Here is a 72,089-nt window from a genome sequence, read left to right on the forward strand (position 1 = left end):
TTTAAATAAAAATACAATGATGTCAAATGAGAAGAAAAGAGCCAGAAAAAGGTTTGGGGCAGCCTCCATATACTTGAAGCTGGCTGCAAATTTGAAATTTGGTTGCACAATAGAGTGATTTTTGAGCTCAGAACAGAACTGATCTGGATGAGGCAAAGATGGCAGTTTTAAAGGAAGGCTGAGGAAGTGATGTTGTTGGGGCCAGGGGACCGGAAGTGATGTTGTTGGGGCCAGGGGACCAGAAGTGATGTTGTCGGGACTGGAAGTTCTTGTAACTGGTGTAGTGGAAAGAGAGAAACGATTAGCACACTCTGCCACCCCCTGGTCTGGCATGGAATTAGCTTGATTCGAGCCCTTTAGCTGCCTGTCTTACGCACATGTGTGACAGTGAATAATCTTGGAATTCAGTAATTGAGCTGTATTTGTTGTCACACTGGGGAATCCCCATGTCTATCATAAACTAAATTTAAGCCCTATGTTGATATTTAATATTTATAAATGCCTATACTAGTTTACTTAAATGATAGTTGGGTAACTACTTGAAGACTATACATCAAATTAAAGCTGCTGTTACTGTTAGTATTTTTTATCTTTTATATTGTATTACAGAAAAAGGCTCAAATATCGTTCACTTGAAAAATGAAGGTACTTTTAATTAAATGAATGGGATTTCTAGTATTGAATAGGCATTGAGTACCGTAAAATTTCTATAGTACTGGTATTGAATATAGAAATGTTGGTATCATGACATCCCTAGTGCAGTGAATGGCCTATGCCAAATACGGTGTTAAGCCTGATGTCCAAAGAGCTTATTTTTGGTATCATCAGACAACTGAACCTTCTTCCAGATGACTTCAGAGTCCCATTTGCCTTTTAGCAAACTCTAGCTAAGATGTAATGTATGGTTATTTTATTACTAGTGGCTTTCCCTTTGCTACTCTCCCACAAATCTGTGACTGGTGAAGCACTAGGCCAACAGCTTGTAGTCTGCCCAGGATCCCAGTTAACCCATTGTTTGTTCCAAGAAAAAAAAGCCTTGTTGTTTAACTTGGAAAATGACATTATTTTGCAGTTTTTTGTAACCTAAACTGTTTTGTTAATCTCTGTCTACTGCTTACCTTTGTACTGTTTTAGGTTATTGAATGGACTTGAACAGTTTAAATTTCAATAAAAATTGTATCTCTCAAATGCTATACATCGACTATGATAAGGGCACCAACCAAATCTCTCTATTATTATGACGATATAAGACTTTTTTTCCTGCAATGAGAAGTGATCTTTTGAAGAGAGACAGAGAGATACTTTCACTTCCCGCGAGACGGACACATCACGTCATACCTACAACCTTTGAAAGCACGTCCCATGATACACATGCAGAGCAGGTTAGAGATAATGGAAGTAGGAAAATTCGAAGTCTCAAAAAAAGGATAGAAAAGATCGCATTAGCGCAAACAAACGGAAAATATTACTCGGTGAAATAACAGAACAGCGAAAAGAGTTAGAATATTCAGGTGCTGTACAGGCTTTTAAATTTTTGAAGCGCCGCACGAGATGCAGATCACGCGGCACGGCAGCAGCAATAAGCCAGCAGCTGATCGAGCAAAGTGGAGGTAAAAAAAACAACTATTACTTGTTCCCCAATGTATCACCATTTAAGAAGAGTTTTGGAGGAATGACAGCACCACCCTGGTGAGCATTCAGCACCCCTCTTCATGACGACGTGTAGTGCTCGAGGGCGGAAAAGGGGTATGCAAGCAAAGTTCAGATCACACGGCACGGCAGCAGCAGCAAGCCAGCAGCTGATCGACCAAAGAGGAAGTAAAAAAAAAAAAAGTACTTGTTTCCCATTGTATCATCATTTAAGAGGTGTTTCAGAGGAGCGGCAAAGTCTCCTTGGGGTGTGTTCAGCCCCCGTCTTCACAAAGGCGCATAGCGCTGGCGGGGGGAAGGAGTTGGTGAGTGAAGTGAACAAGGGTCGAAGCCCCCTATTAATAAGTAATAATATTATTGGGTCACTAGAGCTGCTTACTCTTGAACAGGTTATATACACTTACCCATGATTCAAACATTCCTGCATTAGATCAGTTCCCGCTTTTCCTATTGACTTAGCTGTTGTTGATGGTCATTGCAAAGCAGTTTTACAGGAAAGTGATTTCTTTTTAATTGAAATGGAACCAGTATAAATAATGTGGCATTTGAGTATATATTATTATTAGATGTGTATGATTTTCATTTGTTTATGTCGTTCACTCAAGTATTTCTTTTCCTGCTTTTTGTCAGCTGCATGAAGTCCCCCTTTAAAGTCCACAGATGCAAATGTATATGGAAAGAATTTTGGAGCCCAGTGGGATAGGGCATCCTTGTTCAAAGTAAGTAGACGTGCATATAAATACAAATGATTTCAGAGGTCAGCGGTGGGGAGTCTCCTTTCAAAGTTCGTACATGTGAATGTGTGTTATAATGGAGTAACTTGTCGGAGACCCAATAGGTTTAAATGGACGCCGTCTGTATAGGCTTGTATTGGATCCGAGGACGGCACTTATGCCTCTGCTCTACTTCTCTCTCCCTCTGTTTTTGTTTCCCGTGAAGCAATACCCATGTTGGTATCCTCATCAAAGATTTACAGCGTGCCTGCAAACCACTGAGCTTTTAATCTACCTGAAGCTTCACCGAACTTTCTCCTTTCCTTTTACGTCTGACTGCACAAACCAAAATGTGATCAGGGTTCCACAGGTTCTGGAAATATTTCAATGAAAGCTGAAAACGAGTACCCCTTCTTCACTTGTCTGTCCACGCTATTCATTAGTTTTGCTGTGCGGCCCATCAGTTGCTTCTGCTCCATCCTTCATTTGCATAAGGCATGCTCTTAGCACAACAGAACATGTATGTTAGCAAAATATTAATAAATATTGACAAATATAAAATCCAGGGTTGCTAGTTTCACCAAATTTCACTCAACTCAGTCAAAGCGCTTTTGAGATTTTGGGGTATTTTGTTTTACTATTGTGGAGATAGGGCTTACCCCTGCATATTGATATAAGATCAGGAGTGGGCAGGAGGAGGAGTATAGGGACCTAATCAATGACTTTGTTAAATGGTGCGACTCAAACCACCTACACCTGAACACCAGCAAAACCAAGGAGCTGGTGGTGGATTTTAGGAGGCCCAGACCCCTCATGGACCCCGTGATCATCAGAGATGACTGTGTGCAGATGGTGCAGACCTATAAATACCTGGGAGTGCAGCCTGATGATAAATTAGACTGGACTGCCAATACTGATGCTCTGTGTAAGAAAGGACAGAGCCGGTTATACTTCCTTAGAAGGCTGGCGTCCTTCAACATCTGCAATAAGATGTTCTATCAGACGGTTGTGGCGAGCGCCCTCTTCTACGCAGACGCCTCATGCCTTGACAAACTGGTGAGGAAGGCAGGCTCTATTGTTGGCATGGAGCTGGACAGTTTGACATCTGTGGCAGAGCGACGGGCGCTCAGCAGGGTCCTATCAATTATGGAAAATCCACTGCATCTACTAAACAGGATCATCTCTAGACAGAGGAGCAGCTTCAGCGACAGACTGCTGTCACTGTCCTGCTCCACTGACAGACTGAGGAGATCGTTCCTCCCCCAAACTATGCGACTCTTCAATTCCACCAGGTAAACGTTAACATTTAACATTATACAAAGTTATTGTCTGTTTTTACCTGCATTATTATCAATCTTTAATTTAATATTGTTTTTTTGTATCAGTAAGGTGCTGCTGGAGTAAGTGAATTTCCCCTTGGGATTAATAAAGTATCTATCTATCTATCAAAATGTCCTTTCTTAGAAGATTCCTAGTGGCCTGCTTGTACCGTCTTGCCAAATTTCAACGTTTTAACTAATAGGAAATGAATGAGTGAGTCAAGTCAGCCAACTTTGCATTACAGACAGACAGATAGATAGAGAGATACATAGATGAGAAAGGCACTATATGATAGATAATAATAATAATAGTACATCTTATTTATATAGCGCCTTTCCCATGCTCAAAGTGCTTCACAGAGTCTTAGAAAAAAAACAGCAGAGTATATGTAACATTGGATACAAATGTTTTCCTGAATAGAACAATGAAACAGATAACAAAGCATTAAATAGAATAAAGGACAATAAACCAGAGTAAAATACTAAATTCAATTCTAAAAGCAAACCTAACAAATAACCTCATTTGTGATATAACAGACACACAAATTATCCTGAGCACCTGGACAGAGAGGTAGATAGATAGATAGATAGATAGATAGATAGATAGATAGATAGATTCAAAATATTTTTATAACATAAATTTGACATTATTACAAGTAACATGAAAATCAGTAATACGGAAGAGCTAAGGAAATTAAGTACAGACTTAGGTATTATAAATACATTTCTGATTTTTAAGAAACTTAATAAATTACTATAATTTAAATATGAAGATACGACTGGAATGAACGGTGCTTTTGTGGCTTCTGTTAGGTTTGTCGTCACCATAGCTGCCACTCGACGCTTGCCCCGCCCCGCCTCGCTCACGGAAGTGCGCGCCGCCGTCAGCCCCCCGACTTGAACGCTGGAAAGTAAACATGAGTTCCGCCCCACCGCCCGTCACTCCCATGATGCAACAGGCAACAAAGGCTCGAGCGAGGAAGCGTAACGGGGGTTGAGGGAGACAAGAAGAGGTGGAAAAAAAAAAGTTTAAACACCCCATAATAGGACCTTCCATCGCAGCGGGGAAAGCTTGAGAAAGTTATTTTATTGTTTCGGGAAGTCGGAGCGGCGTGAAGGATGAAGACGAGAGCCGAGGGCTTTAGCGGCTGTGTCGGAGACGGCGGCGGCTCCTCCTCAGCGTTGAACTGCGGGCTGTGATCGAGATCGGCGCTCGTGGAGTTAGACGAGAGAGATCGGGGAGAAATCAGAATCGTGACGTTTACATATTTGGCGCGACTTGGGGTTTGGAGTCGACACGGCTGGACGGAGGACACTTTGTGTGAGGTAGGTGCACATTTTAAAGGGGGCAAGAAAACAACAGAGAAAAAAAAAACAAATGAAGGAAGGTGTGGATGCGTGGGTAGGGAGGGAAGAGGCCATTGCAGGTAGACGCAAGGAGTGCGTGTGCAGTGGCAGACCCTCGCTTCTTGTTTTCACCCAACTTCTATTTCCTCCTCATTTTTATGTTGTTTTCAGTTCTGTAAGGTATAAAAAGAGTTAAAGTTCATACCGACGAGGCCTTTGCAAGTAGCTTGCTTACCTAGCCATCTCGACCGCATGATTTCGCTTATTTTCGGGGACCGCCTTTTCGTTGAAAACGCATTGGTTTCAGATGCCAACAACCTGGAGAAACTTTATATTTTGATATGTAGCTGGTTGATTTGGATCATCCACTTTGAGGGGAAGCAAAAGATTCCCGGTGTGCACATGGAAATCGAGCCCCAGGCTTCATGATCCTACCTGGGCCATGACTTATCTGCAGGAAAGGAAGAGCCATCACGGCGTTACGGAAACAATACTTTTTTTTTTTTTCTTTTCTTTTTGCAGTGGCAAAACCTTTGTAGTTGTATTTATTGTAATTCGCATGCCTTTGCACGACAAAGCAACTAAACGCGTAAAAGAGTTGTGCGCCGTTTTAAATTGTGCAAAACATATCTAAATGATGGTTGCGTTGTGGTCAATATTAATAACCGTTGTATAGCACTAACGTACATTGTACTGTGCACAAGTGCATTTGTCAGTTTTTGGACCCCCTACATGCTTTCAAAAATCTAATCCGTCTCTCTCCGATTCAAAGCCTTTGTCCAACTTTCTCAATTCAGTGATTCGCTAGATCACCGATGGGGGGGTTGTGGTTGGCGGTCCTCAACCTTTTCATTCACTTTTAAGTGCTGTAAATATTAGATGACTTTCAAACCTTCATTTAAAGCTATTGTTTATGCACATAGTTTTTAGTTTTACTGCAAGATCGAAGAGGATGGTAAATCTGCAGGATCACCCTTGGCTTTAGTGGTCTGTTCATTTGGCTGCCCCTCAACAGCACCACTAATTAAGCTTGGTAAGTTCCACCTGCATACCCTCTGAGGACTGGCACCAATTCTAGAACACCATCCATCCTCTACTACTTATCCGAGTTGCATGGGAAGCAGGCTGACAATTGGTGTCCACAGGAGTCCCCTTTTTCCGCCATCTCCTCCAGGGAGACCAAACTGTTCCCATGCCCATTGTTCTGGGTATGTCCCAAAGCCTCTTCTGGTTTGACATACCCACCACACCACCCCAGAGACAATGTTAGTATATTGTGATGTGCACAAATAGTTTTATCATTTAGGTCAGGGGTAGGCAACGTCGGTCCTGGAGTGCCACAGTATGTGCAGGTTTTTGTTCCAACCCAGTTCCTTAACGAGAACTCAATTATTGCTGATGAAGCACATATTGCTTAAGTGACATTTTAATGCTTCATTTTAGTGGTCTCGCTTGTTAAGGTTCTCCAACCTTAATTGCTTATTTCAATCTTAAACTGCTGCATTCAGTGTTTTAATTGCTCCTTATTAGCAATAAGATGTAAAAGACAAAGCAGCCAGCAGTTCTCCAGCTAGCTTTTTTCCAATTACATCTGTGTGTGTTCATCATGCACGGTTTGATTTAATAAAACACTTAATAGAAAAATGTGACAGACTGAAAATGATCTGTTTTAGGCTTCAAATCATTTGGATGATATCCTTGGAAAGGAAAAAAATCTACGATATAAAAGCCTTACATTGCACAGACTAACAAGCCATAAATTAAATAAGGTCTGAGATTGGCAATGATTGGTTTCTAATTAAGCAATTGGGTTGGAATGAAAACCTGTAGCCACTGCGGCTCACCAGGACCGACATTGCCTACCCCTGTTTTACATCTTATTGCTAATAAGGAGCAATTAAAACACTGAATGCAGCAGTTTAAGATTGAAATAAGCAATTAAGGTTGGAGAACCTTAACAAGCGAGACCACTAAAATGAAGCATTAAAATGTCACTTAAGCAATATGTGCTTCATCAGCAATAATTGAGTTCTCGTTAAGGAACTGGGTTGGAACAAAAACCTGCACATACTGTGGCACTCCAGGACCGACGTTGCCTACCCCTGATTTAGGTGCTCCAGTTGCTTTCATAAATTGACCTGGCCATTGTCCAATTCAAAGCCATTGAACAACTTTGCCCATTCAGTGTCGCTAGCTCATGTGGAAGAGCAACTAGGTTGGTCCTCTTTTTTTTTTTTTTTTTTAATCCCCACTCTTAAAAGTGATTTGAAATATTGGACAACTTTAAACCCATTCTCTTAAGACACTGTAGTCTGTCTCACTTGCTGTAAGACCCAAGAGAACCTCAGAGCAGCAGCATCTGTCTAGGCTTTAATGTTCTGCTCTTTGGATGAGCTGTTCATCTTTCCAGGTCAGTTACAGTCCTGTAAAAAAGTATTTACATCCCAATTGTTTTTTTTTTTTTTGTTGTTTTTTTCTTGTACAAATTTGAACAGGCAAGCAGATATTCATGCAAACTGTGCCTACAGGGTATAGGTGGTATAAATTGAGTAAACACAAGGATATTTGCCTTTTTAATAATTTCTTCAACAAAAATATCAATAGATGTAATGGTGAACTGGGTAAAATGTAAGTCCATTCTTTGCATCAGAAACTCGGATGGCCCCCTTTAGCGGAAATGACTTCTTGTAGGTGTTTTGTGTAACTACCCACAAGTCTCTGCCATTGACTTGGATACATTTTTGAGTACTCCTCCGTGCTGTATTCCTCCTTTTGCAATATGTTTGTGGGTTTCCTTGCATGTGCTGCCCGTTTTCCAAACCCCACACCACATTTCAATAGGATTCAAACCAGGGTTTTGACTGGACCAGTCCATAACCCTCCGCTTGTTCTTTTTAAACCACTCCTTGGTGGATTTGCTAGTGTGCTTTGGATCATTACTGTGTTGAAAGGTCCATTTCCAGTTCAACTTCAACCTTTGCATAGATGTCCTCACAATTTCCTGAAGCACACTTTAATATGGTGTCAAATTCATAGTTGACTTGATGACTGCAAGCTGCCCAGGCCCCAAGGTACCAAAGCAGTCCCAGGTTTTAACATTTCTACCATGGATATCATAATTGGTCTTGAGGTTCTTCTCCTGAAACTCTGTCTTCAGTTTGTGGGAAGCAGGTCTACAGTCCCTGTGGCCTGCTCCATCTTTGATTCATCTGTCCAGATCACATTGTTCCAGAAGGCCTGGTCTTTGCCTAGGTGTTCGCAGACAAACTTTTGTAAGGCCCTGATTTTCTTTATTACACATCTACCATTTACTGTAAATCTAATTTGTGCTGCCTCTTCCTAATGGTGAACTCGTGCAGTTTGACATCAGCTGGGCATGCGATACCTTTGGGTCCTGTAATGACATTCTGGAGTTCTTAAAGACTGCTTTCAGAATATTATGCTCTGGTCTTGGTCTGTACTTGTGGGGGTTGCCTGGCATGGACAAGTTGGCAGTTGCTTAAAGTCATCTCCACTTGCAGGTGATGATCTAGACCAGTGTATGGCTGATTTCCAATTGTTTGGAGATCTTTTTAAATTCCTTCCCAGACATCCAGGCATCTATAACTTTCTTTCTGTAGGCCTCAGGGAGCTCTTTTGATCTTGGCATGGTGATAAGACACACTTCAATGATAAAGAGCAAACCAAACTAAATGTGTGAGGTTTAACACTAGAATTACCAAAGCCTATGAAAAAACTCGTAAATCCCTTCGCACCTGTGTGTCAGCGTCTTTTGTCCTGTAAATGTGCCGATAAAGACAAGCAGCAAAAAGCCTGCTATTCCATCCCCCCACCGCCGCAGAACGTGTACAAAGTTCTCTCAGCTCATGCATTGATTATCAGGGAGTGAAGTTCTGGAGTTTTAGAGTGGAAAAAATATAGTTATTTGGAACACATGCATTTCATTTGTGTTCCGTTTCTACAATAATCTGTGTAAACGCATTGTTAAAACAAACATTTTTCATATTTTAGTAGTAAATAACAAAATGTAGGCATAAACTATATAATGTGTGAAGTCTGAAGTCCAAAGATCACTTTCACAAAAGGTTCAAGGGCGATACAACGGCTTCCCTGGCGTAGCGGTAAGATTTGCTGACTTGTAATCAAGAGTTCCCGTTTTGATCCCGACTGCCTCCTATATTTACCATTTTCAGTAGTGAGCTGCTCTTATCTTAATACATAATTCGCCTGCCTCCTCACTCACGTCCATCCGAAGCCGAATGCGCAGTCACCTTCTGCGCAGCTGCCCGAAAAACCTTACGAGACCGACATCCAACCCCAACATCGCGACAGGCGGCGCATTTACAGCCGCAAAAATTCAAAGAGAAAGGTGACTTCGATTAAAGCTCTAGAGGCCTGAAAGGCGATTTCGACTACAGCTCCAGGCCTAATTACGCATTCTGTTTCAATTACGCATTCATTCAATACACCTATTTTAGGTTTGTGGTGCTTATACTTATTACTGTTCCATATTGTACTGGAACATTCATTATTCAATATTATACTATAGTCCTGGGCGGACTACAATCATTACAAAACAACTTGTTCGTTACTTATCATTTGTTCTTCACGCACTGCTGATACAAACTTTTGCCCGTTTCATCTTACGTTGTCAAAATGGGCTCTTTGTCTAGTGGTTAATATTATACAGTAAACGCATACATTTGGTTTGCGTCTGTAACAGCCAGTGAACATTTATAGTTCTTGTAAAAGTTTCCTTTTTGTTTTTTTTTTCCACTTTTATTCTCTCAGTCACGATACATATTACCTCCCCAAAATACCCACCCCCCTCCCTGGGATCTGACGCTGTTACTTTTTATCTGAAACTGGGAATAACTGTAGATGTGCGGGGTGTTTTGAGGCAACGGAACTGGACATAAAAGCTGACATACAAACGCAGGTGAATCTGCCTTCCTTCCTTTTTTGTGTCTCACCGTCACTTGATAATTTTTTTTTTTTTTTATTCAGTTTTATTGAGTGTTCCTGCTCACTCTGAATTCATCTCCATGAATTGTTTCTGTAGTATTTTTTTTATAAAATGTATGAGGCTATTTTTCAGTACGTCGTTTATAACTATTTTTAATTATAACTTAAAAAAGATTAAATACTTCAGTATTAAATTTTTTTCACTTTCTTATCCCACCCATTCCCCCAATAATACCGGCCTATTCAAAATGAAAGATTACAAAAATTTATTTTGGCAAACTGTACAAGACAGAAACACATTCTGCATATCACTGGATAGAGGAAAGTTCAGTTTAAAAGCCCACCTAAAAGTATCAGTGAATGACACAGAGCTCTGTTTCTCGTTTATGGTAAAATGGTGAGAGAAATCATTTTGTGTGCTGCAATTTGCAAAGTGTGAGTCCATTGTTCAAGTACAACATGAATTCCGCTGATGGTTCAACAAACAGCCCTCTCGTCATAAGCAAATTTATGAGTGGCATAAAAAAGGTTGCATATGCAAATGTAAAAGCACTGGTCGTCCATGCACGTCAAATGAAAATGTCAAGCGTATCCGAGGTGTGTTCAAACGGTGCCCTAGGAAATCCACATCACGGGCAAGCATTTAACTTGTAATTCCTCAAACAACGCAATGGCGTATTCTTAGACAACGTCTACATATGAAGCCTTACAAGTTGCAATTAGTGCAGGCATTGCATCCTGACAGCCATGAAAAAAGGGTTGAATTTTGCACTGCAATGCTTCAAGATTTAATATTCAAGATTTGCGACATCGAATTGAGGAAGCTATGAATTCAGTAACTAGGGACCAGCTGACTCGTGTATGGGAAGAAATGGTGTACTGTTTTAATGTTTGTCACACAACACATGATGCTCATCTTGAGTGCATGCAACCTCAAGGACCATAGGACCAAAGTTTGAACTTTCCTCTATCCGGTGATGTGCAGAATGTGTTTCTGTCTTGTACAATTTGTTTAAAATAAATGTTTAAAATCTGCTCTTTCATTTTGAATAGCCCGGTATAATTGTTAAATACCTAGGAATTCTGGTGAGTGTATTTTTTAAGTTTTTGTAGTGAGAAGTCAAGCAAAATGACACCTTTTAATTTTTCGTACATAATTTTTCTGTATAGGAACAATTTTAATAATGCTAATCTGTTGTGTTACAAAGAACATAATATGAGCCCCTTTCATGTATTTAGTCTGTTGTAGGAATTTTCAAGTAAATTGCTAATTCTAGGGCATATTTGAGCAAAGCTCTGTCAGGGATCTGGGGAAAGTCACCCTGGTAGTTTCAGCAGGTGAAAGTATTTGCTGGATTGGCATATGTTTGAACAAAAGCAGAACCTTTTGATTGAAACAAGCAGACTATGCCAAAATCCTGATTACAAGTTCAACAATAGTAAGATAGTGAAATTTATATTGTGCAAGGTTGGTTATTTGTAATCTGGAAATTGGACAGATTTTGCTGTCTGTAAACTCTTATGTATCCAAACCATGGATCAGCCTCACTACCTGTGGGCACAATGATGCAGAGATTTAGTTTTAGTCTGCGTTTCTCATTAATCTGTGACAAATTACAGTGGACCCTTGACTTACGAACTTAATTCGTTCGCGAGGGCTGGTTGTAACTCAAGCTGGTTGTAAGTCAAAATACTATTTTTCCCATAAGAAATAATGGAAATACCCATAATGTTTTCCGAACCTCCCACTGCAACACTTACTTAACCTTTTCATAATAAAAAAAGGGTTGTATAATGTGCATATTTTACCAAAACACCAATAATTTTTCTAATGTACTAACCAAAAAGTTATAAAAAGTGCCTAGCCTACCAGAAACTCTCATATTTCCACACAATTTCCTTCTTCGTTTCGATTGTGATCGCTTTCTTTACCTTCGTTATCTTCTCTTCCTTCCTTAGCAATTATGTGTCTTGCTTGCCATGGTCTTAGTGAATTATATATAGATAAATCACTGCACTGACCGAAATTACGTCCACAAACACATGTATCTGGGCTCAGACTGACGCTTACTAACGCTCTTGGCTGTTTGTTTACAATCGCGCAAGCGGATACACATGACGGCATTCAGGTCGTAACGCAAGATGTTGGTTGTAAATCAAAATAAAAATTTTGGTCGTAAATCAAGTTGTTCGCATGTCAGGCCGGTCGTATATCAAGGGTCAACTGTATTTGACTTCTAGTCCATATGGATATCAAACTTCTCAACCGCATTTGCTGATCTCTTTGCCTACCAGGAATTGTTAGGAATGCCAAATAACACGACTGTGTAGTGACTCTCCTACAAAGTTTCACATTTCCATAGTTTCACGTGCTCCCCTATTTTCTGACAGCCAATTGCATGCTGCCTGACAGAACCAGTGGCTGTGCAAAAGGTTTACAGGTACAGCCAGTTCAGCTGCAATCTCACCCTCTCCACCCCTTTTTTCTGTTTTATTGTGGTACATAAAACACAGAGCATCAGACAGACAAGATTCTCTTCTATTTCTTGGGTCCAAAACACCATCCCTCCTTACTCCATTATATGCATACAAATACTACTGGTGAGCACTGATCAGTGGCTGGCTCTTATGCATAGTGTATGCAGAACCAAATCCTGTGACTTAAGACAAAAATCAAACCTATTTTTAGGTTGAGTCTCAGATTGGTTTTCTGAGTTGCTGGTTGGGTCACCCTACAATACCGGTGGTCACAGGTGCATGTCTCGACCACCCCTTGACTTGCTAAGATTATATACAGTAAATTAGGTCTGTTACCAAAAATCACTGGAAAAGTTTGGTAATATGGCATGGCCTTTAATGAAGAGAGAGGTATGAGCCAAATGTATTGTCCCTTGATGTCTGTTTCGTAAAATTGAGTTGGCCCAGCCTTCAGGAAGAGTAAAAGTTCAATGTCATATGGTTTTACATCCTTTCAGTTTTTTATTTGGTTGAAGTGTTTTTTGCCTTATCGTTTTTGTAGTATTTTTTTATGTATCTGATGTATTTTTGGGATACAAAACCATCTATTTTTTTAAGATGGTAGGGTCATGGACTAGAGTTGGAGCCTGTCCCAGTAAATAGGACGAAAGTCGAGAACAATCTCTGAACAGGGCACTAGTCCATTTTAGGATGAACACACACGCACACACACTAGAGCCAATTTAGCATCACCAATCCACCTAAACTTTATGCCTTTGGACTGTGGGAGGAAACTGGAGCACCCAGAGGAAACCGACATGGACAAAGGGAGATATTGCAAACTTCATGCAGGGAGGACCCATGACATGAACACTGGTCTCCTTGTTGTAAGGCAGCAGTGCAACCAACATTCCTCCGTGTTGCCTTGGTTCAAGTCCATTGTGCTATTGGTTAAAAAAATAAAGGATTAGAATAGCACTTGACTATTGTAGTTCATCAACATCATTTAGACAGAAATAGTTTGTGGTCAGTGGTGTTGTGTTTCCTTTGCACCTTCCAGAAGCCCTGTCTCTTTATCTCTAAGGAGAGTTTCATGAGTGAACAATGTCAGCATGGGAAATTGCCAGGTCAGTGTTGATGTTAGTGGATAAGTGCATAGAATACATTCTTGGGTTTAGTAATGCAAGAATTTCCCGGGTCACATTTGTGAAAAAACAAAGGAAAAATAAAATAGAACCATTCTACTTTCAAAATCCAGCCAGAGAATTCTCATATTGACCACATTCTCCGAACTGAGATTCCCTTATGGGTGTGGATCTTGAATTTAGTTATGTTCTGCATGTCTTTGGTATTTACACAGCTGGGGGAGAAAAAAAAAACAACTGAATTTTCAGCTGTAAATGGCAGTGTAAAGGCACAGCGAAGGCCACAAATTTTTCAAAACTACTTGCTTACCATTTATTTTGTTGTAAAAAATTGTACCAATGGGGGAAATGTTATTTGAAAAATACTGGTGAAATCACATTGCACTAAATAATTATCTTTTACATTTAGTTAAAGTCTATGATTATTTGTGCATACTTCAGACCCATGGTTTGTGCTACTTTGGAACATGTAAAGGAGAAAGGATGTGAAAAGCAGGAACCTAGAGGTTTATAGCACTGTACTGTTTCTTTTCACTTGTTAGAACTGTTATTTTATACATACTTTTGACATGATGGAAAGCATATAATAAAGCTATATAAGAATTAAGTTTTATGGTTTTTTTTAATAAATCCCTTGTGTGTGCAGTTAGTATTTACTAAGCTTTAGGAGTTAACAACTTCAAAAAGAGGCCTTTAAAACCAGAGGGAAGCCCCCTATTCTGGAAACCATGTTCCATCTATGACACCGTCTCTGTCAGCACTGTTAAGTACCATCCCCCTTCATTAGTGTGTGTTTCAGTTGCTCTCTTTGCCATGGTGTAGTTTCTAAGTAAATAAATTCTGTCCTTCTAATGCAGATTACTACCAAACAGTATTTCAAAATACAAACTCTTTTATATGAGAGGCTGGGCAACTAACACAGATTCTCAGATTGCAGCATGGTGCTTTGTGTTTAGTGTGCCCAGTTTACTCCCGATTTAAAGCTGTCAATGTCAGAATGTTACATTAAGATCCTTCATTTGCTTTTATTTAGGAGTTACCAGCAATTAAATTTTGATTTTTTTCTTTAGCTTGTTAGTATTTATACTTACCAGAATCAATTCTACAAAAGCACACAATTTTTGTGGATTAAAGTGTACACAAACAGCATTCATTTTTATGTATATGTAATATATATATTGTGATGGACGACCGGCTATGGACTCCGGTCGCCACCCCCAGGCCGCTAGGAGGAGCCCTCCGGACAGCATGATGGTGTCCCGAGTTCCAGCAGGGCCTCATGGACTTTGTAGTTTCTATACACAGCCCTGCTGGATACCTTGGGGACCACCGGGAGTCGCTGTAGGGGGGCTAGTGGGCTCTTGTGTGCCCTATAACCCGGGAGTGCGTCAGCATCACGTGTCCAGAAGGAACGACGTGCTCCCGGGATGAAGAAAAGGATGGTTTGCCCTGACCCGGAAGGAAATGGACTTGTGGGTTGTGCTTGGAACCACTTCCGGGTCAGGAGATATAAAAGGACTATGGGAAGCCCAGAACGCTGAGCTGAGCTGGGAGGTAGGGTGGCGACGTGTCTGGGCGAGGAGGATTGGTTATTGAATAGTTTATTGATTATATGAGTAGTGTGGTGTGTGCAGTGCTTTGTGCACAGTATAATTATAAAATAAAGAATAGTTATACTTTTACCTCACGTTCAGAGTGGTACCTGAGGGTTCAAGAGGTGGACAAAAGCCTTAACTGCTACAATATCCATCCATCCATCCATTTTCCAACCCGCTGAATCCGAACACAGGGTCACGGGGGTCTGCCGGAGCCAATCCCAGCCAACACAGGGCACAAGGCAGGAACCAATCCTGGGCAGGGTGCCAACCCACCGCAGGACACACACAAACACACCCACACACCAAGCACACACTAGGGCCAATTTAGAAACGCCAGTCCACCTAACCTGCATGTCTTTGGACTGTGGGAGGAAACCGGAGCGCCCGGAGGAAACCCACGCAGACACGGGGAGAACATGCAAACTCCACGCAGGGAGGACCCGGGAATCGAACCCAGGTCCCCAGATCTCTCAACTGCGAGGCAGCAGCGCTACCCACTGCGCCACTGTGCCGCCCCTGCTACAAATATATATATATAATATAATTAGTGTACTAAAAGCACTCATTTTTAAGCCATTTATGGACCCTATTTTATACATGAAATTAATCTCTTAAGATAAAAATTAAAGTAGTAGATGTCTTTAGCAAAAATGATCAGAGGACTTGGAAGTTGTGCCACATCAACAAACAGCAGAGGTTCACTCTCTTAATGGAATTCAAAGGTCAAAGTTGCTCCTTATTCGCGCAAAAAAAAAATGATCAGTAATATGGACACGTGGAGTGTTGCCATGTGCTGTTTTGAGATTGCTGATGACGAATATGAATATTTGCTGGTGATCCTAGCCTTGTAAGATCCGTTCCCAGAAGGTTAAAAATGACAAAGTTTAAAGATAAGCATGTGGGATATCGTTTTTAGACTATATCAAGGTTATTGATTACAAATTAGATTTTTTTTCCCCCACTTTCAATACTTTACTAGAAATCTAGCCCTCTGTGGACCTAGGGTGGAAAATTAGATATTTCTGTCACAATCAAAAATATTTTTAAACTTCAGACATTTAAATTGAAGTATCATTTTAATGTTTCAAATGTTTAATGCAACTACTCAAGTTTATTTGTACTTCTACCTTATGAAGTAAACCAATTACCATTCTTATGAACACCCTGAATTAGGGCTGCTTATGCAAATTTAGACTTTTTAAATGTTTGGAGCAGTCCGATTAAGAGACTTACTAAGAGTTTGTCAGTGTGCAAAAAGCAGGAAATGTCCTTTGATGTGCAGGTTCTTTTTTAACTAAGCCTCACTGCATATTTTGTTAAACGTAAGTATTGGAGCATAATTTTATGCAAATGCTGTTTGAGAGGGATGTTAAAATCCAAGAAATTTGATAAATGTATTTTTTAATTTTAATTTTTCCACATGATTTTGCATATTATACTTGAGTACCTGAATGCTAGCTATTTAATGTTTTATGCTTATACATATGTAGGTGGTGATGCTTAAATGTTGGGAGGTGGGATTTTAGATGTCCAGTTTCTTATTAGGACGTCTTTCCCCCTAACCCCCCCCAACCAACCCCCCCCCCCCCCCCCCCCCCTTCTCCCTGTCTAGCTTTTTTTACTGGCTATTTGCCCAAAGGTCACAGCACAGAAAGCAAGAATGGCACAGCTTATGTGTTTGGCTGGTTTCTATGTGTTAAAAAGAGAATAAAGTAAAAATGAATTTGAACAGTGGTTTTAGGGTCAACGTGATTGACCTGGATAAGATCTATTTATGAAAAGCAGGCTACATTAGTTTTTAGTTTATACACAAACACAAAAAAACACACACACACATGTGCTCATCTCCCATTTCAGCAAGAACTACATAGTAAGTGACCTGTAAATGAGGGTCCTACACTTAAAAATATTCATCACTCCAATGTGGCAAATATAAAGAATCCACAGTCTCCAGATGAAAGATTTGCTTATTTAATAAGGGAACAAAAGTATGCCGTCTCGTTAAAAAATAAATAAATACTGTACTCGAGTTGGGGAACTGTAAGTAAGTGTAACCATTACACACCCACACACACACAAGATGCTAAACTAACACAGTGAAACAACAAAAGTCTACTAATACACTTAAATCACTACTTGAGACTCCTCATCACCAATGCCTTTTTATATAAAGTAAATAGAATTCAGGCACATTAAATGTAGGTTCACATTACTGTATAAAAGAGAACCTGAACAAATTCACTCTTGGGCTCCAGGATGCTTATAGTCATAAAAACACAACCCTGTCACTTCTCTGCTAGGAATAAAGACAGCGAAACCTGTAAAAGCACAAATGGTTTAGTTTTAGATGCAGTGTTATCAAATCTCTTCATTTTATTATAAAAGAAATAAAATGAAGTGTGACATACTGCTTTGCTTAGTACCAACCTTCCAGCATGCAGATAAAACATCCCAGCTTCAAGCCAAGCCATACAGTAAATGATTATAATTGTTAAAGGACCAAACACTCATCGACAGATGCTGTGTATGATGTTAAACATTGCTTATTATACTCAACAATAATGTATCCTAAATTCAAGAAGGTTCTGACACTTCCACTTCTTTTTTTGTGTGCAAGTTTTTAAGTGTTTGACTTACAGGTTGTGTCATTTGTTTTTTTTTTATACAAGTTTTTGTGTTTGGCTTACAACTTGTATATCGTTTTTGTATTTTTTTGCCTATTGTTTCTGAGATCTTCATTGAACATCATGTCTGCTAATAGGTAGGACAGACACAAACACAGATATCCTGTATAGTAATTTTTTTAATAGAAGACACCAGGCAAACAAATGAACTCTTAGCATTTAAAAAGAACTAATGGAAATGTTTGGGTACCAATGAACATGTGAAGGTTTGTTTATATTTGGCCTTCATGTTCAGTGGGACTCTGGCTTTTAGCAGAAGTTTTGGGTGTTGAATGCCAAAGTAGGTGGTTAAAAGGGGGGTGAAGTTTTCTGGGAAGTGTAGGATAGGACTGTATGTTAACTTTCATATTTGGTGACGTGTGGAAAAGAAATGCAAAATGTGTGTGAGTCAAAGGAGAAGGGAGGCTTTGCAGGAGATGTTATTGTGGATTTTTGGACGGGTTGGGGGATGTGGAGAAGAAGAGAGCGTGTGAAGGAGCACGGTGCGAGAGCAAACCAGCAAAAGGTTTGTGAATGGCTGTCCATTTGGTATGCCTATAGTGTGTATAGATTGGCTTGGGTGAGGGTGGAGAGGTCTTTGTTGTCCTTGAACACCATGGACTGGCAATAGCAGAAGGATTTGGTGGACCCGAGCCATTTCTTGTGGCGCGGTTTTGGAGTTAAACAGACTTCTGTGTCCGTTTACACACACCTCATTAAGTCTTCCCACACCATCGCCAAAATCATAGTGCAGGAGTAGGAGCAGTGGATACATTTTGAGGTAACTTTTTATTTACAGTATTTGCTGTTTCAGTTTATATTAGTAAAAATGTGATAACCTATAAAATTTGCCATCCTAATAAACTTTTATAAATTGAAATGCAAGTTTTAAGAAACTCAGTTACAAAACACTTTAAAAAATGTATAACCACTTAAGTCATCTGCAAGCAAGCATTTAAAAAGAAAAAATAAGTTTTGAGGAATGCAGATAAAACTTTATTAAAAACGATACAGGTGTTCAGAAATCTTCAGGTGTCAGGAATGTCAAAAATGTGTTGCAGCTTGAGTAGTGTTTATTGTCAAATACCCCAGTGTTTTAGAACTACGTGTCCTTTTGTACTGCCTTAACCAAATAAACAATTCTGGTCTATGTCATGTGTCAGGCTTTGCTCATTTTGGTGTGTTTGAGTTTCTAACATATAGTTGATGTTCACTCGCATCTTAAAGTACAAAATGTTAATGTCATCTGCTTTCCTCTTAGTGTGGCAATTACCAGATTTGGTCCTTGACGTCTCCTGTCCTTTCTGGCCTTTTTTTTTTTTTTTCATACATGCAATGAGGGGACACTTTCTGCCTTGGGTTGATCTCCTAGCCTAATTGTTTCCTTACTTGCAAATTTAATTTGATACATGAGCATCCAAATGGAGTTTGCTTCACATTTGTACTGAATCTTGCAATAATCTGTGTGCTTTATCCACATGAAAGATTTTCTTTTTTTTTTTTTTTAAAGTTTACTATTTTAACATTTTCTTTTCCACTAAATCGTACACTACTGATTGGTTGCATGATGATGAATCAAGGCTGTAATTTCTCTGGTATTCTGGCAAATCTTACAACTGTCTATATTGGCAGAGACTAATAGTCCTTTGCTGGAGAAGCTCTGACAAGAAAAATTGCATTAAATGAAAAATTCTACAGCATCTGAATTTCTTTTGTGGTTGGGGCTGAAGATTTCCTCCAATGTAGCAACAAATGGGGGAATTTCATGATAAATATTATGTTGTTGTCGAGGGCCACCTGTTTTATCATCTCATATGCACATACTAAATTATTTGAGATCTTTCTATTTAGTAACTGAAAAAGTAATTAAAATCAATACTAAAAAATAAATTATGTTTCATATCACATGAATTGGTGAACACCAAGAATATTCAGGATATTTTCATGTACAACATCTCTTAAAACTACCTCTCTAACAACATACTTTTAAAATCAGATTTTTAGTAAGATTTGACATTTGCTGTTGTCACATTTGTCTCCCATCAGTATGTGGAGGAACTGTAAGGTGCCTAGTAACACCTATAAAAGAATAGAGAGAAGTCAAAGAAATTCAAATTTTAAATATTGCCACATTTTCTGAATCTCTCCCTACTTTTTCCGTTTGTCCCAACTGTATGTCAGTTAAAGATTAATCCATTTTTTTTTTAGAAATCCTGTGAAACTGCCATTGTTCTCTTGTTTTAAATGTGCTTCCGTCCTTATGCCATAGTCACTGGACTAGACTGACGTACTGCAATAATTGCTATTAGTATTTTGAGTTGCTGATTACAAATGTGTGTTGTGCTGATATTGCCGATGTGTTTAAGAATTTGTTTTACTAGGTGTGTATTTTCTTAGGAATGTTTCAATCTAACATTTAAACAGGCAGGCAGACAGGAAGTCACATGACTGGTTTGACAGTTATTCTCACAGCTTATACTGGACAAGGAAGCAACACAATATTCTGAAAGTGAGACCAAAAAAGCTGTAGTATCTTTTTTTTCATTGCAGCTATATGTTAACATAGTGTAGCTCTGTTTTGTATGGATGTGTGAAGTATGAACAGTTCTTTTGACATGTGCAACAAAACACCACCTTTTTTTGACCACCTTGGCTAAAATCACAGGCAGCTAGGTAGCTTTGGAAGATTTTCATCTGCATAAAACGTGATTTGCTCCAGAATAACTTTTGAAGGATCTTTCAAAAAGTGATAGACTGAAGTATTGAGTTACCTGATTGAAGAAAGACCAGCCCATCACTTTCGATATGAAAACACATTTAAAAATTGTCGACGAGCACAGGTAGTTGTGCATTTTTTGTCATTGAATCTGTCCTATTCAGCAGTCGCTTCAGCTGGCAGAGGCAGGTCTGTAGGCCATAGAAAGCCAGAGCTTCACTTTTTTGGGAAAGCTGAAAGACTGGAAGTTTGAGAACTAAGACCACATAATGACCTGCATGTCGCTCTGATATGTTATCAGGTGCTCAAATAGGGGCAAACACTCACAGTACAAGTGTTCTAACAGTGGCTTCTGCAAACAATGACCAATGGATAAATATCTGACCTTTCAAACAAAGACAATCTTGGTTTTCTAGTGAAACAAATCCTGTATTATGAAATGTTTTTTTAACCAGAAAAATGTGAACTTCAAAGTGTAACAAATAAATAAATAAAAAATAAATAAATTAAATAAATATTTCACTTCTGCAAAATTTTCCCTTATTGTCAAATCCAGGAACTGTCCTTTTATCAGTCCATCCATCCATCCATCTATCCTCTTCCACTTATCCGAGATCGGGTCACGGGTGCAGCAACTTGAGCAGAGATGCCCAGACTTCCCTCTCCCCGGCCACTTCTTCTTGCTCTTCCAGGAGAATCCCGAGGCGTTCCCAGGCCAGCCGTGAGACATAGTCTAGCGTGTTCTGGGTCTTCCCCGGGGCCTCCTCCCGGTTAGACGTGCCCGGAACACCTCACCAGGGAGGTGACCTGGAGGCATCCTGATCAGATGCCCGAGCCACCTCATCTGACTCCTCTCGATGCGGAGGAGCAGTTGCTCTACTCTGAGCTCCTCCCAGATGACCAAGCTCCTCACCCTATCTTTAAGGGAAAGCCCAGACACCCTGCGGAGGAAACTCATTTCAACCGCTTGTATTTGTGATCTCGTTCTTTCGGTCACTACCCACAGCTCATGACCATAGGTGAGGGTAGGAGCATAGATCAGCCGGTAATGTGAGAGATTTGCCTTTCGGCTCAGCTCCTTTTTTACCACGACAGACCGATGCAGAGCCTGCATCACTGCAGACGTCGCACCGATCCACCTGTCGATCTCCCGCTTCATTCTTCCCTCACTCGTGAACAAGACCCCAAGATACTTGAACTCCTCCACTTGAGGAAGGATCTCACTCCCAACTCTGAGAGGGCACTCCACCCTTTACTGGCTGAGAACCATGGTCTCAGATTTGGAGGTGCTGATTCCCATCCCAGCCGCTTCACACTCGGCTGCGAACTGATCCAGTGAGAGCTGAAGATCACGGCCTGATGCAGCAAACAGGACAACATCATCTGCAAAAAGCAGTGACCCAATCCTGAGCCCACCAAACCGGACCCCCTCAACACCCTGGCTGTGCCTAGAAATTCTGTCCATAAAAATTATGAACAGAATCGGAGACAGAGCCCTGGCGGAGTCCAACTGTCACCGTAAACGGGTTCGTCTTACTGCCGGCGATGCAGACCAAGCTCTGAAACTGGTTGTATAGAGACCGAACAGCCCTTATCAGGAGGGTCGGATACCCCATACTCCCGGAGCACCCCCCACAGGATTCCCTGAGGGACACTGTCGAACGCCTTTTCCAAGTCCACAAAACACAAACTGTAGACTGTAGACTGGTTGGGCAAATTCCCATGCACCCTCCAGGACCCAGCCAAGGATGTAGAGCTGGTCCACTGTTCTGCGACTAGGACGAAAACCACACTATTCCTCCTGAATCAGAGGTTCAACTATCTGACGGACCCTCCTCTCCCGGACCCCCAAATAGACTTTTCCAGGGAGACCGAGAGTGTGATCCCTCTGAAGTTGAAACACACCCTCTGGTCCCCCTTCTTAAAAAGGCACTGTCCCCAATGTCCATACGATGTTGCAGAGGTTTGTCAACCAAGACAGTCCTACAACATCCAGAGCCTTGAGGAACTCCAGGCATATCTCCTCCATCCCCGGGGCCCTGCCACCAAGGAGTTTTTTGTCCACCTCGGTGACCTCAGTCCCAGAGATGGTAGAGCCCACCTCCGAGTCCCCAGGCTCTGCTTCCTCATTGGAAGGCATGTTAGTGGGATTGAGGAGGTCTTCAAAGTACTCCCCCCACCGACCCATGACATCCCGAGTCGAGGTCAGCAGTGCACCATCCCCACTATATACAGTGTTGACACTGCACCGCTTCCCCCTCCTGAGACACTGGATGGTGGATCAGAATCTCCTCGAAGTCGTTCTCCATGGCCTCCCCAAACTCCTCTCACTCCTGAGTTTTTGCCTCAGCCACCACTGAAGCCGCATTCCGCTTGGCCTGACAGGAACATGGCCCATTCGGACTCAATTTCCCCCACCTCCCACGGGACGTAGTATAAGTATGCCCACACCCGCTTGGCGCCTCTCACCAGGGGCAACTCCAGAGTGGTAGAGAGTCCAGCCCCTCTCAAGGAGACTGGTTCCAGAGTCCACACTGTGTGTCGAGGTGAGCTTGACTATATCTAGCCGGAACCTCTCAACCTCGCGCACTAGCTCAGGCTCCTTCCCCTTCAGAGAGGTGACCTTCCATGTCCCAAGATCCAGCTTCTGTAGCCGAGGATCGAACCGCCAAGGTCCCCACCTTCAGCCACCACCTGACTCGCACTGCACCCAACCTCCTTGGCCTCTCCTTCAGGTGGTGAGCCCATGGGAAGGAGGACCCACGCTGCTTCTTTGGGCTGTGCCTCGCCAAGACCCATGGGTGCAGGCCCGGCCGCCAGGCACTCGCCATCGAGCCCCACCTCCAGGCCTGGCTCCAGAGGGGAGCCCCAGTGACCCACGTCCAGGCGAGGGAAAACCCCATCCAAAGTTTTTCTTCGTCATAGGATGTTTTCTGAACCACTCTTTGTCACATCCCTCACCTAGGACCAGTTTGCCTTGGGTGACCCTACCGGGGGCATAAAGCCCACGACAACAGAGCTCCTAGGACACGCAAACCCCTCCACCATGATAAGGCGGCAGCTCGAGGGGGAGCTGTTATCAGTCAGGTCCTAACAATTACTTGTGAATCATATGTACTTTCATTATGCTAGTCACATTGTTTTTGCTATTCTATTGTACTTTAGTTTCAAAAACTACACAGATGTAATGTTTACAAGCTTCTGTTTCAGAAAAAATGTGTGGTGTGTTGTGAGAGTTGCTAGGTCTTTTTGTTCACCACTTGGCACAGCATCTGATACATATTTTTTATTACTTCCCCATCATGCTTCACCATATTATGACCTGAGCCATATGCATGGTTTGTCAATGTGGACATTTTAAAAAGGTAACTAAATAAATGATAATTTATAGTGAATGTGGAGTATGGTGCATCTCATTTTCTCACTTGTAAACTGAACACAGGAACAATGGTGGCCTCTTGGTTAGAAATATGTCTCAGTTTTTACTTTCCACAACTGCACTGGTTTTGCAGCTTTCTGCAGATATTCTGGTTTCCTTTCACATCCCATAAACATGCGCTTAGATTGTCTGCTCACTCTAAATTGGTGGTGCCCCATCCAAAGTTCCAGAGTCCAGGAACACTTGGTTTTTGGAACTTTGGTTTATTTTACCAAAACAGCATTTATCTCAATCAGTATCCAAAAGGAAACTGAACTCCCTTGCCAAAATCTTTAAATTGTATGTATGCCTTTTTTAAGAGTTTGTTTTTTTTGTAATTCTGTGCCACTCAAGAGGGCCAACGTCCCCTACTGTACCACATTTCTTTACAGGAAATGCATGGATGTATAATGTAAACTGTATAGAAAAGAAACACCAGCAACAGCAAGTAGATATAACATGTATATGAAAGAATATTTTGTAAGCAGGCTGTTTACATGAGTTCAAAGCTTAATTACACAGACCACAGGGATGCACTGAACATTAATTCATCTTCAGTGCCACTCACACACCTAGTGCACTAGATAAGCTGGTTAGAAATGGTCCAATGGTTGGTTGGACAACCTTAATCAGGCCTATTACATTACTGAATGAATGCAACGCTTCCATTCCTTTTTAAAATGCCATTAATCTCTGACTGTGTCACTCAAATCTGTGGCAGTTCAAGTTAAAATGTTGGCAAATAATTGCTGATTGGTCACATCATTGTGTTCTGTAAGCATGCACAAATTGTGTATTTTTATTTCTGAACGAATTCCATAATGGGTTAAAAATAAGAATTGCGAATGCCTTGAAAGGGCCATGTGATTTTTCCCACTACACTAAGTTACGCCATGAGGGATTTTTAAATAATAGATAAGATTCCTTGATTCTGTGAAAATAGATGGCTCCATCAGTCCTAAGTTAGATTAATGGGTTTCATAATGTTCTTACTTAGTCCAAGTCCTGAAGAAACACAACTGCTGCACTATAATTCAATTTATTTTGTTAATTGCAGACTAATTTCATTAATTAAAAATACAATTGATCCAATTCAAGTAAATCACAGAAAAAAAAATTTACATCAAAGGTGTTGGCTTTGGTTGTAAGCAGGTCGTATTTGAAGCACAGCCTGAAATAAACTATTAAAAATTACATGAGATACAGGGTACTGAAGTGTACATTAAAATAACTGAAATGTATCCTTAAGTGGGCAGCGGCAAGAGCTTACATTTATCATGAGATGCCTCCTGACCACATTCGACATCACAGACACACATAACCTATGTTTAGATAATTAAAGGCTATTAAAACATTGTCTCTCCAGTTCAGATTTCGGTAAAAGCAGTTATATTGTGATTAAGAATTGATCTGAAAGTCAAAATAGGAGGCATTGTTCTTAGTCAGGAAGCAAAACTGCAATGCTTGGCCGAGTTTAATAAGATCCTCTCGTATTTCCCCTGTCTGTGTGCATGGCAGCAGAGAGGACACACGAAAAGTGAAATTGTGATCATTTCAACTAAGGTTTGAAAAGCAATTTAATATGTAAAACTGTCACCCCAAACCAAAATGTTCAATATAGATTTATGTTGTACTGTGAAATGCAAATTGTGTTTAAGAAACCCCTTTAGCAGTTGATTATTGATTCACTTTAGTATTTGATTAAGTAATGTCACTTGTGAGTGTGGAGTATTCAATATGTTCTGACCTGATGCTAAATTTACAAAATATATTGCTGTTCTTTCATTATATTGTCTTCATTAAGTCATTTTTAAAGGAGAAAATGTCAGTTTGCTTAAACACTGGATTGTCACCGTATAGAGATTTGAAGTGCATGCCAAAAGTTGTTTGATTTAAATCTGGAACAGTCTATTGAAAAGACTATTCAGCTGTTACTGTTAGGACCGCAAGGTTGTTTAACTGTTTTGTTGAACTGCAAAAGTTGCCAGAGAAGTACCAGTGTTTTATGTTATGTCACATGGACACTGGGAAGGAAAATAAAACGTTGTCACCAGATCAACACTTGTATAAGTTCTTGGTGTTTGTAAAAGTCCAGGTAAAAACAGATAAGAAAATGAAATGGTTGTTGGGTGAGGACCTAAAAGGAATTCTAGGCTTCTCTTTTTTACTTGCCAGCAGCCATACCACATCCGCTTCAAAACAGGTAATCCATCAGAAGTTGAGCATGTTCGGGTCCAGCCAGTATTTGGATAGGAGATCATCTAGGAACAGCTTGGGTTGCTGCTGGAAGAGGCGTTGGTGAGGCCAGCAGGGGTCACATACCCTGTGCTTTGTGTGTGTGTGGTTCCCAGTGCAGTAACTTGAATACTGTGCTGTAAAGATGGCACCATCCTTTGGGTGAGGCATAAAACCGAGAGTCGGACTGTATGTGGTTATAAATGATACCTGGCCATCTTTCATAAAGAGTAGAGTGTTTACCGATGTCCAGGCTAAATTTCCCTCCATGGCCTAGTCATTCTGGTGCCCTAATCACCCCTGTCTCTCTCACCACTTCACAGCCTAATAGCTAATGTGTGGTGAGCATACTGGTACATAATGGCTGCCATCATGTCATTCAGGTGGATGCTGCACATTGGTGGTGGTTGAAGTGGCTCCCCATTCTCTACAGTATGTAAAGCGCTACATAAATGTAAAGAATTATTATTTTATTATGGCACCTGCTGTAAGTTAGAAACTCATTCCGACTGATGTACCCATAAATGCAAACACCCACGTTAACTTATACCAGTCCTGTTTGAATTTTCCAGTTAATCTAAATCGAGCAAATCTTTGTCCTCTGTGAGAAAACCAGATTATACTTAAGAAATTCTCATTTATCTGAATTGTTCAAAGTATTATCCAAGTTTTTGTTGTCCATGATAACATATAAAGTATAAAGCAGATTTTTTTTTTTTTTTAGTAACCTAGTCAACAATTGCCTTCAGAGTACGCATACTAGAAAAGCTTCATGTGCGTTAATTGAGATATTTGGTGTTTTAAAACTGGTACACAAACATGCCTGGTCATTGTCCATCTGGACTTTGCACGTTCTCATTCCAGACACCCTTGTTTACATTCCACAGTCCCTGTAGTCTGGGTTTATTGCAGTTTCTTTTTTCAAATTTACCCCAGTCCGAGTGTGTTTAGGTGTGTGTATGAGTGGGCTATGCATCGGTGTAGTGCTCTGTGGCTGTTTTCTTTCTTGTAGCCATGTTAAGTTCCAGCCATCCACCACCCTGAATTGCATTGAGTGGGCTTGAGAGGTTATTATTGCTTGAACATTCATAGTACAGTAGAATTACTGCTTTTATACAATAACAGTATAGATGTTAAATTGGCTTTTTTTGTGTAATATTGTAGACATCCCTATGCATTTTTGCATGAGTAGGATACGTTACATGTGTTGTCGATTAGGTTAACTGTTGTCTTGTTATTGAAATAAAATGATTCACTCAAATTTGACCCATTCAATAATTTCCTGATGCCTCTTGGCCCATTGGACGAGCTCATGATGGATCCAAATTCCACCATGTGTTCGTACCCAGAAAGGAGTAGACAGTCATAGGGTGGGAAAAACAGGAAAGTGGTGAACTGTGAGTTTAGGTGCAAAAAAGCAGCAATATGAGATGATAAAAGGAGAAAATAACTTTTGTTTTTAGTTTTCCTGAAAGATTTTTTTTTTTGTACTTAATGTGGTAGTAAACTTGAACTTGCCAAAACCACACAAACATCTGTATGGCTGTGATCAAGGGCCCTGAAATGTAATACATTAGGCTTGAGAAGGTCCATTCTAAAAAGTTTATACAAGTTTTTGACTCTCATTTGATTAGTTAGTAGCTATGTTATGCCAGAATCTCATCCAGACCAATTTTAAAAGCCATCGTGTGCTGCCAAGAGAACTTGACCTGCACATCTTTCAAAAAGAAGAATAGAAAACCAAACTACCCAAAGAAAATCCATGCTGTAAATTAGGGTTAGGCAACATCGGTCCTGAAGGGCCTCAGTGGCTGCAGGTTTTTGTTCCAACCCAAATGCTTAATTAGAAACCAATCCTTGCCAATTTCAGACCTTATTTAAATTTATGGCTTGTTAGTCTGGAATGTTAGGTTCTTATAGAATTGTTTCCTTTCTAAGGATATCATTTGAATGATTTGAAGCCTAAAACGGATAATTGTCAGTCAGTCACATTTTTCTATTAGTGTTTTATTAATCCCAATTAGTGCATGATGGATCTACACAGGTGTAAATGGAAACAAGTTAGATGGAGAACTGCTGGCTCCTTTGTCATGTGCATCTTATTGCTAATAAGGAACCATTAAAAACATTGAATGCAGCTGTTTAAAACTTTAATAAGCAATTAAGGGTGGGGAACTTTAACAAGCAAGACCTCAAAATGTCATTTGAGCAATAAGTGTTTCAGCAGCTATAACTGAGAAACAGGGTTCGAACAAAAACATGCAGCCAACGTGGCTCTCCAGGACCGACGTTACCTACCCCTTTGCAAATCCACCCACATTGTTTTTGGTGCAGGATTTGAACTCCAGATTCTGGAGTTATGTAATTTGACATAATACAATTCATTTTGACATGTTCCTACTACTTTTGTCTGTAACACCATAGCACTGTTGCATCATAGACCCAGCATTCTGGATTCAAATTTTGTACCAGTTTGCCTGTTCTCCCTGTTTTTCTCATTGAACTGTCATTTTCCTCCCACATCCCCACCATGTTAGATTAATTGACGATTCTAAATTGGTTCCACTTAAGTTTTGAGAGTGGAGTTGTGTGCGAGTGAGTCCTGTATTGGTGTGGTGCCCCATCCAGAGTTGGTTCCTGCCTTTCTTCGCATGTTGCCTGAATATGCCCTAGTGTGATTTTTTTTTTTTTTTCTTTTTCTTAGAAACGGTGCAAATTTTTTTGTTTAAACATTGCTGATTACCTTACTATCCACTGTAGACATACAAGGTACTTATACCTACCTACCTCATAAAACAAACTTGTCTTCCAGTTGTATTGTATACTGCAAATATCAAATAACAAATAGTAAAAGGCTGAAAGTTTTAACAAAAGTGAAATCAGATATTAAAAAAGGTGGATGGACTGATGGTGAAGAAGTGGAAAGTTTCAACAGAGCCGGTTATCATGTTTTTTATGTGTCTGCCATTTAACAAACATCTTTCTGGAACTTTTGGAGGCAAATGACCTATTTTAAGTTTTTTGGCTCTCCTTTATCATTTGGCATGAAACCAAAATTATTTCAATCTGCAGAAGTTATCCTTGGCTTCGACATAATATCCACCATTAGTTTCATTTGTTTTTATTATTCATTCTTAAGGTCACTAATAAGGATAGGGAGGAGTACTCAAGTACCTCACTGCATATTCGAAAGTGTACTCAACAGTCATAGTGGAGATAAATTAGAATATTTGTACATTGAAATTCAAATTAATTTTAATACACGCCAAACAAGAACACAGCAGAATACAGTGTTGTGCACAGCTTGAAAATGCAGTAGATTTGCCACAGGGTTGTATGTACTTATTTTTCCAATTGGTAAGATATTTGGGGACAGGTACTGTATTATGTTCCAACTTTCCGGACCAGTCACACCAGTCAGATGCGTGCTAGATTATAAGTGGAGATAATGACCTTGAGAAACGTAGTGAGGTATGGAGACATTTTGAACAACTTGACTAAAGCACTGTTTAGCGCAGGCTGTGCCAAATAAAACTCAAATACCTTAACTCGATGAGCACAATGTGTCAGCCTTCTTTCTTTTATACAACTAACCAAAGCAGCATTATTTTTAAATTTGTAAATACTAAATGAAAGTGTGACGATAGTAGATAGCATCCATTTCAACTACTACCTGCTAAAGACATGCTACCATGTAACCTTGTAGAAGTGGAAGGCTTTAAGGAGCTCCTTCATTACATTAATCTCCAACACAGCATATCCAACTGAAATACCATAACTGTAAAAATAGATGAGCTTTCTGCAAAAGAGCATATCCTCCCTTAAAGCCGGACTTTCAAAGACAAAAATGCTGGTATCATCGCCAACTCATGGACCTTTCTAACCACGGATTCTTAAGTTATGAAACCACATTACTTTATCGATGACAAATGGGCCATTCATGATGCATTACATTACTAGAGAAACACAGCTTTAGTGAAAGACCCACAGATTGCCAGTTACCTGAGGGAGGCAACAGAAGGTGCTGTGGTGTAAGGTGAATGAACATCACTACAAAAAATTAAATGTCCTTATGAAGTGTTACCTCTGTTTCGATTGTGTGAATTTTCTCAGTCGCTGGATTATTTGTCAATCAAATTCATTCCATTGTAACTGGAATATACAGAGATTCTTTGTCCCCAGGGAGGTTCCTTATCCATCTGAATGTTCAGTAGTCCAATAAATAGTTCAGAGTTATTTTTACTTCAGTTTTACTTTTTTCTCAAAGCATAATGAACAAATTGAGGTTCATGATTTCAATAAAGAAAGAAGTAAATTATTTCATGAATTTTCATTTATTAATGTTTAAAGTGCAGTTTTTATCTGTGTACTTTTTAAGCATCTCTCAAAACCCCCAACTTTTCTCAATTTTTGCCCTAGTGGGTACTCAAGCACTGGAAATAACCAAAATTGACACCCGTACTTGGGAATGGGGCAGTGTTTTTTAATTGCAGTGCTGCTGTTCCAAAAACACAAAACTGCAGAAACTGACCAGTCACTGTTTCCAGTGGTGTCCAGTTATTGTGTTTGTTTAGTGTTAATGTTTGTTTATATTTTACAAGGGGGCTCCGCCCCCTGCTCGCTTCGATTGCCTACCCTCGGCGTTTTTAACCCGTGCCCGCTGGGTAGCCACGTGTGAGGATGATGCACGTTTAATACGGAGAGCTTGCCCGTGTCACTCTGGGGCTCTCCACTGTTAACACGGAGCACCGTACATACCTGATTATATTTTCCTTTTGTCGAGTAATAATTTTCATTTGTTTGCGATACTGTGATGTTTATCGTAATGTTAATAATGCATAACTGTAATGTGATTCACCTATGCCGTATAGATTGGATGTGTGAGGATGACATATGTTTACTACGGAGCGTTCGCCCGTGTCACTGTGGGTCTCTCCACTGTCTATATAAAGCTCTTTCCGAACTATTATGCGGCGCATTGTGGAGCACTGCGGACACTGTAGTGTTTCCCGTTTCACTTCGTATATCGTTTAGTTGAGCTGTTTCTTTTTGGAGGAGTCTCTGCCTGGTTTGCGTCATTTTAGACGCACGTTGTAGGCACTCGCGTTCATTAATTATATCCAGGCAGGCGCGTGTTTGTATCTCGGTAACTCGAGCTGTGTCGTGTTGAACCCGTGCCTGCTTTGCCTATGCAGTTTGAGACGCGCGTTGTAGGAGTCCACGTTCATTAGATCTACGCATTAGTGCCACTCACAATATGGCGGCCACGCCTGCGCATTCCGTATTATGTCGGTTCTTACCATGCTGTGTAGGCGCATTTGCCTTTTGTACTTTACTGGGCTTTGTGACGCCCGATGTAGGCGCGTGAACCTTCAGGGTCCGTATCCACTGTGTGGTGTGGACATTTAACTGTCGTTGGTTCTGCCTTTATATTCTGTATCTCGTTGCGCATGTGTTTAGTGCCTAGGTTTTTTTGTAGCTGTTGCATTCCAGGTTTCATCATCTGTAACCCGCTCTCCATGTGTTCGTCCCCGTTCTTTAATCCCTTTATGAAGTTTTACTTTGTTTCCTACTCTGTGTTTTATTTCTGACCTCGCTTTATCCTGCTTGCGGCATGTCATACCGTTCGTAGTCTCTCTCGTTTTACTGTGGGGAGGGGGGCTTTGTTTTGTAACCTGCTCTCTATGTGTTTGTCTCTGTTCTTTAACCTCTTTATGACATTTTACTTTGTTTCCTACTCTGACAGTTCGTAGTCTGTCCCGTTTTGCTCTGGTGTTGGGGGCTTTGTGTGTTGTCTGCGCACGTGGGTAGCCTCTCCCGTTTCACTCATTGGGTGTGCTTTGTTTCTTTAATCCCTTTATGAAGTTTTACTTTGTTTTCTACTCTGTGTTTTATTTCTGACCTCGCTTTATCCTGCTTGCGGCATGTCAGATGGTTCGTAGTCTCTGTCGTTGTACTCTGGGGAGGGGGGCTTTATTCTGTAACCTGCTCTTCATGTGTTTGTCCCTGTTCTTTATCCTCTTTATGAGGTTTTACTTTGTTTCCTACTCTGATGGTTCGTAGTTTCTCCCGTTTTGCTCTGTTGCGGTGGGGGGGGGGGGGTGCTTTGTGTGGCGCCTGCGCACTATGTCTTTTGCGTCCATGGGCACGACCCTGCGTCCATATCCGGTTTACCATTCTCGTTTAGTAATATGGATAATCCAGTTCATTTTTAATATTACATTTTAATCTGTAGTGCTGAACTATACTTACCACAGTAAAAAGAAATAAAACTAAAGGGATTTTTCTGTAGCTACTGCACAAAGATTTACTACATAATTAATTAGTTACATGCATGCTGTTGTCTTGTTGACAACAATAAAATGCTCAAAGTGGTGACAACTACTATTGAAAACCCAATACAAAATGACGGCGAAAAAAATAAAAAATCATTAGTACATCCAAAAACACCAAAAGTTCTAACATTGCCATTTTGTTTGCTGGGTACCATTTTAAGCCTTTACCCAGTGATCCCACATTGCATCTTCTGCAGTTTCGTAACTTTTTTGATTTTCACCCATTTTATTGAAATGCATGTTGATGATGGTGATTGATTGCTCAACAAGGTGAACTCGGCTGAATTCCATTCATTAACAGCTACATACTACACAAGTCACTAACAGTGGGTCACTGGGCTGTTTTTTATTTGAGAATCACATTTTAAAATATTGAATACATTAATATATTTTTGGACACTGCAAAGTGCTTTATAGAGGTGGTTCTGGATTTTAATGCAACATTTTTGAGATATAACTAAAAATCTTCATTTTTAAGGCTGCCATCTCCCAAGTAGTAAAATTGACTTCAGTCTATGTATTTAACTGTAATGTGACAAATTACTATACAGCTCCTGGTATATTACATGTTTTCATGTAGGTTTAATTAACTTTTTTTATTAGCTTCCTTGTGAAAATAAAGAGAAGTTAATATTGTCTGTATTTCAAAGCCCAGCCTGTCTGGAGGTGTCATTTTAATTTAGCTGTGGCTTAACTAGGATAAAAAAAGGTAGGATAATCATGATTAATGAGAACCCAGTGGCATACGTATGTGTATCTCATTTAAGGATGTTTTTAGGGAACTGTTTCCTTTTTCTAGTGGAATTCGGTCTATGATGTTTGGAAGTATTATTGCAGAGATTTTAAATGGAATGTGCCTGTCTTTTTTAAACTTGTGAGCAGTGCTTTATTTTGTTCAGATGGAAGCCCTACAAAGTAAGCTGACAAATTCCTGCAGCACACGTTAGTTGTACCCATAGAACCAAGCAAGGTTGCTCTATTGGTGTACTGCTCCCAGCAAGCCCTGCAGTTGTCTATATGGGCACTGTAGACCAGGCATGCCGCCACCTATTTTGTTGGGGGAAGCAAGTCGTCTTCTCTTGTCCCTCCATTACACTAGACTCCCAGCCAGGTAAGGGTTCTTTTACTCATTTCTTACCTAATCGCAGTGTACCCATTTGCCATGTGGCATCTATCAAACTTCTAGCTGAGGCAGAAGCAGGGAATATCCTGCCGTCCTTCTTGGCCATTCAGTACAGTGGTTTCACTGCCAAGTAAGGGATCTTGCACAATTTCTGATAGGACGCCAGCACCTGCCTCCTTCTGTCACACCATATAAAAACTTTCAGATTTTAATAGGTATTACATATGTAGTAGCTCTTTACCAACTTGGTGCCTGTCTGAAAGAAATTTTCTCATCTATAAGTCATTAAAAATGGGTGGAAAAATCATTTCATTCCTATATACAATGGGTATAGAAAAGAATCACCCGCTTTGAAATGTTCCCATTTTTTTTGCTTTACAGCCTTAAACAAAAACATACAAACCAATATTTTTTCCAGCTTTACTTACTCAATGCAATCTATAACATCCAATTGAAAGATATCACAGCTACAATTCAGAAGAATTTTATAAAATAAAAATAAGAAATACTGAGATTAATAAAGGATCACCCCCCTCCTAAACTCAATCGGGTGTAAGTGACCACCATTTCCATTGTATAGCATGGTTACTGGCTTCCACCTGTGATCAATTTTAATTGGTGTGATTAGTGTTTCCCTGTGGGATTAATAAAGTATCTATCTGTTATAATGAATATCGCCTTTCCTATCTATCATAATGAGTATTGCCTTTCCCATCTATCTATCATAATGAATATTGCCTTTCCCATCTATCCATCTGTCTATCCCTCCCTCCCTCCCTCCCTCGGTAGTGCAACTGACTGGGTGGCAAGCTACTTTCAAAAGATCTCAGGGATAGAGTTGTGGACAGACATAAGGCAGGAGATGGATACAAAAAAATCTCAAAGCCTTTATCAATCCCAAGGAGCACAGTAAAGTCCATAATAAAGAAGTGGCAAGTGTTTGGTACTACCAGGACCCTTTCATAGGCAATTCCCCGTTCGTTTAGCATATTGTTTGACTATCGCCAAGTCACAAAGACTAAACGTTTAATAACGTTGGAGTTTATTTGCCAGGCCCTATTTTTACCCATGGCCAGTTGTACACTACATTTTCCAGAGTTACATCAAAACCCGGGTTAAACGTACATTTACTTGTGGGTTACACACGGAAGAATATCTTCATTGACAATGTTTATGCAACAAATTGTTTCTGACCATTTTTATAGACGTCGGTATACTACATTACCTGACGGCCACACTTCGCACATACTGACTTTTGTGCCCTGCATTTCCCTTCTTATCCAATATGTTCTGTTAACCTGTTCATGTTACACTTGTATTGTAAATATTCATACTGTGGTAAGTGACTATAATAACATCATATGACTGTTCTAGTATTGAGTCCTCTCACAAGTCACTACTTATTAAAATCTGCTTTCTTACTGTAACGTGGTGGTGTTCTCTCCCTCATCATCATTTCATTAGTGATTTTATTCTTGCGAAATTTTCACAAGCACCATTTGCTAGTATCAGATATATATTTGATTTTTGATTTTATATACTTTATTAATCCTTGAGGATATGCAACTGTGACAAAGAAAGGAAATGCAAATCCATATTGTCTAGGTCCTGAGAGCAGAGTTAATGACTTATCATATTTGACAGGAAAGCAAAAGCACACAGCTATGTATTCTAAAAGATAGTTATTAAAACATTACAAATGTTGTGTACTCAAAGGTTTTAAAGATTAATTGTAGAATCTTTGTGTAAATGTGTGTGTGTATATGTCGATTACTACTATTCATATGCCTTATGAACATTTTTTTTGAAACCCAAAAAAATCCCAAGGCACGCCACCCCACCACAGAAGCATTAAATCTATTCACTTGCTAAACTGTCCAAAGGGGCAGGACTATCAGTAATGCCAGCAAAAAATAAAAAAACTCAGTTAACAATTGAGGATGGCATTTGCAGAATATTAACACAAGTTTTAATGTGTGTTGATTCAAGAGATGCTTATTTCATTTAAGTCAGTCTTTAGCAGTGCATTCAAAGTTTACAGTTTTATCGATCGTTTAATTTTACTTTGCCTCGTCTGTGTTTCATATGCTATGCCAATTTGAGAATTAATCCATTGACCTCATTTTCTTATTGCCTTCTTTTCAGCTTGTCTTTTAGGAAGATATTTAAATTCAGGTTTTACTTGCTCAAGTAGTATTTTGGTAAAAGGTCAGGTCTCTGGTTATTGTTTAAGTTAAACTATGCTGTTGATTTTTTTCTGTTGATTCTATATTAATTTTGTGATTCAGTGTATGTTTAATTCATGATATATGTATTTTTTTATGATTGCATGTTTTAATGTTAGTTCATTCCATGCTATTATGCAATTAAGTAGTTCACTTTTTAATCTATTCCCAATCCTAATAATTATACACTTTATATTACCCTTCTCATGTTCAAACTATTTCTAGTTGTAATAAGCAGCTGAGAAAGACTGTTTATTAATAGTGGAATATCTTTTGAAGAGGTGAAGGCATTTGATATTTTAGGGTTAAAATACTGTGTCTAAGGGACCAAAGTGAAAGGAAACAATTTCAACTCAAGTTAAAGTGTGTTTTTTAGCAGTTGCCATCAATTCTGCTAGACTAAAGTGTTCAAAATCAGTGTACTCGCCATGTCTTGGAATAATACGAAAACAACAGCGTTAAAATTAAGTTGGCCATTATGGCAGTCAACCACGTGTATACTGAGAATAAAAATGAATCATTTCACTAGCTAGTTCAACTTAATGAGTTGTTTTCAGTACTTGATGATGTGGCTGGAAAGCTAAAACATCCAAATAAAAAACTTTTCCAGGCGTGGGAAGAATGTGTGAAATCCACACAGATGACAAATGGTCACAAAATTCAAAAACAGGATGCTGAATTCATGAGGCAGCAGCGTAAACCTCCATGCCACAGTTTTGCCTGTTGCATATGGGTTTTGTAAAAATGTGCTCCTACATCAGACGTTTTTTGGTAGTGTTGTGTTCCTTTTTTCCTCAATCAGTTTAAGGATGAGTCTGTCAGAATTACAAAAAGTATTTCAGAAAGTTAAAGGATCTACCATTACAGATTCACTAATGAAATGAAATTTAAGATTAAATAAGAAACAATTCATACATAATCAAGATGCTGCTAAAACCACTAATTGTGTTTAAAAATAATTAAAGCCAGAATGCAGTCTGCATTATGTCACATTTAAGAATTTCAAATTTGTATTAAATCATGTTTAGACGATAGTGGCTTATTGTCATGCACAGCTTTAAAATACGTACTACTACTTCTAGCCTTTTGTTTTTACTATAACCATCTGGAAAGTGTGGTTTTCTGAGATCAAGTAGCTTCCATAGTAAATAAAATAAGTGTTTGCATCAAATTCTTCCCAGCTCCTACTATGTGACAGAGAAGGCTAAAAAAGGTCAGTTTTTAAACAAGTTTGAAAAGGTTATGGACAATATATCGAGCAAAAACATTAAGCACATCATTGTTCCGAAAAAAGGCATTGTGAAAAAACTGAATGTTAACTGGACACGTCAGTGTGCTTTCAATTAAGAGAGCAGCATTTGAATATCTGTACTTATTATTTTCAACCCCTGTGCAATTTATATGTACTTTTTATATATGCATGCTTAAATATATGTGTGTGCATGTATGTTTGTGTATAGATAGATCTAGATATAGATTGATATAGATAGATAGATAGATGGATAGACCTGCCAAATAATACAAAGAGTACACAACACATGGTTCACCTGAATTGGGGCTCATCAGGTGTACGCACCTTTGTTTCCACTTGTGTGAATCGAACCTTATACGTCCGTGCCTGTGTGCACCACAGGGTGTAGATTGGAATATTACATACATAGGTCTGATCTCAGTCTGGTATTTGGGTGGTTACCTACCAGGTAACGCTTGTGGTAGATTGGCCAGTTGGCAAACATCCACCATGCCCTCTCCATTCTGAGAAGCACATATATACACACATAAGCTATATTATATATAAAAGCCAAATACAACTGACTCACTTATCACAAAATCTTCCGAACCATGACGACTTGAGACTTGAAATTTGGAATGCAGGTTACCCTTGGCCCATAGGTGCTTGCTAAGAAACAGTTTAAAAAATTTCATAGTCCAAGCGATAAATTTTAGTTTTTTGGACCTGTTTGTATGTCTGTCTGCTTTTCACACGAGAACTGCTTAACGGATTTAGATCGGGATTTTTTTCTGTAATTTGCTTGAACATTCAGTTGATTTTGAAACTTTCTCATCGCACTAAGTATCATAGTTCGCTTGTAGTACCAATTTATTAGCGCAAATCCGAGAGGGACTCATTGGGCTGCAGGGAAGGGGGCGGGCCCTCCTCACACACGCGTCTGCTTAAGGGATGGGGAGGAAGGGTGACATCAGGAGTGGAGAGCTGGGCCGGACCCTCCTCACGACAGTTTCACTAATACGCGGGCGAAGCCATGGGGGATGGCTAGTCATATATAAAATTTATTTAGTGAATGTACTGTAGCTTATTATTGAAAATATCAGAATAAGTAGGCTGGTGGATCTGTCTCTTTATTTGTAAATAAACTTTTCTTCATGGAGATTAAGACAAAACAAGCCTCTCCACTAGCTGCTTATATGTATAGAGCATTTGCAATTTCACATTATACTTTTCTTGCACTTTTATTGTGTGATAGACACAGGTGGGTAGAGTAGCCAAACATTGTACTCAAGTAAGAGTAGCATTACTTCAAAATAATATTACTCAAGTAGAAGTAAAAAGTAGTCATCCAAAAAATGACTCAAGTAAGAGTAAAAAAGTATTTAGTGACGAGACTACTCAACTACTGAGTAACTGTTTGATCATAATAGATTTATTTTTTAGAAATGTTGTAATAAGACAGACAAAAATCTTAATACATAATTCGCCAGTCTCCTCACTCACTCACTCACTCACTCACTCACGTCTGTCTGAAGCCGAATGCACAATCGCCTTCTGCGCAGCTGCCCGAAAAACCTTAAGAGACCAACATCGCGGCAGGCGGCGGATTTACGGCCGCGAAAATTCAAAGAAAAAGGCGACTATGGCCGCGAAAATTCAAAGAGGAAGGTGACTTCGACCGACATCCAACCCCAACATCGCGGGAGGCGGCGTATTTACGGCCGTAAAAATTCAAAGAGAAAGGCGACTTCGATTAAAGCTCTAGAGTCCTGAAAGGCAATTTCGACTACAGCTCAAGGTCTAATTACGCATTCATTCAATACACCTATATCAGGTTTGTGGTGCTTATACTTATTATATATTACACTATTCCAATGGTGCACGTTTCATCTTGCGTTGTCAAAACGGCTCTTTGTCTAGTATAAAATAACGTGCAAATTCTGCTATTTCCAAATAATAAAATAAAAAATGAGTAAAAATAAATAACATCTTTACAAAATAAAGATGCACAAATAACACAAAGTTCCAAATCTCAGTTTTTCACAAGAAAGCTTTTGAAGCCAATACCTACAGTAGGTGACATTTATGTTTTGAACAGTGCAAACTACTTACAGTGACAAGATATACTGACTGTACACTGACAGTATCATACTGCATATTCACTTGCCCGCCATATAGCACAGCTGATAGAAAATAACATTAGAACAAGGCAGCTTGTGCACATACAAGAAGTCTCACTTTACCTTGACTGTCTGTGTCTGTGCATGTTTGGTTAAAATGTGCTTGTTCTTTACTCAGTGAAGTGTTGGTTAAGCCTCAGCAGGAGTTGGCTCTCATTTTTCATGTATTCTTTCTTTCCCTGTCCGTTGTCTGAGGAGTTTGTGCCACTATGCCGCCACAGTTTGTGTGGGGTCACGTGACTGCATGGCTACGTCTGATTTGTGAAACGGAGCCATGTGTTTATTGTTGCTACATCTGATTGGTGAAAGAGTCATGCAGTAGATCCACTGGTGGGTTCTCTCTAGCAAAAATATAGCGTATATAATGGAAAAAAAGTAACTATTCGAGTGTTGCCCAATGTAGCGGAGTAAGAGTTGCATTTCTTCTTCACAAATGTACTCAAGTAAAAGTAAAAAGTATGGTGCAGTAAAACTACTTAGAAGTACAATTTTTTTTTAAAAGTTACTGAAGTAAATGTAATGGAGTAAATGTAACTCGTTACTACCCACCTCTGGTGATAGATCCTTTTTTTTAATTAACGGATAACTTTCATATTTTTCAAGTTAAATTTGTTTTTTCGCAAACATGCTTTTTATGCATTTGCCACATGAAATTAAGAATGTTCCATATCATTGTTTAAATATGTAGCGTGTCCTTATATTTTTGTAATGGTAATGGAAGCCGTGGGACACGGAGCCCCACTGGAAAACTGAATCTTAAAAACTTACCAAATAAGTCCATTTTCAAGCTAAGAAAAATATCAAGCATTGATCCCCACATCTTCAGGTTACACACATATTCTAAAATAATTTATACATGTATTTTCAAACAAAAAAAAAAACAGCCAATATTATGAGATTCAGTGATTTTTAAAGGCCCAGGCATGTGGTTTCTGCCCAAAAGATAAAAAAAGTTTCCTGCCTGGTGTTTGGTATTGTTGATTTACTTCCATATTTAAGTGAAGTGAAAAGTCAAGAAAAATGACACCTTTTATTGGCCATCTTGCCTGAAGAAGGGGCCAGAGTTCCCTCGAAAGCTTGCATATTGTAATCTTTTTAGTTTAAAGGTGACATTTTGCTTGACTTCTCACTACATTCATAATGGCTAACACGGTACAACACCCTAGTACTACATATTTAAGCAAGAAAAACTTCTATCACACAAGCAAAAGGGCATCCTTACCTCAAGAAAAATAGTCCCTGAAATACAGTATGCAATAAAATTGTTTCCAGATTCTTCTTGTCAGAAACATGCAACGGAAACATTGAAGATATTTTTTTTGTATCAAAACTATTACCACTTATTCTTGATAGTTTTTAGGTGTGTCCCCCCCAAGTGGTGCTGTATAACCCCCATTATAAAATACAACTATGGGGAAGATAATTTAAATGAATTATAAAATTTGCTTAAATTAAGAACTGAATTTCTTGTGACAAATGCATATACAGTGCATCCGGAAAGTATTCATAGCGCATCACTTTTTCCACCTTTTGTTATGTTACAGCCTTATTCCAAAATGGATTAAATTCATTTTTTTCCTCAGAATTCTACACACAACACCCCATAATGACAACGTGAAAAAAGTTTACTTGAGGTTTTTGCAAATTTATTAAAAATAAAAAACTGAGAAATCCCATGTACATAAGTATTCACAGCCTTTGCTCAATACTTTGTCGATGTACCTTTGGCAGCAATTACAGCCTCAAGTCTTTTTGAATATGATGCCACAAGCTTGGCACACCTATCCTTGGCCAGTTTCGCCCATTCCTGTTTGCAGCACCTCTCAAGCTCCATCAGGTTGGATGGGAAGTGTCGGTGCACAGCCATTTTAAGATCTCTCCAGAGATGTTTAATCGGATTCAAGTCTGGGCTCTGGCTTGGCCACTCAAGGACATTCACAGAGTTGTCCTGAAGCCACTCCTTTGATATCTTGGCTGTGTGCTTAGGGTTGTTGTCCTGCTGAAAGATGAACCGTCACCCCAGTCTGAGGTCAAGAGTGCTCTGGAGCAGGTTTTCATCCAGGATGTCTCTGTACATTGCTGCAGTCATCTTTCTCTTTGTCCTGACTAGTCTCCCAGTTCCTGCTGCTGAAAAACATCCCATGCTTCACTGTAGGGATGATATTGGCCTGGTGATGAGCGGCGCCTGGTTTCCTCCAAACGTGACACCTGGCATTCATACCAAAGAGTTCAATCTTTGTTCTCATCAGACCAGAGAATTTTCTTTCTCGTGGTCTGAGAGTCCTTCAGGTGCCTTTTGGCAAACTCCAGGTGGGCTGCCATGTGCCTTTTACTAAGGAGTGGCTTCCGTCTGTCCACTCTATCATACAGGCCTAATTGGTGGATTGCTGCAGAGATGGTTGTCCTTCTGGAAGGTTCTCCTCTCTCCACAGAGGACCTCTGGAGCTCTGACAGAGTGACCATCGGGTTCTTGGTCACCTCCCTGACTAATAATGCCCTTCTCCCCCGATCGCTCAGTTTAGGTGGCCGGCCAGCTCTAGGAAGAGTCCTGGTGGTTTCGAACTTCTTCCACTTACGGATGATGGAGACGACTGTGCTCATTGGGACCTTCAAAGCAGCAGAAAATTTTCTGTAACCTTCCCCAGATTTGTGCCTCGAGACAATCCTGTTTCGGAGGTCTACAGACAATTCCTTTGACTTCATGCTTGGTTTGTGCTCTGACATGAACTGTGGGACCTTATATAGACAGGTGTGTGCCTTTCCAAATCATGTCCATTCAACTGAATTTACCACAGGTGGACTCCAATTAAGCTGCAGAAACATCTCAAGGATGATCAGGGGAAACAGGATGCACCTGAGCTCAATTTTGAGCTTCATGGCAAAGGCTGTGAATACTTATGTACATGTGCTTTCTCAATTTTTTTATTTTTACTAAATTTGCAAAAACCTCAAGTAAACGTTTTTCATGTTGTCATTATGGGGTGTTGTGTGTAGAATTCTGAGGAAAAAAATGAATTTAATCCATTTTGGAATAAGGCTGTGACATCACAAAATGCGGAAAAAGTGATGCGCAGTGAATACTTTCCGGATGCACTGTATACCATATGTGTGAAGAAAAAACTTAAAAAACACCATACTTGATTTTTAGTGCTTGTTATCTTCAAATAAAATTATTAATTTGACCATCATTATTTGTATTTGTTGAAAATTATTATGAAGCTGTTGTTTTATTTTCTTTGTCTTCATAACATGCATTTTGTAAAATACAGTTGTGATTTGATCAGCCACTGCTAACTGGGGAGGACCCCCTGGATGTGTCTTTCCTTCCATCTTGTATTGATATAGATCTATGGTTACCCAATAAATCGCAGATGTATCAGACTGAAGCAAAGATAGCAGTCCAGAAGAAAACTCTGTGGCAACAGCAAGTGCAAAACTGAGATGATGTTGTAATGTGATAAAAGTATATGATCATCTACAGCATTAGTTTATGGGTAGAACAGAACATAATATTTATGTAATGTGGCGATTCCCAATCCCTGTCATGTTTTGTCAGCAGCATTACTTCAAATAGTAGTTTTAGATGTGAATTATTCCCATACATGAACAAAGTAGTGTGTTGGGCATCCATCACCCAAATATTCAGCTTCTCAGATCATAGTTCTAAATGTACTGGAGAATAAAAACTCCTTTGGTGCATAGTAAGTAAAAGAAGAGGACTGAAGTAAATATATAACATTTTGAGATTTGCTTAATCTTATTCAGGGTTGCAGGAGGCCAGACCTTATCCAGGTAGCATCAGGAACGACACAGGAGCCTGCCTTGAATAGAGTGCGGATCCATTTTATTGCCCACTAATGTACATTCTAGAACCAATGTCGATTTATTTGTCAATGTCAATTTATTTATATAGCACATTTAAAACAACATAGGAATGCTGTGGCCAAAGTGCTTTACAATGAAAGAAGAATAAAAAACACAACATAAAAAACATAAATAGAAATAAAATAAATGAACATAAATAAAGTAAATAATAAATAGAAGTAATGTTATATAATCACAATGAGAAACCATCAGTATTACTGAAGGTCACGGAAAGCAAGTGAATAGAAGTGAGTCTTTAATCCTGTTTTGAACAGTTGTGGACGACTCCTTTACGTAAAGAGTTCCAGAGGTGAAGAGCAGCAGCTGCCGTAGCCCTGTCTGTCCCCCTTAGTTTTACACTTGGTATGAGGGACAACAAGAGACATCTGACCATAAGATCTAAGCACTCTAGATAGATAGATAGATAGATAGATAGATAGATAAAGTATCTATCTATCTATCTATCTAGAGTGCTTAGATCTAGATTGCTGGTGTAAAGCACACAATTCAGATAAATAGGCAGGAGCAAGCCCATGTAAAGATTTAAAAACTAGCAACGAGATTTTAAAATCAATTTGAAAACTGACAGGCAGCCAGTGTAAAGAAGCTAATATTGGAGAAACAGAATCAGACTTTCTTGCCCCAACTAGAAAGCGAGCAGCAGCATTCTGGACCAGCTGTAACCTGTGTATCAGGGATTTGCTAATCCCAGAATTTAGCAAGTTGCAGTAATCAAGGTGAGAAAAGATAAAAGCATGAGTAGCTTTCTCAAGATCCCTAGAACATAAAAAAAGCTTGATCTTGCCTAAAAGACGAAGCTGGAAAAAGCAACTCTTAACTACAGAATTAATCTGTTTCTCAAAAGAGAGGTTACTATAAAAAAAAAAAACGCATCAAGATTGCGGACATGAGGTTTGCAACTGCAGAAGTAACCGTAACTGAAAAAAAAAACTTTGCTTAAAATCCTAGGCTGGCTGTGTTTAGTTTAGAGGCTAAGGCATTGGGCTTTAAACCATCAGCTTGATTAATTTCCTGTCTAGAGATCACTGTGGTCAATCCAGCTGTATTTCAGTTACAAAAATGAATATGTAGACAGTTATAAAGTACCATGAATCAGTATAGTGTCATGGGTAAACGTGTCAAATATAATGGTAATAATTATTTTGAATAATTGATACTTAGGGTGGCACAACAAAATCAAAATGTCCCATTCAACTACCAAAACAGTGCAAATGGAACACACCTCTAAAAATATCTTTTTGAGAATGTTGCATTAAAATAAACCTCTTCATCTGTGCTAAAACAAGGAAAAACAGAATATTAGGTTAATGTATTAGAAATTCCTGAATGTACATTAAATGATGCCATGCTCTTACTGTATAATGTACTAGTTAGACTTTGTCATGAGCCTCATGACCATTGTGTTCATTTTGTTACTGTAAGGGAGAGCAGCTGTAGAAAGTGTTCAGGAAAAAAAAAATCAAACGAACACATCCCTGCTCTTAAAGGGTACATCTTTCTATGATAAACTCAAAATTTAACCTATTAAGCCTCGAGTAGAGCATGTTTCATAGAGACTTCATCCTGCTCTATCATTTATTATGCATTTGTAAAGGTAATTCAATGAAACTCCTTCGTTTAATTAGAGAATCATTTACTCTGGAAGTTAATGGGCACTGCTTTCAAGTTATAATTCAAAAAACAGAAAATGGTTGTGGTCATTGGGAGTCATACAGTTGAAGCTGAAAACTAAAAATTTGAGGGAAAAAAATAATGAGGCTTTGGAGCAGTTTAGCTATTGGCTAACCCTAATGTGATTTGTGGACTGAATGGTCTCCTTATTTGTCAAACATCTCATTTCTTTGGTAAAGATCTCTTTACTACAGAGAGACAAAGAACAAGAAATGCATACATGCAACTAAAGAAATGTACCCATGCACACACCCAGAAAACTGTTAACCTTTACATTTTTTTGTGTTCTGCTTCAATATTTATAAATCTATCCATCTATTTTTCTAGCCCACTTGTCCAGGGCAGGATTGTGAGTAGCTGGAACCTGTCTCAGTAATTATTGGACGCAAAGCTGGAACAACACCTGGACATGGTGAGAGTCCATCATAGGAAGAACACACTAGGTTGTAAATTTGCAGTGCCGATTCGCCTAGCTTGTGAACATTGTGAGAATGTGCAAACTCCCATATAGTTTTTCAGTTTTAACTCTGTACTTGTGGAATCAGTGTTTCTTTGTGCACTTCAGCTCTGTTCATGTGAAGTCCTGCAGAAATTTCACGTGTGTGAATACACTATAAAGAATCACAAATCAAAGCATTGCAACTCAGATTCTCCAAGTTGACCTGTCACATCAGTCGATGATAATTAAAGAAATGGCATGTTCTGTAGTTGATTTGTATTTGGAGCAATACAATAACCCCTTCTGGATTTGTTTTAATTTTTATTCATTGATGCTTATGGCCTAGTAACAAATCAGCAGCAGCTTCAGTTGTCTTCCAAAAATCTAAATGGAAATTTACCTCTCGGGGTGAGACAATAAGAAGTCATGAGTAGAACCTCCAAAAAATCTCACAGCATTGGATTCTGATTATGTGCTTATTTTTGTAAGTTAGTATTGGATATAGAGGACCTATATGTTTTTGCTGTATGTATTAATAACATTGCCATTCCAGGATCATAAAGATCCTTTCCTCCAAAGTCTTGTTATACTGATTCATAAGAAACAGTAATAGAAATGAAATGACAAGGAGGTATACGTAGTCCAAATAGGCTGATGTCAAAGCAGAGAGAGTCAAGTCAGAGCAGCCTTTGAAGTCAAATCATAGTCAAAAATCAAACGAAAGAAACGAGCAAGAATTTGAAACACAGGAAATCAAATGAAAAATATTTTTAAGTTGCTAATAAGGGTTCATATCCATGAAACACGAATAGCCCAGAAACGCTTGGGTCAACCAAAATACCACTGAACTGATGACATCAGTGACGTTGAATACCCCGAGGAATTCTGGTAATCTTGCCTGGGAGATGACAGATGCAAAATTGTGTAAATTGGTGGTGCCTGAACTAAAAATCAAAAACGGTATCCTGATAAAATGTAACACTTGCAAAAAAAGCCTTAACAAAATCAGACCTCAAAATCAAAACCCTTGAGGTCAGCAACGCTAAAGGAGACATTTAGGATGTAAGAGTTCAAGCAGGAATTGGCTTATAAAAAAAAAATAAACATTACAAATCATTTCATACTTGGAATGCACTATTCCTGTTCTTTTTAACATGTTTTAAAATACTTGCACTAAGATGTAAAATGAATATGGTGTGTTATTTTAGAAGTGAAGTACTTATGAGGTTTATTGTGACCTTTAGTAAACTTCCCATATGACACAGTAAAGCCTACAGAAATGATTAGAAGTATGATTCTTACATTTGTGCAACATAATCGGCTTTGAGCTTCCCTAAAGCCTGTGTTGCCCCCGATCTACGGATATATATGGTATAAATCTCAGTATTTAAAAAATGTTCACAAAGCTTATTGCTATTTTATAGATTTAATCACTTGACACCATGTTTTTCATAGAATATCAAATTGTTCTCCTTTTGTTCATTATTTAAGTATTTTATACAGTATTTTTTTCTTTCTCATTTTCTATATGGATTTAAGATGATTCGTTTGGTTTTAAATATCTGTTTTTTTGTGTAAGGAATTAATAACTGTTATTCATGTTAACGTAATAATTTGTATGTCACAGACAATATTCTTATAATTACAGATACATAAGATGTTATTTAAATGGATGCACATAGTTTCTAAAAGTAAAGCACTTAAAGTGTTGATGGTATAAAATTATTTCAGAATGAAGTTATCAGTGGGTTTTTTGTAGATATATTTTTATAGTTTGTTGTCGTGAAGATAACCCAGTTGTCAGATCCGTAAAGTCAAGTGTATGAGACTGACCTGAATTTCTCATTCATTAGGCTTTTTCTGTCTTCCAATTCCCATGCTTTTCTGCTGCATTATATATTCTACCTTTCCTTTTTTTCATTTTGATTCAATCTGAAAAACAGTCCCGAATTTAATCAGAGCATCGCTGCACCATCAGATACAGATCTCCACTAATATTGCCACTCTCAGTAAATAAAAGAAAAATGGGCAGTGGGGAAAAAAATGTATTTATTTATCATCTTGATCCTTAACAAAAACTAACTTCTAATTTAATATAAAATCATTGAAAGAAAAATACATTCTAATTAAAAAAAAAAACATTTTTTCAAACACATTGATACACTAATTTAAAAGGGTTGTCATAGTAATGTACCATTTGTAAAATGAGTTGTGTAGCAAGCATATCCCTATTATGTACTTTTTCTGTATGTAATAGGGGTGTAATTGACTCTCTGTCCATTCACTTGTCCCTTAGTCACATTATAATAAACCCAAGGCAAGCAGGACAAGCACCTTGGGAAAGAACCTCCTGGTGTACCCCTTATGATAGCAGACATTAGAAGTGTGCTTATACAAGGAAACATGAGGATTTTGTGCCTTTATTTGCTATGTTACCCACACTGGACTTTAATCATGCAATTGTGTTCTGAAGCATAAAGCTATTAGAAGAAATTGATGGAAAACAACTACAGGCAGCATAATATTGTGACTGGGCTTACTTTCTTGATAAAACACAAAAGTGGCATACAATGGCCAATTTCTTAGTGGTTGCACTTGGCACACGTTTTTTTTTAAAATCTGCCAAAATTTAGCCAATTTGAACTGATTCATTGCTTGTAGTATAAGAACAAGAATCTACTTCCCACATTGATTGGCAAATATCCGTGTTGTACTGCTTTCACATTATAGAGCAGTGATTACATACAAGAGGAATGTTACTGCACAAGTGCCAGCAGTAATGACCATCTGTTTATCATGCAAGAAAGTACAGAAACTGAAGGTAGTACAGTACATCTGCAGATCTTAGTTTCTAGTCAGATAAACAAGCACTCTAAATACAGCATCTCACAACAGCAAATGCCCAATGATTTATGACATGTGTTGGAACATCTTGCAGTAGATACCTGTTTTCCCACTTTATTCTTCGTTGTGTTTTCTTTTTAATATGCAGATTCTAATTACTTGTCTGTCCATGCAACATTTGAGTTTTCAGAACATCTGTGGTAGCAAATGGCTCTGTTGATGTAGAGTCATGTCAAAGCAATAAGAATACCAGAAAGGTAATAGACAAGAACTAACTGGTTGGCTCAACCTACTGTACCTTGTTAGTCTCTGTTCACCTAACTCTTTCGAGAGATGTCTCAGACTGAGATTTGGATGTTCCTAGAGTACCACTGTTGACTACACTGCTTGGCAACTTTTTCCCTGTGTGCCTAATGAAGAGCTAATTTTAAAATTACAACTAGCATCCACCATGCTAATTTTATAGGCTGCCTCCAAAGCTTTGATTGTTTTAATTGAAAAGATTGAACAGTTTAAGTCTTTCCTCATACTTGATACTCTATATATTTTGCAGGGTGCCCATACAGGTAAATGTAATAACTGGAATCGGGTCTGTGCATCTGACCTATATCTATTTTCTTTCAAGAGAATGTTTTGCAGAGGTGGATTATTTAACAGAGGTGGATTATTTTCTTAATTATTGACCAGTTTTTTGCTGCTAAATGGCTTCTTTTCCCTTCATTTCAATTCTTTTTTTCAAGTTTCAGCCCTATAAATTGCTTAAATTTTCCTTAAATGGTACCCAAACAAAAATGACATTTGAAACAAACCTACAGATGACCTGCTAAGTTGATGCCTCAAATCCCAACCAATTTCATTGTAACCACTTTTTTTAATTAGAAGACAATTGTTAAATAAACTTCTTATTTAATTCCATGGCCTGTTGATGTTCTCACTACTATGGCAGACATCTCCAAAACTATGATTTTCTTTTTATCAAGAATGCCATCAAAATATTTTGTGGGCCAGAGTGGATCAACATTACTAAGACTGTCATCTTTATTTTCAGATACTGTATGACGGATACAGGTTGGCTGGCTATGTGTGGCTTGTTTTGTATCTCATTATTGGTTGGTCGCTAATTAAGGAGGAAAAAAAATGTTTAAGAGAGTTGAGTTTTAAATAGCAAATCATTTAAATTGAAGGCAAATAAAGTTAAGAAAAGAGTTCGAATGAAAACCTGTGGCCACAATAGCACTCTAGAATCAGGGTTGAAGCCCCCATTTTTAAATTTTAATTATCTTTTAGACCTGCCTTACCCTGAACTTCCTGTGATTGTTCCCTCATTTAAGCAGTCCTCAACTAACCTAAGCAAGGATACATATTTGATCACCCTTAAGTCCTAATTTTATATACCTAGTTTCAGGTCACACAATCTTTTTATAAAACATTTAGCAAGATTGTAGTACCAAATTGTAAGAATACATTCTTAGTAAATTCAGGATAAGTCCTGTTTAAATCATTGTTTTCAGTAGTACAGTATTTGTTGACATTTGTGGCAATCCTCTGTCCTGGTAGGGATTGAATCGAGCTAGATCGAGTTAAATTTTCAGCCTTGAATTGAACATACGGAAGTCACCTTACAAAATGATTTAGTTTCAGGGTTCAGAGGATTGGATGCCTAATAGATAAAAAAAAAACAGTGTCAGTTGGGGTGTGTTACTTATTGATTAAATCAAATTAAAATGTGTACTTTAAATTCAAAATAAAAAAAATATATATATTTTTTATTTGAAATACATCACCCTTATGCTGCAGTTTGTGTACTTTGAAAGAAATGGTCTGTTGGATAAACCACCCCAGTGGTTTTTCTTGTACCTTTTGAAACAAGATGTTAGCTGTTAAGCCCCCATAAGCAATCCCCAGCTCATCCATTTAGAAGCCACCCAAGAGAAGCTGACATTTGTTTTTTCTGTTGCCTATCAGAAGACACACATTTTGAAACCTGCTTAAGTTTTGTAACTCTTATTATTCTGGGAGTGGGTGCATTTCCACATTATGGGTTTGATTTAAATAATTACATGTCTTACTAATCTGTTTTTCATATCTGATGCTTATTTAATTTTGGAATCTGAAATTCTACTTATTTTATTATTTCTATTTAACTTCTTTAATATTAAACTTATTAATATAGCCACTTTCTTTGATAGCCTTTTACTAGCCAACAATTATTAGTAGTAATTAAGTGGTTTGCCATAACCAAACCAGTCTGTCCATTGATGATTTTCATCTCCAGGTTCAATATATTTTTTTTGTCCAAGCTTTTTGCTTCACAGAAATGTAAGCATGCTTCTCAAATGCTTGTTCTCATAACTGACACGTTTTTTTGTTTTTTTTCTTTGTTTTAGTGACGGCTATGTCAGCATTTTCATGAAGTAATTTAGAGTCCATGAACAGCCACCGTGGAGAATATTTCAGCAAGCTGCCTAGGAGAAGAGGATAGCCTTTTCCCTAATTTGGTTGGGACAATCAGGATGAAGAAAATTAGCCTTAAGACGTTGCGTAAATCCTTCAACCTGAGTAAAGGCAAAGATGAAGGAGAGTTTGTAGTGGTGCAACAGCCAGCATTGGCAGGAGATTTTGGGAAGGAAGACTCCATTTTTGGGGGCTGCTATGGAAAGGATCTGGCAAGCTGTGATTTTAATAGTGAAGACGAGAAGGGGCATAAGAATCGGTCAAAAAGTGAAAGCCTCATGGGCACCCTAAAAAGGCGACTATCTGCCAAACAGAAGACTAAAAGTAAAGGAAGCTCACCGTCAGTTAGCTCAGTAGATGACGACACGTTTTCCTCCTCCTCTGCCCCTATTAGCTTTAATGATGTGAAAGCCCAGAGGCCTTTAAGGTCTACTTCCTTACGTAGCCACCATTATAGCCCTACTCCTTGGCCACTTAGGCCAGCCAACTCAGAAGAAACCTGTATTAAAATGGAAGTCAAAGTTAAAGCCTTGGTTCATTCATCCAGCCCCAGTCCAGCACTAAACGGTGTCCATAAGGAATTTCACGATCTCCCAGTGGATAGTTTGTTTCAGGAACAAAGTAGTTCTTTAAAAAGTACAGAGTCACAGAATGGTGACTTGCATCTAAATATTGATGAGCATGTGCCTGTAGTTATTGGACTTACACCTCAGGACTATATTCAGTACACCATGCCTTTAGATGAGGGAATGTATCCTGTAGATGGATCACGTCCATATTGCCTAGATGGCTCCTCTCCAATGGAAGTGATGTCTGTTTCAACACCAATAGGCGGGAGCGCTCTCCTTGTGGATGAGGTTCAGGAATCACAGGATCTGGATGTGACACCAGATATCTTTATGGAACCTACAGTGAATGGACTTTTGATTGGCACTACAGGGGTGATGCTTCAGAACTCCAGGGTTGATGCACCTCCCCTCTCCCCTCTTCTACCTCCTGTCCCAAGCATTCAAATCCAAAGGAACTTTCCAGTGCTTACTGGTGCCGATGCCCATGTTGCTGAGAGGATGCGCCACCATTTGAACTTTGACCCTAACTCAGCCCCTGGAGTTGGGAGAGTTTATGATTCGGTACAGAGTAGTGGACCAATGGTGGTGACAAGCCTGACAGAAGAGCTAAAGAAGCTTGCCAAACAGGGTTGGTACTGGGGCCCCATAACACGCTGGGAGGCAGAAGAGAAGTTGGCCAACCTCCCTGATGGTTCATTCTTAGTACGTGATAGTTCAGATGACCGTTATCTCTTAAGTCTGAGCTTTCGTTCACAGGCCAAGACTCTCCATACAAGGATAGAGCATTCTAATGGCAGGTTCAGCTTCTATGAACAGCCCGATGTGGAAGGCCACATTTCCATAGTAGACCTCATAGAACATTCTATCAAAGACTCTGAAAATGGAGCTTTTTGCTATTCTAGGTCCCGTTTGCCTGGGTCAGCGACTTATCCTGTCAGGCTAACAAACCCAGTTTCTCGGTTTATGCAGGTGCGCTCACTGCAGTACTTGTGCCGGTTTGTCATCCGCCAATATACCAGAATAGATCTGATTCAGAAACTGCCTTTGCCAAACAAAATGAAAGATTACCTGCAGGAAAAGCACTACTGATTTTATATTAAAAAAAAAAAATGCTTACGGGACCTTTTTGCAACTTGCACTTTGGGAACAGTAATAAATTGAAATATGGTTTACAAACATCCATGGTTTTGAAAATGTCTGCCTCCACAGCATTGGTATTATATTTCTCTTCATCAGTCATTACCAGAAAAATTAAGATTTGTTACTATCAATATCGCCATTTTGGCCTTCCCTTAGCGATTTTGATTAATTGCTGCTGCAATGTTCACAGTATTTTTAATTTTTATGTTGATGTCTTTCATCTCTCCTTTTGTACAAATCATTTTCAGACCAGCGTATGTAAACCTTACCAATATAAACAACATAAAATCAGTGTCTTATGACTACAGAGGATAAGTGTTAGTTAAGGAAAAGTGTATAATACTTTTCTGCGAGTGCCAGAAGGTTACTTTTTAGTTCTTATTTTTTTTTAAGGAGGGTAATGCACTACCACATTTTCACCAGCCTCATTTCTTATTATCTGAGCCCTTGTATGGTGTCATTACCAAAAGGGGTGAAGGCAATAAGCTCTTAAGCACAGAAGTAATTAATTAAAAAATATATTGGTATTTTGATATTTTCCTTTCTGTGCTGTATTTTTGTAGAATACTAAGATTATTTTTTAAAACAGTCATTAATTTTATTAAGCAGTCTGTTTCAAATTTTGTCTTTGACAAGCAAAAAGGTGCTTGTCCCCAAAGATAGCCCAAATCATGAAAGTTAAAAAACCACAAAACAAAAAAATGTAATTTGTACATGTTAATGTTTGTGGAAGTAGAACTGATGGAAAAGCACAGAAAAATAGTTGGGTTTGGAGCATCCTGTCAAAATGAGTTTTTGCAGACTAGTAAGTTGATTGATTTTTTTTTTTTTTTGTGTGTGTGTGTGTGTTTGTTTTCCATAATTAGCCATAATTCGTTCTAACAAAAAAAAAAAGTGAGGACAACTAGATGTACACAGATCAGATTTTCTATGGCTGGTTCGGATCACTCAGTGATTGGCCAATCTGAATCCACTTCCTAATTACGAGTCAATTTTTGAGTCATTTGCTAGTTTCATGTGCATTTTTAAAGTGAGTTGGTAGTGTTTTCAATCATGAAAATTGGTATTTTAATGTTTAAAATAGATTTTAACTGACATTAGCACTCATTAATTATTGAATAGGAGATGGGAATTTAGTTTTTTCTGTGACACATGCTGCTGCTGTGGCAAACATCGTTGTTCTTATTCTTTGGCAGTTACTGGCTGAGATCCAGGCATCCATTTGATCAATTAAGCTTTGTTTCTTTATTTATCCACTACAGTTTTGTGGTGTAGGATTTAGTTTTACTTGGCATGTGCTAAGAAGTTGTCAAACCTAGGAGTTAGGAGTGGAAATCAAACATTGCTTGATTCAGATAGTTGGCCAATCATTTGGTGCATCCTTAACTAAACTTTTTTTGTTCACTTCTTCCCCTGTAAGATTTAAGTTGTTATATCCCTACTGCTTTAAAGTATTGTATTTAACATCACTGTTAGTTTTGATCTGAATTTTTAAGATTAGTACAGAGTTGAGACAGAAATGAAAGAACCCCTTTCTGCTCCAAACCTTTTATTTAACTTCATTGAAAATTTAAAAAGTGGACAGGATGTCTTGGTTTGTTGAATGCAGTAAAACAGTTTCTTCCCAATTGAACCATATTATGCGGTTTTGGGGATAAGTTTCAAACTGACCTTTGTTTGATATACCACACTTGCTAGGCCACTGCTTACATCAAATACTTTCTTTAAACCAATTAAATTCTGATGCTGGCTACTTTTGGTACAGTAACTTTAAAGCTAATATGTAAGTTTGTGTCTGGTTTTGAACATGCTCAACACGTTTGTGCTGCTTGATTTTTATTTTTTAAAATAATGGCCTTTTAATAGTGTAATTTTGGCAAAAAAAGAACGTCAGAAGTAATTGTATATATGAATACTCAAGATAGCTATGGTCTTGAGAGAGTCAGAATTGTGTCACATGATTTAGTTTGAGAGGTTTTAATCAGTATATTACAGTGCCACCAAGTAAATTAATTGTAGGTAGAGTGCAGATGACTTCAGTTTACAGTTTTTTTTTCTCTAAATTCTATACAGCATTACATATGAAGAGAATGATTTTATCCAAAGTCCACATGTTTCATTTTGTTTTTCATTTGGAAATAATCAATAGTGATTTATTGCACATTTTTTGGAAAAAAGGGTTTTTGTATCCATTGATACAAAATGTAAATAAAAAAAGTTACATTCACAATTGTCTGTTGTTTTTCTTTTCTGTTAACGGTTTTATGTACTTTTGGTTGTAGTATTGTTTTTTGATTTATTTATTGGTTAATGAATGCATCTCCTTTATTACAGTTACTACTCACTGAGGACATATAGCACCACATCATTAATTTTAGCCTAATAATCCAGTTGTTCTGTACTGCACAAGACACAGTAAATGCAGGGGCATAGCCCTTATGGATATGACAAAAGTAATTTTTGAACAGTTAAGCAATGGCCCTTGTCTAGTGGTTCCCAAGTTCAGTCCCTTTTTTTTTTTTTTTTTTGTCCCACCCAGATTCCTAACAGGTGAATGTTTACTCATGTTGCTTATTAGAAAAGAGCAGTAGTGAAATTTAGAAATGCTTCTGTTTTTGTCGAGTTTTTTCTTTTTGAAAAGTAGGTTACAATTGCATGCTTCTCAATCAAATAATAGCATAACAGATACAACTTTAAAACTTTACTTTAAAATTGATACAGAGAAAACAGAAAAAGTAAAAATATAAAAAAACAAAAACATGGTTAAAACCCTACCCGGGGATAAAAGTAGAGGTGGGCAGTATGACCAAAATTCTATGTCACGGTATTTTTCTAGATTCTGCCGGTTTCACAGTATTAGACGGTATTTTTTTCCCCATGCATGAGTGGATGTTAACCACATTTTCCACTGCAATTACTGCAGTAGACTGGCTAAGAATAACCTATTAGACTGTTATGAGAATTGTACATCGTACAAAAAGATATTTTAATGTGCACACAAGTATTAGTCCAGGTTTGCATCGCCCCATAAAGTGATAGTTTTCAAGGGGGTGGCACTAAAGAGAAGGAAGCACATTGCATGACAGATGCAGTCAAAATATAGAACCTTTAATTGAACAAATTTTGCAAAAGCTTAAACTATGATTTTGACAACATATTTTCAACCATCCAAAGAGGCGTTTAGACTTAGTAAAATATCCAGAGGTGTTTGTCAAAAGTTGGATTGCACTGAACATGTCTTCAGTATGAACCGGTATACCGCCCAGCACTAGATAAAAAAAAAAAATCTTTTAATTTAACTGAACAATTAATAGCTTAAGGGGGTCAATCACAGGTGCTTGGCATGCTTATTCTAAAACAGCATATTAGTAAATTATTGCTGTGTTTTAAAGTCTTTGTAAGAGGGACTTTGATTTTTTTTTTTTGTAATTTGAGATACAGTAATCCTTCGCTATATCGCGCTTCGACTTTCGCGGCTTCACTCTATCGCGGATTTTATATGTAAGCATATTTAAATATATATAGCGGATTTTTTGCTGGTTCGCGGATTTCTGCGGACAATGGGTCTTTTAATTTCTGGTACATGCTTCCTCAGGTGGTTTGCCCAGTTGATTTCATACAAGGGACGCTATTGGCAGATGGCTGAGAAGCTACCCAACCAGAGCGCGTATTACCTATTAAATAAAACTCCTCAAATAGATTGTGAGCACGGGGGCTGTTCGCACCCCTAGGAGATACAGCCGCTCCTCAAAAAACACTGAAAGATTACCTTCACACTGCTCTCTTCCTTGCTAGGCTTAAATGTGGCTGCTTTGTCAAGCGATATGCTTCCTGCATGGTGCTTCGCATACTTAAAAGATCAAAAAGCACGTATTGATTTTTGATTGTTTGCCTTTCTCTCTCTCTCTCGCTGTGACATTCTCTGCTCCTGACAGAGGGGGTGTAAGCAGGGGGGCTATTCGCACCCCTAGACGATATGCTCATCTAAAAATGCTGAAAGATTATCTTCACGTTGCTCCCTTTCTTGCAGCTGGTTTGTCAAGCGATATGCTTCCTGCATGGTGCTTCGCACACCTAAAAGCCCGAACGGCACGTATTGATTTTTAATTGTTTGTTTTTCTCTGTCTCTCTCACTCTCTCTGACATTCTCTGTTCCTGACGGAGGGGGTGTGAGCAGGAGGGCTGTTCGCACCACTAGACGATACGGACGCTCCTCTAAAAAAATGTTGAAAGACTACCTTCACATTGCTCCCTTCCTAGCAGCTGCATTGTCCGGCGGTGCTTCGCATACTTAAAAGCCCAAACAGCCCTATTGATTTCTAATTGTTTGCTTTTATCTCTCTCTCTCTCTCTGACATTCTCTGCTCCTGACGCGCACTCCTTTGAAGAGGAAGATATGTTTGCATTCTTTTAATTGTGAGACGGAACTGTCATCTCTGTCTTGTTATGGAGCACAGTTTAAACTTTTGAAAAAGAGACAAATGTTTGTTTGCAGTGTTTGAATAACGTTCCTGTCTCTCTACAACCTCCTGTGTTTCTGTGCAAATCTGTGACCCAAGCATGACAATATAAAAATAACCATATAAACATATGGTTTCTACGTCGCAGAATTTCACCTTTCGCGGGGGGTTCTGGAACGCAACCCCCGCGATCGAGGAGGGATTACTGTAATATAGGATGTCGCTAACCCACCGAGTTATAGTGTAGTGTTGGTATTCTTTCAGTTAAGTAAGGTGAGTCTGCATGACAGTAGTGTGGTATCGGTTGTTAGTTGATTTGTCCCTGTGCACTTTGAGTCTTTCTGTGGGTACGTCATATATTGCTGTTAATGCATAAGGTCCGATTGTGACACCAAGGCTATCTGAGAAGCATGTAAAGATTTTTTTTTTCTTTCCAAAATTTGAATTAAGTGCAATTTCAAAACATATGGCCTAGTGATGCTGGAGCAAGAAGGCATTGCTCTCATGTGATTGATGCAAGACCTTCAGTTGAATTATGGAATGCTTGGCATAAGTAGAACTAGAGTGTATTTTATGTATGGTGAAGTTCTAGAATAGATTCTTTGACATATTTTATATATTGCCAAAATGCTGTCTAAATCTTCATTAAGACTAATTATAACAATTTTTATTTTGTATACAAAAGTAAATGCATAACTGTAAAGTTAAATTTGGAGAGTAATAAGTTCCTACGGTATGAATCTTTATATACACGGCGTTTTCCATAAACACTGAATAGGACTAGCAAGGTGGAAATAGGTGATTATTGTGCATAAAATCAACAGATAAAAGAGGTTCTTTACCTTAAATTGTGCTTGGCATTGGCTATATGTTTTCAGTACTTGTGGAATGACTGAAGTGCTGGTAAATTGGCATTTGTTTTAAATAAAGCACAAAGCAGGGAATACAGAGAAGATTTACAGCAGGATTTGTTTTGCATTGTAAGCCAGGCTGGTGTGAATTCATACACTTCTGCCAATATGGTAGATTTTATTGTGTGTATATTTTGCTGCTGAAGTAAAATTAAAAGTTGGGTAGTGCCATGCCACATTCTAATTTAGATCTTTATACAGTCTCCTGTTGAATGTGTGGGAGTTTCAAATTCCAGATGAATGATGTTACAGTTGACCTTCTAATTTCTTAAAGAATGATTTGTTTATATACAGTATATAGGGATGGTCTGGAATTGATGCGAGTTCACGGAGGATGTTCATTTTGACAGTGTTAATCCTTCCTGTTAACTTCAGATAGAAGGTGGACTAACTGTTAACATCTTAAATTTTTTCTTTTCCCCATATTATCAAATTGTATTGTAAAAAATGTTTATTATAACTGTAATTTGTCATAATCTTATTGCTTGACCTTTGCTTTCTTAATATCCTAATAATGACAATAGATGCCAAACGGCCTAGACACCAAGGCTAATGAGACTGAATACACTTCCTGTGTATGAAAATGTGCCATAGAAATAAATGTTGTTGATTGCTGAAATGTTTCAGCTTGTTAGGTTTTTAAACAGTACTAGCCGTGATCATTAGAAAGTTAAATTACCAGAACACCAGGGAAGGTAGAATGAAAAAGCATTATTATGAAAATCTTAAAAACTATATATCCAATTTATCTCACCCTATTTTTGTATAGTGCTTTTCGTGGAGTGCAGTCTCAATAAGCAGGTTAAAGTCAAATTAAAAGGGACTGGTTGGAAATGAAATCAACAGCCCCTCCAGGGCTGAACTTGGAAACTACTGCTCTTGTTTGCTCTTTGATTTGTCATCTACAATCTTTTATTTTGAGCTTCACTCTCATGCAATTTTTTTATATATTGTTAATGTTGGATATGTGCAATTGTCCAGTTAACATTAATAAGGAAAACTTCTAGAACTTAAAGAAATGCAATGCTCTTCTGAATTAAATATTCATCTTTTTGACTGCTTTTTACCAAAATTGTCCAAAGCAAAATAATTTTTTCCTTTTTCCTCATGGATATTGTCTGTGAATTTTATACTGAAAGTGAGTTCTTATGTGTTTTTATTCTCTGTAATTCATAATTTTGTCTGTTGTTTTGGTACCCAAAGCTGTTTCTTCTCTTTAACGTAGGTTTGTCTGTGCTCATCCCCTGACAGTATCTCTAACTTGACATCTGTATTCTTCTAAAAAATGTGGTTTATTTTTGATTTTTTTTCCCTTTAAAATCTCAAATTATGGCTTGATCCTTTTACATATAATCTCAGTTGTAGGATGTCTTACTTGCTAGAATGTCCATTACACCTTAACACACAAAATGTGTTTATTCACATACAAAACCTTGATGATTGTTTGCACCTTTTCATGTTGAATTCGCCTTATTTTATGCAGGTAATTAGAACTATTGAAGACAAGATACTTTACCAAGCTTGTAATTTTGTAAGTGGCATTACTCAGCAACAAGAAGCCTCAAACAAATTTCAACTCCAAGTGCCATAGAAACTGCACAAGATAATATACTAATTTCTTTTATGCTTTGTTCCTGTTCTCGATTACATTCTTGGATTTACAGGTGGTAGAGGAATTGAGAGAGTCGCTGAGTCTCCACTTTCTATCTACCCTGCCAGGTTTTCATTTGATTAGCCTTAAATTACTAATTATTTTACTTTTTTGTAAATTTCTTGTGCTTGTGTCCAGCATGTTGATGGTTGGCCAGTTATTCTTCTAACTTTGCACAGTTTTTGATAAGCAGATCAGGATGCATTTCACTGAGTGTTGTCCTGTATAATTGTGCATGTGACAAATAAAAAATCTTGATCTTGACAAATGCATGAAGGATAAATGTGTCCAGATAGTAAAGAGCCATGAGAAAACTTGCAAAACAAAACATAACACTATACTCAAATGAATAGATAGCTCAAAACCCTGTAAATGGAGGGTAACCATGCTGTGCAATTTAGTGTCACATAATGCAAAAAAATTGTATTAGCAAAATTGTATAATAAATTGTTTTAGGTTAAAGTTTTGTGCCTTGCTTTTAAATAGCTGGAGTGTACTTTAGTGGCCAGCAGATGGAAGCACATGCTGGCAGGTTGGACCAGGTACCTGTATTGTTAACTCGCTTACTTTACACTCGCATCCCATCTGTTTTATGACTTAACTAGTCATTTAGCCTGTTACAATAACGGGCGCTAGAACAGTAGTGCATAAACATTAGTAGGAACAGTCTATATTAAATGGCAAGGGACTTTGACCTCATTCTTTTTGTTGGTCGTATTTTTCTTTCTTTCAGCCTTTCTTTTATTGATGTTTACTTGCTGAGCTGACCATTCTTCGTGGGCTGCCACCGTGTATTGTGTGCCTTTAATTTTCTGTGACAGTAATACTGTCTTGTACGGCTCTATTCAATAAGGGTGTGCACAAAAAGGCGAGCTTCAAAAAGGTGACCTCAATTGAGAGCACTTTTATTCGCTGCGCCCAATTCAGGTCGCCCTTTTGAGGCTCGCCTTTTTGTGCGCACCCTTATTGAAGGATGCCTGTGCGTGTCCTTATTGAAGGATACCGTCTTGTACGTCCGTAATATACCTTTAATTTTCTCTGGCGGTAATACAGGCGTGCACGTCGGTAATATGCCTTTAATCTCCTCTGACAGTAATACCGGCTTGTATGTGGCTGTAATATGCGTCACTGTATTGTGTACCTTTAATTTCCTCTCGCAGTAATACTGGTTTGTATTTCCGTAAAACGCCTCTAACTTTCTCCGACAATAATATCGCGCATCGCACCGTGCCCCGCGCATGCGCACTTCATCAGAAGACACCCACACACGGACACCTGGACGCACATAGGGATTTTATATTTATAGATAGGTTATAGTGTCCAGGGTGTGGCTAATGTGCAGTGGTGGCACTTTAAAAGGGAGCACCAGCATTTCATTTGGAAAGATGTTAATACATGGAGCAGCCTTCATGGCAGCTCTTGCTGTATGGCTGCAGAAATTAAGAGACTGCAGGCTGCGGAGTGCCATGGGCCCTCGGAATTCATGCCAAGGAGAGAGAATCCCATTGACTTAGCCACAAGTCAGCGGTATAACCCATTGATCACCATGAGTGAGAACAAGGTGAGGTGAGCCACACCTTAGTCTTAATGGTTTTGTGAATGTTAGTTGTTTTTTGTAGTGTTTCCTTGCCCCTTAACAGTTTGAAAGTTTGTGTAGTTGAGCTAGAGTTAAGTGATTTGCTTGAACTTGTTGTGAAGTAAAACAATGAATATGTCTAAGGGTTCAAATTGCCCACTCTGCATGGTGTCTGCCTTTCTGTTTCTCTCCTGTCCCAGTACTAATTATAATATTCTGCATCCAGAGCTAGAGACGTCCAAATCAAGATACAAGTAGCTTAATTGTCACTTGCAGCTGTTAACGGCAACATATGAACTGGTGTCATATTTAGGGAATGTTAATGTGTCACTGTAAACTGAACAGTACAGTTTCTCCATCTGTGTAAGATGTTTCTCCTTGCATTTTGCTTTAATTTGCAAATTTTGTTGCTCACATTTTACCTTTGCACTTTTGTTGGTGCAAATTTATTGCCCATCTTTTGTGCCATGTACATTTGTTGTACCACCAGTTGATTATATTTTATTTCTTTTCACCTATAGTCATTTGTGGCATGCTAGTTGCCTACGATATGGTTACATTACTGGACTTAAGCAAATATCATCTTTAGTTCTTTCACATTCTTTGACATTTTATTCTGAACTTGAGCTTGTTGAATCTACCCAGTTTCAAATGTCTTTCTTCGGTTCTGAAGAATATTATGGGTGTAACGTCTACCAGTGTACTTAACAGCATGGCTCTGTACTCCAAGAAGTGCAGTCCTGAAGAAAATTCATGCAATAAAAAGAGGGGTGCCTTCTCTAGGAATCCTAAACTTGTAGGAGGCAGTGCCCCCCCAATACCCTCAATCTCCAAGCAATACTAGAGAAAAGTCACTAGAAAAAATTAATTGAAAAGTCCATATCTGCAGCTTTTGAGTCCATATGTTGCTAAAGGCTGCAGAAGCAACATTCAGACTGCAGATAAGTAACTCAATTCTGATTTTTAGCTCGTTTCCAATTTTATTGTTTGATCAAATTAATTTTCCTAAGTGAGTTTGTGCAATCAAAGCCTAGAGCTACAGTCCTTTTGCCATATTGAATGTTTAATTATAATTTTTTATGTTTGTCACGCCAGTTTAAGGATAGTTATTTTTGTTGTGGCCTATAATTAACTATTCCCACCAACCTGTTAAATGTGTGTATGACAAGTCAGCAACCATAAGAACATCCAAATAAAATGTAAATAGGATTCAAGTTTTCTGTGTTTTGGAGAGGTATCTATTTATTATTAGAACTGCTGATTAATCAGCATTAATGTGTGCAATTAGCACATTAAAAGTATCTGTGGTTCCGTTTTTTTTAATGCAACCCCTACATGCGTTAATTCAATATAATCATTTTGACCACATTTCACACTTACTGCAAACTGAAAAGCACTGCTCACAGAGTGACATTTTACATCCACATCATCCTTGCTTTTATGCTGCTTTTGTACATTGGCAGTTTAAAAAAAATAACAGTGGCATTGCACAGTTTAGTGGAACTTCCAGAACAAGATGCTACACGCAGTGATGTCTGCTTATATAAGTTTGCCCTTGAAACGTTAAGAGGCTGTCCAGGTATAGGTCTGAGTGCAAGGCCTAATGTCAGTGAGTCAGCCCTGTCCCTGGCGACAAATAGCTTTTTTGGTCACCCATGGAAGGATATCTAACCTAAAATAGTGCAGTGCAGGTGCTACCCATGGCTGAGCAGATGAAACAGAGTGGAATTGCTGAATTCCTTACGCCTCAATCACTTTCCCTAAAGCAGACATGGTATGTCATAGCTGTTGTTGTTTAATTGTAGCCTACATTATGCGGCAACCAATAAATAAGGTTAGCACTCCTTGCAAGCTCATAATGTTAATATTTACATCCATTAGTGATAAAAGTTAAGATAGACTCCTTTTATGATTCATAAATGATACATTCTGTGACAATGTAAGATTTAAACAACCAAATAAATAAAGCTGTCAGATACGTATTTAAAAGTTTTATTTTTTCAGTCTGTCCTTTGCTAAAGTCTAATCCTCTCATGTGTATCACACAGTTAAGCACAACCAGAATTATAACAGTGCTAACTGTACAAAACATGAACCAGGATTTAATGATTTTGTTTTTTTAGTATTTAATTATATAATTATTTGTGCTTTTGGCATGTTGTCTTGCAACATAGCAGTTCAAACCATATGTAATGGATTTCCCAAATATTATAGCTGTTAGGGGGGATATGTTTCTATTATGCAGAACTAAATAAACTATAATATTCATAGGCGAGCGATTTATTAAACCCTTTTATTAGAAATTACTGTTTTATATCTGCTTTATATAAAAAATATTAATATGTGTGAAGCAAAGAAAGTAGTGGTAAATGTGCAGTTAGTGTTGATAAAATATTTTCATCAATTTAATCACAACTGTTTTTTTTTTTTTTTTTTTTAATCGAACAGTGGCCCTGTTTATTTTTATTTTGAATATTTAAGGACCATTCCTCCATTCCAATAAAATTGTCCAGTTTTATTTAAAGTCCAGCACTCTGTATGTTACAATGTTTTTGTAAAAGACTGCATTATACCAGTTTAGGTGAACTTAATCAGAAAGTGAGTGAAGATGATATTTATTAAAAAATAAATACAAATTCAGAAAAGGAGCTGTGATTAAATAATAGGACTTGTCACATTTTTGAGCTTGGTCCTACAGAAGGAGGGAAGAAGATTTGAACAACACAGCAGATCTAGCAAGTAAACACACAAGCAAGGGTTACATGATGAATGAAACGGATGTTGGACAGTTGTCAAGCCATTCTACCAGGCACATAAAGACAAAGCTTATAAGCCAGATATTCCCAATGTAGGTTGTGCAATACCTGGAATTTCACATCACACACTAGAGGGCATAAGAAAAGCCATCACCGATAATGTTAAAGTCACCTTCCATGACCAGTCCTTGAGTCCTCCAAATCTGCAACATATATTTTGAGAGAAAATAATTTATTGCAGCAATCTCATTTAATGTGTTACTTCTTTATAACTGTGTAAGCAAACTTTAACATTTAAAACTTTTACAGTCCTCCAAAAAAAGCTAAGAGCACTGAGGCCACCATAGGTTTGCACACCTGAAAATGGCTGTACATAATCAAATACGGCAGAATTCAGAGGCCAAGGTTAACCCACTACAATGAAAACATCTAACGCTCACCGTTCAAATACAGCAGGAAAAAACAAGAGCTTGAATCTGCAACATATTGACACACCACAGAAAGTATTTACAGTTCCCAAAGTCTATATTTTCAGCAAGCTCTGCTGTTCACCCCCTTTTCCGTCCCATCCATTGGTCCAGAGTCCTGTCTTCAATTCAGAAGCTTCTTCCCATGTGTTTCCTCTACATTCACTACTTTTTTTTTTTATTTTTCTAGAAGTATTTATTTAATGACTAGCCACGGCATCTACCAAAGTCTGGTAATAATAAAAATTATTGCTACCTCTTGCCCTGTGTGTAAATTCAATGCTTTTCTTCAGTATTCGCACATGTGTGAATGTCTCTTAACTGGCACTCAGTCTTTCGAGCACCTGTAATGCCTCCTTAAATTTCGAAGCGCCTTGCTTGCCTCTTGTGCGGATTTATACTTGACACACTCTGTGTGTGCATTTACTCGCCCTCATGCGCCTCACACTTTAACTTCCTCTTATGTCCCGCCACCAAACCCATAACTGACCAGTCACAACGCTCTGAGGGAACTGGGCACAAAGACCTTAGTCTTTTATTATATGGTCAATATTTTAGAAAAACAATCCATGTGTTTTTCCTTGTCAGCAATTTGACTGACATGTGGAGTGTGTGATGCGTGTAATGTGTGGATTTTTTTTTTCCATGGACATTTCTGTATTGTTTCTTTGATCCAGCTTTGCTTTTCATAGATGCCCCATCAGGTTTGTTATCTGCATTCCCCATAAAAACATGAGACTCAAGTTTTTCTCTTTTTCTTATCCACCCCTACCAAATGAAAGAGTTAATGTTAAAAAAAAAAACAACTCACTTTTGTGTGCTTCTTTTAAAGTATCACACACAGTGGTTCTTGTTTGCTAGCATAAAAATCACAGCTGCTGGCAGTCAGTGTTTAGTTCATTGCCTTCTTCAACAAGAACAACATGTTGCTTTGCTTACACCCCTTACAGTCTCTTAAGTAAGAATGGACTCAGTGCGGCACCCATGTCCAACCCCATTATAGACGGACTTCTGCTTATGTGGTCCAGCACTTGGTTACCTTATGGAGTAGAAGGATTGCTCGCCTTTTTTTATGGCCAAACTTAAGCAACAGAGTGGTAGCAGAGATCTACAACTTGATTGGGTTAAAAGGGAAGAATGGAGCGATTTGCCCTCTTGGGTAAGTCCTGCCTTTTGGTTAATAATTGATGCGTATCTTTCTCTATCAGGGTTCACAGTGGTTGAGTTGTGGGTCTTTGCTCACTGAGTTGGGTAACCGGTGCAACCCTGAAACCTCCCTGGTTGTCATTTGCCAGTGATTATTATCAGATGCAGTGCTTAAACTCCAGACAGGCCCTATGAGTAAATTTTACAATTCAGCTGAAGTTAAATTTCAGTGGAAAAAAGGTTTTGTGGTGGTGGTGGCTCACAGACAGAGGAAGCTCTGCAGTCTACTTGTGACTTTATGCTGTAGGAAGATGCATAAGTAAATCAAGGTAAATAACATTTGATCTGGCTTTTATATAAGTAACATATAAATGTTTTGTTTCTATAAAGATCAACACAAAACATAATCACAAACTGAGCTCTGCACGATGCCTTGGTGAGCTTTGTAAGTCATGCTGCTCTGTTGGAGGACAGGTGTGGGGCAGGATGACGCTGGACCACCTGCTGCATCCGAACAGTGCCATCTTTCGCCTTTACGCCTGGTGCAGCTGCGTTGTTCTTATATGTAAGTGGACATTTCTTGTGGGGAGGGCTTCTGTTCTCTTTCTCATATGTAGACCCCTGTTGTTGAAAATGACCATCTTACTAAAGAAACATCCTCTAACACAGGGGTCTGCTACCTTCACTATCAGAAGAGCCATTTTACCCCCTCTTCCTCCAAAGAAAAATAGTCTGGAGCCGCAAAACATAACACAGCTTATAAACTTTTAAAAGTTTTAATCTTTTTTTAGATTTTACATGTTACAACCACAGAATACAACAAACATAAGTGCAGTGTGCATGTGTAGGCCTACTTTGAAATAAATTAAACTGAACTCTGCAGGCCTATTTGAGTCCTTCCTATACCTGTGTAAAATTAAAATAAAAAGTAGCCCACTTTAATATAAATAAAACATTTAGCTGTAGCTTAGCAGCTTTAAAAAAGTAAACATAAAATTCCATTTCAGTGTGCTCTCATCCTCTTCAGGTTTCCCTCTCAGCCAGCATTCAACTGAAGCACCTGAACATACAAAAAAACCTACATCAGCTCCGGGTCTGAAATAAATGTGTTTGTTTTTTTAAAAAAAATATTAGCCTATTAAATGCTATTGTTCTCACCTGTTTAATGTGACTTATGTTTCTGAAGTTCACTGCAGATCATCTCTAGCACTTTGAGCTACTTTTTGTATGAAAATGTGCTATATAAATAAATGTTGTTGTTGTTCTATGTCGGGGCTGTACGATGTGACTTTGACCTTCACACAGGACTGCAGGCTCTCATGTGTGAGGTGGGAGCGATATTTGGACTTTATGAAGTTCATGCTTGAGAAAACTTGCTCACATAAGTATGTTGAGCCAAAGATGGACAGGACTCCAAATGCATATTTTTTCATGTTCATATATGTTTCGGGAATGGCACTCCATGTATCGAAAACAAGTTTGTCGGGTTTGGGGAGGTTTTCAATATCAGTCCGTTTGTGCTCTTTAGAGAGAGTAGCCTTCTGACGGGCGACTTCTTCAAGATCCGCTGTCAGGCATTTGAACTTGGACACCCATAAATCTTTATCCGCTATGCGGCCAGTTCAATATCTAGATCGGGCTTACTTACTCCTGTGAATGCGGATGTGTTCAGCAGGGATGGGTCGATGTCCAGGGAAGGAGAGAGTGTTTTTTTCCTTTCTGAACTCACTGAATCTTTCTCTAAATGCAGCTTGCATTGCAATAATTGTACGGTGGAAATAATCATAATTTATGTGAATGTTCACTGCTTTGAACTCTCTCAGGGAGGGGAAGTGAGAGAGCGTACCTTTCTGTACATCTCTGGCAAACACTGTCATCATGCGCTCAAACACCAAAACATCCTACGCCAAAACATTTAAAGTCAGAGAATAGATGCTCTGATATTTTTATGAACGATTCTTTCATGTATTCTCCGTCTGTGAACGGCTTACCCCTCCTTACGATCTCTTGAGCTGCCACAAAACTAGCAGCTGTAGTTGACTGTGGAGAAATGATCCACTTTTTGAAAGTATGTTTGCTCTGTTCAGCTTTCCGTTGCAGTTCCAAAATTGCTCTCTCTCACTCATCTTCACTTGGGTATTTTTCAGTGAATGATGAGTGCTTGTTTCGAAAATGTCTTTCAACGTTACATTTTTTGTTGTTCGATAATTTATCGCCACATATTAAGCACACCGGTAAGCCAGCGTCGTTGGCGGTGAAAGCAAATGCTTCTGTCCACGCAGAATTAAACTCTCTATTCTCTTCTGAGATTTTTCATTTTTGGGATTTATTCATGGTTAGTGCAGGGGTCGCACACTCCAGAAGCCGCCTGCAGGTAAAGGCGAGGGCTATAAACGTAGATGTGACGCATATTTTAGTTGACAAATTATAAATAAAAAATAAAAATTAGATGTTAAAGTGTATAACAGTAGTAGTAGTAAATAAACATTATATATATATATATATATATATATATATATATATATATATATATATAAATACAAATTAAATTAAGAAATTGCCGTTATTCATTTTCATGGTGGTTTTTTTTTTTTTTTTTGTCAAGGCCAAAGGGAGCCATTACAAGGAGGCTGAAGAGCCGCATGCAGCTCCAGAGCCGCGGGTTGCCGGCCCCTGCTGTAACAGAACAATTCAGTAGGCCTACTCGGGCAGGAGAAAAACTTTTCATTGTATCTTTTAATTACTCCTCAGCAAAATGCCTTGGAAGGAGCATTCATCAAAAGCAGTCAGTTACAGCCTGGTCAGCATGATGAGAATGGTTAGAGAAACAAAGATTAGAGGTTCATTTTAGAAACTGTTCAATTCAAATGCAATGTCAATAAATACATATGTTTTACTCTGGTTGGTTTGTTGGTTTACACCCAAATGATTTTTATATAATAAAAGTCTATTATATTCTGGTTCTTCTTGTACCTTTTGAGATGAGCTACCATCCTTGAAATTTCTGTGCATATAAAAACTGTTCATTCTAGTTCTTTACAGGACATCTGCTAATTTCGTAGTCATCTCTTAGTCATCCTTTAGTACATTTTGTATGTTACATCAACCTTTCTTCTGGTACATTATTTACTTGGCCATCTCAGTATTTTTCCTAAACCAAATCTTATATTTCAGTGTACATTGTGTTGTTCACTTGATCTTTTATCTTGTTTCCGACATTTATTAACCCTTTATGCTATTTCTTAGAGATGACTGCTATGTTACCCTAAAATTATTCTTCCACACTCCTCGTACTCATCTGAGTTCACCTCTTTTATAACACATCTTTATTTGAAAACAGCAGTGTCAGATTGGGGGGAGCGTGAACGCGACTGAGAGAATAAAACTAAATTAAAAAAAAAAATGCTAACCTGTACAAGTACCATACATTTACACCGGCTGTTACAGACTCGAATCAAAAGTATGTTTTTATTGTATAATAGTAAGAATAACAGCAGCTCACTACTCAGAACGCTTATTTTGGAATGCGGGAAGTCTCGAGCCCATGACCTTTTAAACATGAGTCAGCATTTCTTACCGCTGTACTACCAAAGAAATCGTGACAATGACGTACACTAACCCGATTTCTTTTTCTTCGGTTATATCCTTGAATAAAAGTGCACTTGTTCTTTTATATTTGTATCTTTTGTGAAAGTGTTTATTTGATATTTGGACTTTAGTCTTCACACATTATACACTTCATGTCCAAATTTTGTTGTTAGTACTAAAACATGAAAAATGTTTGTCTTTTACAGTGCATCCGGAAAGTATTCACAGCGCATCACTTTTTCCACATTTTGTTATGTTACAGCCTTATTCCAAAATGGATTAAATTCATTTTTTTCCTCAGAATTCTACACACAACACCCCATAATGACAACATGAAAATAGTTTACTTGAGGTTTTTGCAAATTTATTAAAAATAAAAAAAATCGAGAGTTTCGGATTTTGGAGTATTTCAGATTAGGGAAACTCAACCTGCACTCCATTTTGATTGCTTTTAAGATACAATCATATGAAAAAGTTTGGGAACCTCTCTCAGCCTGCATAATAATTGACTCTAATTTCAACAAAAAAAATAACTGGTATGTTTTTCATTTCCTAGGAGTACTGGGGTGTTTTCCGAACGAAGATTTTTCGTAAGGCAGTATTTAGTTGTATGAAGTTAAATCAAATGTGAAAAACTGGTTGTGCAAAAATGTGGGTCCCCTTGTAATTTTTCTGATTTGAATGCCTGTCACTGCTCAATGCTGATTACTTGTTACACCAAATTGGTTGGATTAGCTCGTCAAGCCTTGAACTTCATAGGCAGGTGTGTCCAATCATGAGATATAAAGGTATTTAAGGTGGTCAGTTACAAGTTGTGCTTCCCTTTGACACTCCTCTGAAGAGTGACAGCATGGGATCCTCAAAGCAACTCTCAAAAAATCTGAAAACAAAGCTTGTTCAGTCTCCTGGTTTAGGGGAAGGCTACAAAAAGCTATCTCAGAGGTTTAAACTGTCAGTTTCAACTGTAAGGAATGGAATCAGGAAATGGAAGGCCACAGGCACAGTTGCTGTTAAACCCAGCAGGTCTGGCAGGCCAAGACAAATACAGGAGCGGCATATGCGGAGGATTGTGAGAATGGTTACAGTCAACCCACAGATCACCTCCAAAGACCTGCAAGAACATCTTGCTGAAGATGGTGTATCTGTACATCGTTCTACAATTCAGCGCAATATCTATATGGCTGGGTGATGAGAAAGAAGCCCCTTGCTGCACTCACGCCACAGTCACTTGTTGTATGCAAATGCTCATTTAGACAAGCCAGATTCATTTTGGAACAAAGTGCTTTGGACTAATGAGACAAAAATTGAGTTATTTGATCAAAACAAAAAGCGCTTTGCATAGTTCAGGGACTGGGGCCCTTGTTAAAGTCGAGGGTTGGATGAATTCAACCCAATATCAACAAATTCTTCAGGATAATGTTCAAGCGTCAGTCACAAAGTTGAAGTTATGCAGGGGTTGGATATTCCAACAAGACAATGACCCAAAACACAGTTTGAAATCTACAAAGGCATTCATGCAGAGGGAGAAGTACAATGTTCTGGAATGGCCATCACAGTCCCCTGACTTGAATATCATCGAAAAACTATGGGATGATTCGAAGCAGGCTGTCCATGCTCGGCAGCCATTAAATTTAACTGAACTGGAGAGATTTTGTATGAAGAATGGTCAACAATACCTGCATCCAGAATCCAGACATTCATTAAAGGCTATAGGAGGACAGCGTCTAGAGGCTGTTATATTTACAAAAGGAGGTTCAACTAAGTATTGATGTCATATCTCTGTTGGCATGCCCAAATTTATGCACCTGTCTAATTTTGTTATGATGCATATTGTATATTTTCTGTTGATCCAATAAACTTAATGTCACTGCTGAAATACTACTGTTTCCATAAGGCATGTCATATATTAAAAGGAAGTTGCTACTTTGAAAGCTCAGCCAATGATGAACAAAAATCCAAAGAATCCAAACTTTTTCATATGACTATATCTAAATGAGAGAGGAAGGACTGTTAAGTTTAAATCTTCTGGTCCACAAAACACATGGATAATGTCCTTGGAGAAGGAAACTCTGCAGTGCAATTTAAATTTCCCTGGGATGAATGAACGCACTAACAAGCCAAGTAGTTAAATACCAAGTTTCATTATCAGCAAGGACTGTCTTCTAATTAGGAAACTGGCTGGAAGGAAACGCTGCAGCCACTGTGGGTCTCCAGGACCATGATTGAGGACCCCTGACCTACAGTATCCTCATGTCTACTGTTGCATAACATCAAAATACTAGGCAGAATTCCTTATTCATATGTGACCTTAATGTGGGACCTGGTATGTGAATCACTTCAATGGCCACACTTCATCAACATGCCTGTTTTCCATATAAATTGTATCCTTAATTTTCCCGCTTTCTAACAGGTGATTTTTAGGTCCATTTGATCCACTTCTGGCTCTCGGGTGCCAGACACCTATTCACCTGATAACTACAGACCTGTGGCACATTTCACATCACGAAGACCATTGAAAAGCTAGTCCTGGACTACAGGACTCCTCTTGTGGTAGAACACTTGGACCCACTGGAGTTTTATCTCACAAGGATCAGAGCAGAGGGTGCACTTATCTATTTTCTCCACAAGGCTTATTCTCATCTGGACAAAGCTGGCAGCACTGTGAGAGTTACGTTTTTTGAGTTCTCCAGCACCTTCAATACAATACATCCCTGTTAAGGGGTAAACCCGGAGACATGCAGGTGGGACGAGCCTATGGTGCCCAGGATGAAGAAAAAGATCTGTCCGACAGACCAATGTGTGAGATTCAGGGACTGTGTGAGCAACCCAGGAGCACCACAAAGAATAGGCCTTTCTCTCCTCCCTCTACACCTCGGACTACAGATACAACACCAGGTCATGTCAATTGCGGAAATTCCTAGATGATTCTGCACCTATGAAGTGTATGTATGCTGGAAAAGAGATGAGACTGGAAATGAGTCAGTTGGTGAACTTTGTTTCTTGGTGCAGAAAGAAACAAAGGAACTGGGCATTGACTTTCACTGCACCAAAGAGCCTCTACATCCAGTTGCTATTCAAGAAGTGGATGTAGAGGTAAACCACTCCTACAAGTACTTGGGGGTCCACATCAATGACAGGTTGGACTAGTCTCAGAATACAGAGGAGCTACTGTATACAAGAAAGAGCCAAGCAGACTCCATATTTAGGAGTTT

General features: G+C 38.6%; 1 protein-coding gene across 1 annotated transcript; it reads left to right on the forward strand.

The window, feature by feature from the left end:
- The first annotated feature begins 4,614 nt into the window (after positions 1 to 4,614).
- On the forward strand, positions 4,615 to 54,552 carry LOC114653216 (suppressor of cytokine signaling 6). Its single transcript, XM_028803406.2, has 2 exons — positions 4,615 to 5,008; positions 50,547 to 54,552. The coding sequence occupies exon 2, from the start codon at positions 50,673 to 50,675 to the stop codon at positions 52,269 to 52,271; it is 1,599 nt and encodes a 532-aa protein (XP_028659239.1). The 5' UTR covers positions 4,615 to 5,008; positions 50,547 to 50,672; the 3' UTR covers positions 52,272 to 54,552.
- Positions 54,553 to 72,089: the final 17,537 nt, after the last annotated feature.

Source organism: Erpetoichthys calabaricus, chromosome 6, assembly GCF_900747795.2.
Source record: "Erpetoichthys calabaricus chromosome 6, fErpCal1.3, whole genome shotgun sequence".
NCBI classification, from domain to species: Eukaryota; Metazoa; Chordata; class Cladistia; order Polypteriformes; family Polypteridae; genus Erpetoichthys; species Erpetoichthys calabaricus.

Excerpts from the sequence above, each read along its gene's own strand:
- LOC114653216 (XM_028803406.2), top strand. The coding sequence starts at position 50,673 with ATGAAGAAAATTAGCCTTAAGACGTTGCGTAAATCCTTCAACCTGAGT.